The sequence below is a fragment of the Hibiscus syriacus genome, unplaced genomic scaffold (assembly GCF_006381635.1).
Source record: "Hibiscus syriacus cultivar Baekdansim isolate YM2019G1 unplaced genomic scaffold, ASM638163v2 tig00111372_pilon, whole genome shotgun sequence".
NCBI lineage: Eukaryota > Viridiplantae > Streptophyta > Magnoliopsida > Malvales > Malvaceae > Hibiscus > Hibiscus syriacus.
The window spans coordinates 938,884-1,010,972 of record NW_024063072.1 but is presented as its reverse complement, the minus strand read 5'-3'; the positions used below and the strand labels follow the sequence as shown (position 1 = coordinate 1,010,972).

Here is a 72,089-nt window from a genome sequence, read left to right as displayed (position 1 = left end):
TAATATTATTTAGGGATTATTTTCACTTTTAGTATCAATATTATTTGATATTTTCAATCTAAAGAATTTGTTTAACCCCTTAAAAGTTTGTTTTGCTATTTTAATCCCTTTAGAATTTTTTTTATTATTTTTAACTTTTAAGTTTTGGTAATTACTATTTTAGGACTTAAAGTTTTCGTTTATATCATTGTAGTCTTTTTTTATTTTTGCTACTTCGATCCTTAAAGTTTTTTTTCTTTCTATGTTGGTCTTTATAAATTTAAATACTTATTTTTTTCTATTTGTATTTAGGATTGTAATATTCATTTATTATCATTTCAATCCTTTTGAATTTACTCCTTTAAGTTATTAATTCGAAGCAAATTAATTAATGTTTAATAAACGGATCATATTTTAACTTTATATTCAACTCATAAATTTCACCATTTACGACAAAGTGTAAGCGACACAATATCAATTTTGGGCGTTGTGGGGGTGCTAATCCTTCCCCACGCGTATCCGACTCCCGAACCCGTTTTAATCGAATCTTTGGTAAACGCATACCAGCTTTTGTCTTAAAAAATGATTTTTCTTAAAATGATTTTTTAAAGATTTTTTTAAGTATTCGACCTACCTAACCAAAGGTTGATGGAGACTCTTTTCAATTTTTTCCAAATTAATCCAAAATCACCCATTTTCCAAAATTAAAATCGTAACTATTTTTAAAACAATTAAAAGATTGTCCCCGCAGAAAAACGGTTACGACAACTTTATTGGTTGACTTTGTTATAATTTGATTTGAATGTATAATGTTATTAAGAGTTTTTTTGGCAGCTTAACTTTTATATATCTAGACTTAATATTACAGTTTTCCTACGAAAGGATTGATTTCTCGAAGACTTGAACCGATCCAATTGCACTTGTGATGAAAAAGATCGATCTATTTGTTCGAAGTATCGATTCCTTTATTAAAAGGATCGATCTAGTGGATTTAAATACGTGAAAACTCTTCCTAAAATATCCTTTTAAGTCCTTGAAGTTTATTTTTTTCCTTTCTCTTTAGCTAAGTGAAAGATTTTATTAAGAACCAAAAATGTCTATATAACCGGAAAGAAGGTAGTAAGATCACCTATATTTAAATCTTAGAGATAATATTAAGAGAACAATTATGATTTAAAATTTTGAACTATAACATTAAAATCAATATGAATTCGATATAAAATAGTTTCAACACTCTTTAGTGCATACATATGAATATGAAAGCATACTATATGAATATGATATGGATTGTCAAAAACAATCAATTATGAAATCAAAATTTTGTGTATGAATATGAAAATGATGTACATTAGATTTTGCATAAGGTAGCATGGATCTATTAGTTTATTTTTCTTTTTAAGACCCTAGATATGTAGGCATTCCTTAAGATTGAATATACTTGTTTTAAATTTTAGGGTAAATTACACCCATGACCATTTAACTATGATAAGAGTTTATTTTGACCAACGATCTTTTAATTTTGTCAATCATACAACTTAACTATTTAAACGTTGTCAATTAAGTCACCTGATGTTAACATTAGACAGAGAAAATAATGTGATAGTTAATAAAATTAGTATATTTAAACGTTTAATTCTCACCACTTATACGTTGAATAAATTTAATCATCAATTTGATTTAATAAATTACGTTTCCCCAACAAGCAAACTGTTAAAAACTATTGAAAATAGCAACGCGGCTCATAAAGGCACCAAAAAGGACAAGGGACACAATGCAAAGTGTTGAAGATGTTGGAAAAAATAGATTTTATATTTTTATGGGTAAGGGTGGAGATTTAAATAATAAAATTATAATTTTTATTCAATTTTATACGACACTTATAATAGTATATCATATGCTCAAAGTAGTTGAGTGATGAATCAGAAATTAATGTTCAACAAACAACTTGTGAATTATGTTAAAGTAAAAATGAAAAGCTTATATCCCACTTAAGTGAGATACTAAGTGTTGGATATATTTATATACATGAATCACTTGCAATATTATTGAACGTGCAAAATAAGGTTTTACCTCACACGTGGGTGCAAATTTATTCTCAATGGAGTTTGGGGTGTACACGAGTGATGAGAAAATATCCTGATTGGTTAGATAGACCCCGCATGGGCTTATAAATATTATATTTGAGTCTAAATTAAATTAAATTAAATTAAATTTAATAGCTCCTTAATTCAGACATAATTTTAAGTAATTACTATATTAATTCACAAGGCAATAATATTATTTCTAGATTTTCGGATATTAGTTGTTTCATTATTCAAATTTTCTAATAAATTTTCAGTTTTAATCTACAAGGTTAAGACACGTATTTTTTTTTCTATTTTCAAAGAGTTTTCATCGATAGAAAAAAGGCAAAGTTACAATTTTCTGAATAATACAATCATGCTACTGTTGTGCTCCTCTCACTGTTGTATAATGAGAGACAATTAATCAATGTCTTCCAGTATTGTAAGAACAAATAAATCTATCTTAAAAGAACTATGTAAACATATCTCAATGTCTCTGTTTCGATTTATGTCTACATATGAGTAAATAAATTTTTTTCTTTAATTTTAATTTTGTATTTATTGTGTTATGTTCGATACAATAAAATACTAATTCAGCCTTTTATTAATTTTTACTGTTTACTTTATCGGTTAGCGTTTTGACTAACCCAAGAAAACATGTAAAAGCTTCATCAAGCAAAAATGCTGCTATACTTTAACATTAGCATGAAAACTACCCATCACAGTTACTACATCAAAATTCATAGTTGGTCAATAAGAAAAATTACTTATGGTGCAAACAATATTGAACGAAACAATTTGCATTACTAATAATAAATAAATAATAAGTAATCAAGATACTGGATAACTCAGTTTAGAATATGGTGCATTACTAATTAATTGTTGTTTAATCTTATCTTCTATATTGTGATGCATTCCTCTTCGTTATTCGTTGCATCTGTCCAGAGATGATTAGAGATGACAAGACCCAAACAATTCTGTTTCTCCATTTATCTTATGTCATTGTAAGCTAATTGCTTGAGCATTTTCAAGTATCTGAATTTCTTCCGGTGCACGGCATTGTTAATATTTCCAATGATTCTTCTACCAATGCTTCAAAAGAAAAGGCTGGTTTTGAAATTTGATTGAAATTGGATGTGAAAGCATTTATTTCAAAGGATTAATAAGGTTCACCCACAAACCTAGACTACATAAGGAAAAAAAAGTACATCAGAGATGAGAATTAATGCATATTTGTACTCAAAAAGATGATAAATTTATAACAAAAAAGCCAATAACTCTACAGATACGGGTTCTGGGTTTTGTTTAAAGTTCATCACGAGATTCTTTTTTATCCGAGGCATCCCCCTCAACCTTCTCAGCGCTCTTTTGCACGGTTTCTGCTGCAGGTTTAGCCGTCTTCTCCACAGTTTCTGCTGCAGGTTTAGCCGTCTTTTCAACAGTTTCTGCGGCAGGTTTCGCAGTTTCTTCAACGTTTTCTTTGCCAGTTTCAACCCTTTTCTTCATTGCTTCTTCACTGTCAAAGACGATGAACAAACAAAACATGTCAATCATATACCTACGTTCATCATGGTATTAATCATAATGTTTTCCAATGTCACTGAGACACAGCAAACTGCATTTGTAATATAGTACTATGACGTTCATAAACTAAACGGGAAAAAAAAAACAAATGATGTAATCGTACTCTGGCTTAGGTGAAGTGAACTGCAAGCGGAAATCATGGATAATTGTTTTGATTTTTTCGACAGAATTTTTATGGGCGTTCTTCAACAATGAAAGGGTGTTGGATACAATCTTGAAGGTAGACGGTTTGTCTTCATTAGTGGTCTTTTGTTGCAGCTTCTCACTTTGACTGATTACGGGTAGGATTTGATGCGAAAGGAGGAGAAGAAACAACAATGTGCAGCATCTTCTTGAGATGTTCATTGGTTAAATTTGAAAAGAAAGTAAATAAAAGCAAGTGTTCGGCGTTTGATCTTAGCTTTGTAGTTTGTAGTAGGTGGTTTCAAGTTTGTTCACGTCGAACTAATTAAAGCAAAGGAGGCGTTTTCGCCTTGCTTCTCTACCACACTCCCTGAACATTTCAAAATGTAGATGATATATTTACTCTTTTAAATTATAAAAAAATATACTTATCTATATACTTTATAATTTAAAATTAAATTAAATATTATTTATTTAATCTATTAGTTGACTAATTTAGTTCGGTATTACAGAGATCCATTATTGGAACGATCCTCTGAACTCAATTTTCTCCTTTTATAACAATAAAATTTAAACTTCTAATTTTGCACGAATCAAATGACATAAGTGGTAAAATAATTGTTTTTGTTCCTTTAGGTAAGGGGGTGTAAGCGTTAAATGTCAAATAAGTTATCTTTGAATACATACTACCTTGTATTTACTTTATATTAATAATAATAAAATCTTAACTTAAAGGATCTACTACCTCATCCCATCAATTGATTGTTGGTTAATAAAATTTATTTTTAATTATTAATAATAGTTTATTAAATTTTTTAGCGTGTGATAACATTAGTAATATTTTTCTTCAAAAATAAGTTTAATAGTTGATTTGGTCCCTAACGTATACTAATTTTTTTTATTTCGATCCTTAATTGTTTTTATTCAAGTTGAGACTTAGAGTACCATTCGACATTCGTTAAATGGTTCAATCCCTTTTCACTTAAAAATCATGGAATTCTCCAACCAATTAATACTCGCTTTAATCCTTTATTTTTTATTAAAATTTATTAATAATAAAAAATTAAATATAAATTTAATAATTCAAAATAGTTATAATCAATATTTTTAAAAATTAAACAATAGAAAAATCAAGGGTAAACTACACGTTTAACACCCAACTATCACTTTTATTCTGTTTTAGTCACCTAACTATTTTTTTCAAAACCATACCTAATTGTCGACACCGTTTTTCGCCTGGCGGGGAAAAACTTAGTACGACTTGAGGTTTTCTTTAAAAAGGTTTTGAAATGTTTTAGAGTCGCCATCGACCTTTTGGGTTAGGTAGGTCGAATACCTAAAAAATTTATTTTAAAAGAGTTTTTAAGAAAAACGTCATTTTAAAAGATACACTGATCCACGTGTAACTAGAAATTCATTTTTAAGCAATAATAAGGGTTCGGGGGTCAATTACGTGTGGGGAAGGATAAGCACCCCCACAACGCCCATAATTGGTACCCCATCGATTATAAATTGTCTCTAATAGTGAAAATCTAAGAATTTTAATATAAATTTAAGTTATGATCCTATTATTCCAGATTCAACCATACAATTTTTATTTACTGAAAAATTCTAAGGAGAAATAGAAAATATTCTAATATTTCCAATTGAAGAGAAAATAATCCCTAAAATACTGTAGAACGAATATTTCTCTTTCTAACTGAAATAAAAAGAATATAATAATTTCTCCCAAGAACTCAATATTAAAATAATGTGATTCAACCAAATTGAATAAAACTAAAATAGGCATATTCAAAAGTTTTAGGTTTTTCTAAATAGAGATTTTATTTATTTTAAAATATCAGAATAGGACATCTAGTTACTTTAAGACCGTCTCTTCTTAATATTTTAAAATAAATAAATACTACCCTTAATCCAATTATGAAATCGATTAAGTTATGCTTATGAAGCTTTCATACATATTCCAAATATCTAGATCTATATGCACAAACAAATTTTCATGGCAAAAGTTATAAATTAAAAATACTAATTAGGAACAAATAAATGAAAATTAAAGCAAAGATAAAAATTAAATGCTATTCAATGATGGAAATAAAATTGAACTAAATTAACAAGTGCATACTTTAAAGCATAAATATTACGTTAAATAAGCAAACAAAATATAATTACTAAAATGAACATTACAAAAATTAAAGTTCTAAATAATAAAGGTTAAATAATAAATACTAAAATGAACAATACAAATGTAAATAAAGAGAATAAAGTACTTAAGTTTAAAAAATAAAATTGTACATTCACCTAAATTATAAATAATAAAATATAAAACATATGCATCACTTAAAATACATACTACAAATTTTACATGCCAAATATAATGTATAATACATTACACCACAACTCGGGACTAAATTAGAATATTACAAATTATATGCCAAATGAGAAATAAAAAAAAGTGACTAAAATAAATAAATTACAAATATCACATCCAAATCATAATATAATAAAAACAAAATCCAAACAGTGACTAAAATGAATAAACATAAAAAATAGTGACTAAATTCGAAAGTTAATAAAATCAATATGCATATTCAAAATAAATAACAAAATAAATTACCAGAGTGCAATAGAAGCTAAAATATGAGGGCTTAAGGATGCTTTTACCCTGATAGTGACCAAAATGCAAGATATGCTGAAATAGGGAGGACCTGGAATGCGATTTGACCCTGAAATAAATGAACAAAACAGAAAACCCCTAGAAATAGGGGACCTAATACGTGATTTAACCATTTTCCATATGTCGTAACCGGTTTTCGTCCGGGCACGAAAAATTTATTTGACGGGAAAATTGATGTGAATAAATGGTTTTGAAAATAATTTGGGAGTCGCCATCGGCCTTTTGGGTCAGGTAGGTCGAATACCTAAAAAATATCTTTTAAAAGAGTTTTTAAGAAAACATCAATTAAAAGATAAACTGATCTGCGTTTTAACCAAAAATTCGTTCTTTTTAATAATAAAAAGGGATTCGTGGTCGGTTACGTTTAGGGAAGGATTAGCACCCATACAACGCCCAAAATTGATACTTTTTAATTATAAATTGTCACGGTTATTAGAAATTTAAAAATTCAAAATATATTTAATTTATAATCCTATTATTTCAAAATTATATAAAAAAATATTTAAAAATATCGGAAAAGGACTTCTAGGTGCCTTAAGACAGCTCTTTTCTTCGATATAAAAAAATAATTAAAATAGTTAATATATGATTTAAAAAATAAAATATTTATTTATTTAAAAATATCAGAAAACGGACATCCAGTTGTTTTAAGACTGCCCTTTCTTAATATTGAAAAATAAATAAATATTAAAACATGATTAAAATAGGTTAAAAATAATTCAATAAGTTTTTAATAAATAAAATAAATATTAGATAAATATATATATATATATATTTATGACTAAATAATAATAATAATAATAGTAATAATAATTAAGAGTAAACATATAAATAATAAAATTAAAACTATATATAAAACTTGTAAAAAAATTAAATAGAAATTGAAATAGTGACTAAATTAGAACTTAATAGAATTAAATACCTAATTCGTGATTAATTATTTAAAATTATAGGGATTAAACATGCTATTTTCCTTATTTATTAATTTGGTGACTAAAATAAAATTATAAAAAATTCGAATATCAGATTAAAATAAATTAAAAATATATACTCGAGATTAAAATATTATTTATTAAAACTAAAGGACTAAATACGTATTTATCCTAAATATATTATTTAATACTGGTAAGGACTAAAACATAATAAAATAAAATTCAAAAACTGAATTAAAATGTTCAGAAATTAATTTCAGTGACTAAAATGAATAATTACAAAACACGGATGGCTACTGAAAGGGTTTAGCCATACATGTAAATTACGCATATACCCCTTCCCAAAACGACGTCGTTCGGGAAGGGGTATATATACCCCTTCATAGCTGGCCCGAAGGGCCAGCAGCCTCATTATTCTCTTCTTCTTCTTCTCTCAAAAACGAGAGAAGAAGAAGCTCTCTCTTCCTTTTCTCTTAATTCCCTCACCGGAGGGAATTCCGGCGCCGATAGCCACCGCCAACCTCATCGTGGCCGGAAAATAAAACTTTATACCACAATGTAGATCGGATCGTCCTAATGACGATTCCGGTATTTGTTTACCTTAAAAAGCTCCCAATCGGAGCAAATCTATGAAAATACCTTCGGTTTTCGAAGGTTTGTTGTGGAGCGTGGAGGTGCGTGGTTACTCCGGTGGTGGTGTGGCTTTCCTCGGTAAGGTTTCTTTCGATTTTTATCTCGTTATTTTGGTGTTTGATGGTGGCTGGATTGCTTGCTGTTGGTGTTGTTGTCTCCCGTTTGCTGATTGTCCTCCTTCTTTCTCTTTGCAGGTGTGGTGGCTATAAAAGCCACCACCGAGGCTCTCGTCGGACCGGTCCTAGAGATGATTTCTAGTGAGTCACCGAACCTGTGGTGACTCACCGAAGAACGGGATGCGTGGACGGCTGGAATGACTCATCTGGGAGCTTCGATGGGCTTCGTGGCAGTGAGGTAGCAACGTGGGGCGGCTGACCGTCGGCAGTGGCTGATTGGAGCACTTGGCAGCAGGGGGATGAGGCAATGGTAGAGGCGGTGCCGCGTGGCAGCTGGGAGCTTCTGGAAGCAGCATCGGCTGGGGCTAGGGTTAGAAAACCCTAGCTGATATGTTACAAACCCTAAAGGGTTTGGGTCATCTCTGATCTGGCCTGTTTGTAATCGGGCCTTATTTTTGGGTTTGTAATATTTATTAAATAATATATATATATATATATATATATATATAAATAATAATAATAATATTTATAATAATAATAATAATAATAATTTAAGTAAAATAAAAATTAGTGTCTACAGCTGCCCCTCTTTGCTCATTCTTGTGTTAACAAGAATAGAGCAAAGACGAAAAAGACAATAATTTTTTCATTTAGCTTATTTTGAGTAATTTGGAAATGTTGAAAACATTATGCCCAAAGGTCTTATGAATGACCCTGAGGGTTTGAAAACATCAAAAAGCTCCCGAAGGCTTTTTGGAAACATCATGCACTGTAGGACTTACAGATGACCCTAAGGCTTTAAAAACATCAAAAAGCTCCCAAAGGCTTTTTGGAAACATCATGCACTGTAGGACTTACAGATGACCCTGAGGCTTTGAAAACATCAAAAAGCTCCCGAAGGCTTTTTGGAAACATCATGCACTGTAGGACTTACAGACGACCCTGAGGCTTTGAGAACATCAAAAAGCTCCCGAAGGCTTTTTGGAAACATCATGCACTGTAGGACTTACAGACGACCCTGAGGCTTTGAAAACATCAAAAAGCTCCCGAAGGCTTTTTGGAAACATCATGCACTGTAGGACTTACAGACGACCCTTAGGCTTTGAAAACATCAAAAAGCTCCCGAAGGCTTTTTGGAAACATCATGCACTGAAGGGCTTACAGATGACCCGAAGGTTTTGAAAACATCAAAAAGCTCTTGAAGGCTTTTTGGAAACATCATGCACTGAAGGGCTTACAGATGACCCGAAGGCTTTGAAAACATCAAAAAGCTCCCGAAGGCCTTGAAAACATCAAAAAGCTCCCGAAGGCTTTTTTGGAAACATCATGCACTGAAGGACTTACAGATGACCCGAAGGTTTTGAAAACATCAAAAAGCTCCCGAAGGCTTTTTGGAAACATCATGCACTGAAGGACTTACAGATGACCCGAAGGTTTTGAAAACATCAAAAAGCTCCTGAAGGCTTTTTGGAAACATCATGCACTGAAGGACTTACAGATGACCCGAAGGCTTTGAAAACATCAAAAAGCTCCTGAAGGCTTTTTGGAAACATCATGCACTGAAGGACTTACAGATGACCCGAAGGCTTTGAAAACATCAAAAAGCTCCTGAAGGCTTTTTGGAAACATCATGCACTGAAGGACTTACAGATGACCCGAAGGTTTTGAGAACATCAAAAAGCTCCCGAAGGCTTTTTGGAAACATCATACACTGTAGGACTTACAGACGACCCTGAGGCTTTGAAAACATCAAAAAGCTCCTGAAGGCTTTTTGGAAACATCATGCACTGAAGGACTTACAGATGACCCGAAGGCTTTGAAAACATCAAAAAGCTCCTGAAGGCTTTTTGGAAACATCATGCACTGAAGGACTTACAGATGACCCGAAGGTTTTGAAAACATCAAAAAGCTCCCGAAGGCTTTTTGGAAACATCATGCACTAAAGGGCTTACAGATGACCCGAAGGCTTTGAAAACATCAAAAAGCTCCCGAAGGCTTTTTGGAAACATCATGCACTGAAGGACTTACAGATGTAGAAAATAGTTTACTAAGTAAAAAAACTAAGGAAATCGTTTTCTTACTTTTCATCAATTTCATTTTTAGAAAAGATTGAATGAGAAACTATGGAAATCGTTTTCTCATTTTTTTTTTCAAAATAACATGTTGATTGGGTAACATGCCCCAATCTCAAGATAATGCTCATTTTTGTGGATTATGTCCATCTCTTCTTCAGATGTTTGCATGATTCTTGTATTTGTGGTTTTGAATACCTTCTTCGTGTAAGGTATTTTTTACCCTGAATCTTCTTGTTCTTCAGAAGATCTGTAAAACTTCATGTTTGAATGCACTCAGATGTATCAATGTAATGCAATGTCTATTGTGTAAATGATATTCTTATGAATGCATGAATGTTGATGCAATCTTCATTTGACTTCAAAGTGGTGAACTTGATCTTCCTTCAGTTCATCATTTATTGCCAGGGTTACCTCTGGATATCAGTATCGCAACTTATGCTATCAAGCTTGCATTCATGCAGAATCATCTGATCAACTTATATCTTTGTTGTCTTCTTTGCTTCTTGAAAGTCTCAGAAGAATTGTTTCATTTGTGGAACTCTTGTCGTAGTCAGAACTATGGCCTTGATGCCCCATTTTGTCTTGGATAAAACCAACTTTATTTGTTTGGACTTGTATAGAAATCCCATAAAGTTTTCATCTTTGAAAAGAGAATCTGTCATCTTTAAAAAGAGAATCTATCATCTTTGAAGAGTGTAGATGTAGATATGCCTGACTCAGCATGGATTAATTAGGAGAGTAGAGTCTGATCTGATTTGACTCTTGAAACATATCACAAGGAGGATTTATTCCAATTCCTTTCATGTCTTCACATCTAATTGGATCTCAAAGAAAACAACTCAAACCATATCATGTAAAGATGTTTAACAACAACCTATTGTTTGATCTTAGTTGGCTCCACTAGTTTCTTGTTGTCAAAATTTTCAGCTCTCCTTCTGTGGAAAGAAATCTTCATTATATCTCACTTTTAATCTTGAAGTTGAAGAAGACAGACTTCATCTTGGATCAATAAATGGAAACCATATGATCGCAACATTGGTTCAGCATCAGAATAACAGGTTCGTAAAACATTTGACAGTGCATTCATCTTTTCCTGTGGCTTCTGCTCAGATGTTCGTAAAACATTTGACAACACATTCATTTTTTTGTGGCTTCTGCTCAGATGTTCGTAAAACATTTGACAACACATTCATTTTTTTGTGGCTTCTGCTCAGATGTTCTCAATCATTGAAGCTCTTTGCCTAGTGTCCAAAGCTTTTGAATGATGTCACAAGACCATTTGAGAACAAAAACTCAGTGGGGATTCAAGTGTAATGTTGGTATGACCAAAAAGTTGGTCAAATTTACAAGATATGCTAGTGCTGAATTGAATAGGATATACAACAAATCTTTATATCATCTTTGGCAAAGGCAAATGTGATACTGATCATGCTTTCTTTCATAATGAGAATTATAGAAAATAGAAACACATCCGCTATAGGATCCATGTACAGAAAGATATCCGTGAAATTTTTACTGCCGGGGATGAAACACACATGATAAAATCCAATTGATGGAAAATCAGTTCATCTTGGCTGGCAATGATGACCCCAATAACAACAGGAAAGGGTAATATATGTAAGTCGAGCTTCTCTCTTCAATGTCATCAATTAAACAAAAACTGATGTGAAAAACAGCTTCATAACCTCAATAGTATGGTTGAAACTAACTGCCAGGAACCTCAAAGAAATATTTTCAATTATCACTGATACAGAGAATGCAAAATTCAAAGCTGAGATCTTGAGGAACTTAACCCTGGATCGAGTAGTCTCCTGGGGATCATTCTTATTCATGCAACTGTGATGTAGCTTAACAAAGACCGCGCTATCATGTGACACATGGTTAAGAAGATTGGGTATTTGAAACCATACTTGCTGAATAGATATTTGTTCAAATGCCCCACGTGGATCTGTCTGAATGAACCTTTAAAATGCCCCAACAATTGCTAATACAGATGTTAAAAGTGTGTTCAACATTACTTCTTGTTGAGATGGGCCTTCAAAAATACCCAAATATTCATACTGACGTGAGCCTTCAAAATGCCCCAATATTCTATTTCTGTTTGAAATGGGCTTTCAAGATGCCTCAATATTCTGTTTCTGATTCACTCTCAATGTCTGTTTGACTGAAATGTCATGATCCCCATGAGGTCCAATTTTGACAATGAACTATTGTAGGTACTTGTGGCTTTATTCGTGCCCCCAAATCTGTTTATCTTGAATACTCTCATTCTGGTGTTACTAAACAGTAGTATTGTCAAGTAACTGGAGGAAATCTCTTTATGTTGTCATAAACTTAAGAAGTACTCAATCATTCTAACAGAAGCGTCTGAGATATGTGTCTTCTGAATGAGGTGACCATTTTCTGTATCTGGAGGGATTTAGTCGGACAGAGCAATAAAAATAGCTTGGTAATCCGTTCCAGGCTGATACAGTGGCTTATCATCTTTCAGTGAAGGTCATCTCTGAAATGTACTTTTATGTGGGAGAGAAACCAATTTATGCAAATAGTAATCTGATGCAATGGCAAGACTACATATACAATGGTACAAGCTCATCAAAAATCCGCACCCATGCAACATGTTGATTCTGATAACAACTCATCTGATTATGAAGCGATCATTCAGGATGATTTCACAGATATTGATAGTTTTTCTGATATCGAGGAAATCATGAATTCTGATTCTGATGAGGAGAGTAACTGTTATGCTTGACAAAAATGGGATTCTCAGAGGCTGAGTTTTCAATAACCATGGAGAGATGTGGTTCAGATTCATCAATTGCAGAATTGACAGATTTTATATGTGCTGATCAAATGGCTAAGGTTACTGATGCACTTCTTATGGTAGAAGATAGGAAGCCATTATGCAATGATCCCAATTACAAGCAAAGGCGAAACTTGGGCCATGATTTGTGGAAAAGGAAGAAGCAGAAGAAGCTTGAAAAGAAGCTTCTTAATGAAGATGATCATGCAGTTCACCTTTCAATTCCAATGATTGGTTCTGGGGTTCATACCAAACCAGATCAGATAACTTAAAGAACACTTCCAGAAGATGCTATTGGGTCTCCTTATTTCTACTATGAGCAAATTCATCTTTCAAATCCAATGATTGGTTTTGGGGTTCATATCGAACTAGATCAGATAACTCAAAGAACACTTCCAGAAGATGCTATTGAGTCTTCTTATTTCTACTATAAGCACATGACACTTGCTCCAGTTAATGTTTGGACTGGAATATCACAATACTTATTCGATGTAGAGCCAGAATTTGTAGATTCGAAGCATTTTCATGTTGTTGTACTGAAAAGGGGCTATGTTCATAATCTGCCAATTGAGAACAGATTTTCTCTTATTCTGCTTCCTCCATGTGCTGATGTTTTTCCATTGACAAAGAAATGATGGCCTTCCTAGGATCCAAGAACAAAGTTGAACTGTTTATAAACATGTACAGGAAGTGCCAAATTGACAGAAAGGATCTGTAATGCTCTTGAAGCTTATGATAATGAGCCACCTTCGAGTGTCCAGAAGTATGTTCTTGATGAGTACTGAAAATGGAATCTGGTATGGGTTGGAAGGAATAAAGTTACTCCACTTGAACCTGATGAGGTGGAAATGCTTCTAGGTTTCCCTAAAAACCATACATGAGGATCTGCTAGAGACAAGTTCCCCAATGATATCAATGTCCTGTCTCTTTTCTCTGGAATCAGTGATGCAGAGATTGCTTTCTACTGTCTTGGCATACCTTTGAAAACAGATGTGCAAGAACTGAATGATGATCAGTTGGAGCAATTGATGAATAGATTTGGAGGATTCAACCTTGTTGTCGATGGCATCCAATGTAACAACCTTACTGGAAGAAATAAACGCCATCAGGATGAAATAGAAGATTTTTGTTGGTGCATTTTCTTGCAATGACTGCTACGACAATTGTCTCTTCAGCTGCTCCAATATATCCCACTCTTTTCGAATCATGGAAAGGTTTGGGTGATAGTAAAACTGGTTATCTCATCTTTTGTAATCATGTAACCAATGTTACCCAATATGAAAGGCATACAAATGTAGAATCTGTTTCAATGTCTTATTCTGTGCCATAAGTTCTCAATCAAATTCAGCAATCTTCTGAAGGGCATAATGAATATCATCTTGACAAAGAAAAATGATCGGTATAGAAGAAGTAGCAATGATGTATCAAGATTTGAGCCAGCATCACGGTATAACCAGAGTGCAGGTAGTGACTTGTTCATGGCTTTATGATGTAATCTTTTAGAGAACATGAATTGATGGTTGGGGAAAATAATCTGTCTGGTGATACTTGTCGCCCTCAGCATGAGATAAACGATAATCTTTCTTGATGAGCTACTAATAATGTCATAGGAGAGTGTCACAAGTTCAATTCTCCAGACTTTCTGGCTTCTTGGACCACTTTCCTTTAAAAATATGAAGTGCTTCATTATTCTGGCCTCGTTCATTCTTTTTCTACAACAGAGGTAGAATAAGCAACAGTTGCTTCAAGGACCTTTCTCATTTGAAGACTGTCCTGTTTGAAAATGTTTTTTTCCTCCTTTGTTTATTGAAGAATTTTACAAAGTATTGCCCCTTTCAGGTTCACAATATAATCAAATCATAAACAATAAGTTTAATGAATATCTAATAAATCAACTACACTTTTAAATCATTCAAAAATCATAGTCCTATAGCAAGTGTCAAAAATATTGACTGATTTAAGGTATAGGTTGGTTCTGGTAAAGTAGGTTCTCTCAAGTTGGTTCAGTATGTCGCTTCGGGGTTCCACTAACTTGAAGAAATGGTTATTATGCTCATCTTGTAGAGATACTTCTTGATTCCAAAATCTCGGGAACGTCTTTGGGATGTGTGGTGCTTCATTTAAGAGCTTAAGATCATCTCTTATGTCGTTTGTTGCACCATTCAATATTCGAGCCGCCTTTTCAGGTTTTCAACTCGAATCCTCCTTTGGTTCTAAGATGTTATTTAAAAATTTACATCTTGAACCCCCCTTTTTTCATTTTTCATATCATGCATTAAAGATTTTTAAAACCAATTTTTGCAAATAAAAATCAATCTTGAGAGGCGGAATGAATTCTGAAGATATTGTCTTTTACTTAGAAATCCATGTATGATTAAAATGGACTTTTCAGGTACGTAACGTAGGTCATGGCTTATGGTTACGAAAGAAAGGAATAAAAAAGCCCAAATATGTGTTTAAGGGTAATCAAACCAAGGATCAATTCATTCTGATGCCATCAATCTTGCCTTGCTTAACTTGGATCTGCTTTGTTGGAGATTTTTCCATCGTCTGGATCCCTCTAGACTGCCAAATTTTGGATTCATTTCCATTTTCTCATATCTTCAGCATTTCTTGCTTTTCTTGTTTGTACTTGATCAACCTTGTAACTTGAGGCTCAATAATTCACCCATCTTGATTCAATTTTTTTCTTTTTTCTTTTTTTGTTTTGTTTTGTTTTTTTTCCTTCTTTCTTTGCTGGATGAGTATAATACTTCAATTGCTTTGATCACCTCCTTTTCCTTTTACATTTTGGAGGTTTTCCATTATTCTTGATTGGATTGATCTTCAAGCACTCTGTATTTGACATACTTTGTAGTTCAAAACTTTCATGACTTCATGGAAACTTGTCTTCGTAAAAAATGTATTGACAATCTTTATTCTTGTGAGCCAATATCCTTTACCTTGCCCCCCAATGTAGAGGGTGATCCTTGGTTAGGGTTGAATCAAAAGAAAAATCATTCAGGCTCAACTGGGGACAACAAATGATATATATATATATATATTAAAGGATAAATGAAACAACGCCGTTCATCATCTCATACACAGAAACCTTTGTAAAAAGAGGTATCCACAGAGGGATGAATATTCAAGATTAACTTTATTTACATGAAAAACTGTAATTAATGCATGATATATTTATTTCAATCAATCACTTTCCCCTTCTTCTTTGAGTATGCCCTAATCACTCGAAATTATCATCAATGAGTTGGTCCATGATGCCTCATCTCGTCTCTTCTTGTAGTAAAATTCATGAATAATTGAAAGTTTGGTTCTTTTGAGGTCTTTTGGTTTATGATGGTTTTGTGTTTGGAAGGATAAATGTGTGACTTTTAAAGTCATGTATATGGTGGAATGTAGTATCATCAATCAACTATACCCGAAAAGGTAAACATCTGGAGTAGGTGTAAAAACAGGTGGAGACATTTCTTCAGAATCTTTGTAGTGTCAGGATTTGGTTTGAGTAATTGGCATTGGATGGGATATTAAAGATATAATTTTACCACTTGCCAATAGATCCATAACTCTTGAAAAATTAAAAGAACATTTAATCTACTTGATACTCAATAATCTCAAGATTAAAATTTAACTCCTTGCTAATAACCATAAAAGCAACACACATTTATTTATTGCACAAAAGGAGGAGAAAGGAAAAAAAACAAGTTCAAACAAGATGCTGAAAATAGAAAGGTACTACAGTGGTAGATAACACTTCCACTTGTTCATGCATCATCACTCCTTTAATGTCGGTTGTGTAATAAGATCAGAATCATTGTCTTCATTTACCTCCCATTTCTTGATCATTTTTTGTGTCAAGACTCTTTTGTCAACAAGCATCTCTATTTCTTTTAACAGTTGCCTACAATTGCCCGTGGAATGCCCAAATACTCCCAAGTGAAAATCACAAACACTACTTTGATCATAGCTATGAGCAGAAGGGTTTGATGTCACTTTAGTTGGTCTTGGTGTGATGTACTGACCTTTAACCAAATGAGGGTATAAGTCTGAAATAGAAGTTTGGAACACTTCTAAAGTTTTTCTTGATCGCATGACTTTCTTTGGTCGATCCGAACAGTTACTTACTCTTTTTCTTTTGCAGTTGCGGGGATTCTGGATGCGACATACATTCACATCATCAGCTTTCGCTTTTTGATCCGGTGGGCTCTTGGATGTGACTTTTGAGTTTTCTTCATTGATTACATTCTCAATTAAATCTCCACTTGTCACAAGATTCTCAAATTCCTTTGTCGGATTTGCCTGCATTAACTCGAAGAAAGGCGCTGGAAGGGAATCACGAAACATACGTGATATCTCTTCTTCTAACATGGGAGGTTGAACTTGTGTTGCCACTCTTCTCCATCTTAAGGCATATTCTTGAAATCTTTCATTGGTTTTCCTTTTTACTCTTCGAAGATCCATACGTGTTGGAGCTAAGCCTTTAACATACCGATATTGTCCCAAAAATGCATCAACTAAATCTACCCATTTCTTGATCTGTTCTTGGGTCAACTGATTGTACCAGACTACTGCTGGGTTAACAAGACTATCATGGAAAGAGTGAATTAACAGGTCATCAGAATTTAAATATCCTCCCATTTTTCTGCAAAACATTCTCAGGTGGATTAGGGGACAACTTGTGCCATCATATTTCTCAAAATCAGGCATTTTGAATTCATGGGGAATAATCAAATCTGGAACCAAGCTAAGCTCTCTTGCTTCTAATTCTTTGTGGGAAGTATCAACACATTTCATATTTTTGATTGCTTCATCCATCTTCTTGAATCTTTCCTCATATTGCGAATAATGAACAAGGCTATTCTTTGGATTCAATTGGGATGCCCCAGAGGGTTTTACCATTTTCGACTCTTCAATCTGACAGCATGGTTGCTCTTTATCAATTATCTCTTCTTTATCAGATGTCACATACTGAATAATTTGATTTTATCCATCTGGTACTGAATCTGATGTTTCTTTCCTTATATCCGGAGGTAACCCTGTCAATTGTTCTGGCCACTGGTCTTGTAGTCCTTTATAAGATTGCTCCATTGTTTTCATGATGACAGTAAAGTAATATGAATGAATGACCTTGGTTTTACTGTTACAAAACCTTTCATTAATTATTAACATGTGTTTATAATTAAAGTACATGACAGTACTTAAAAAATGTGAAAAATGCATAAATGGAAAAATAAGAATGCAAAATGTGCAATTCAAAGATATAAAAAATAAAAAATAAAAATACAAAATGAAAATGCACAGATACAAAATGTAAATGTATGTATGAAAAGGTGTTACTTAAGAGTGATCATCTTAGAACAGATTTCATTGAACACAAAAGCTTCAGTACATCAAACAAAACTTTTACATGTAGGGGACAACTTTTAGTCCTAACTTCAACAAAACTTTACATATAGGGAATAACTTTCCCATTTTCTTCTCTAAAACCAAGTTAGTTTATCAGCTTATGGACCATATTGCTTGTCTGGACTGCAGTTTCTTCCATGACATTTTGGTGTTCTTTCATCTCCTATGTCAATTCTCGGAGTTGCTCATTTTCCCTTGTGAGAGAACATTTGTGTTCAAAAAGTTTTTGGACAAGATCTTCATGTATGTTGCAACTCTTTTTCAGTTTGGTGACCCCTGCTATCCACTCTTCTGGGGTGTTTCCTATACCAGCATTTTGAAAGGCTTGACTGACCTTCTGGAAGTCTTCATGTATGGTTTCCATTTTGGTGCTCAATTTATCGTTTTCAATCTTCAAATGACGTATTTGAGCTTCAAACCTCAGCAAATCTTCTTCTCTCTGGGCGCCCCTACTGATATTCTTACATTTGAAGACTTTTGGTATTAATCTATCAAGACCCTCGGTTACCAAACTAGGTCGATCATTTACCATAAATTGTAAGGTTCCATGATCCAAAAGACTTTGGACTCGGCGTCTGAAGGCAAGACAATTCTCGATGGTATGTCCTTGAGCTCCGGCATGATATTCACAATGAACGTTGATGTCATACCAATTTGGATACGGAGGTTGGAACGGTTTTATATAATATGGATCCACTTCTCGTGCTTCAAGTAGCTTCTCATACAACTCTTTATATGATATGGGGATAGTATCAAGATGAGAACCACCTTTTGTCTTGAATTGAACCTGAGTTTTAGATATCGGGAGCATACTAAACTTCGATGATTTCAGGTTACATGATTTCTTTTCTTCTCTAGGAGCTTTTACAGTTGTCATCATTTCTTTGGTATCTCCAAATGACTTGTGAATCCGAATGAAGACTGTCTGTAATTTCTCAAGTTGGTTAGGATCGGAAGTCCCTTGCATATCTGAAATTGCATGATTATGTTCATTAAGCTTTCTCTCTTTCTGTGAAGGAATCTCTTCTCTTTTGGCCAAAACAGATATTCTATCCATCATCTTGGACATCTGCTCTCTTATTTCTCGTATCTCCTTTTGCTCTTCAATGGGCATACGATCTTTGGGTGCATAGCTCTTCTCTATCTTCAGAGTTCCCTCAGGATGTCTTTTCTTGGCCGTATCATATTTTGTTTGATCATAAAACTTTTTTGTCCATTTACGATTTCTTTCCAATATGATGAACAGTCTTTCAAGTAAACACCTTTTTGGTTATGCTATGATCATGCAATGCAAACAAAAGAAATGAGAAAAAATAAAATAGTTAGTACCAACTAATAAAAAATCTATCTATCAAGGTATAAATCTTAACCTCATGCTTTCTAGTTCCATGTTTTGTTAGGAAAAATTAACCTAACCGCATGATTTTTAGTTCGCAGGCATTTATTCAGGGAGAAAAAATAATAATAAATTAAATAAATTAAAAGCTAGAGCTTATTTCTCCTTTGTGTACACCTATGAACAGAGGTTCAGTACTGTCTTAGATTAGGTGAATTTCTAGGGTTTATTATATGCAGAGTTTCAGTTCTAGGAGTAAAGGTACTCGAATTGTTCTTGTTGATGCCCCCTTAGGCTGCCAAACCCTCAATCCTAGTCCATTACAGACTTAAACGGATCGAGTTCAATTCGAGGGGATACATTTCTCTATGACTAACACGGAGAATAAATTCTCACGAAGACATAGAGCATATGAACCCCGAAAGTTACTTGCTAGGTTTGACACGGAGAATAAATTCTCACGAAGACGTCGCTTTCACTCCCACTTAAAAGGGACAAACTCAATTATAGAGCTTTATGTTATGCAATGCAAGTGTTGTGTGTGAGGAGAAATGTTCAAACCTCTAACAAACAAATAAAATAATTAATACCTGAATAAAAAAATATAAAAATAATAAGTAATAAAAAAATTGAAAGAAAAGAATTAAAAATTAAATAAATGAATTTTTAATTTCTAATTAATAGAGACAATTTATAATTAATTTTAAAGATTGTCAGAATCCCCAGCAGAGTCGCCAAGCTGTCGTAACCGGTTTTCGTCCGGGCACGAAAAATTTATTTGACGGGAAAATTGATGTGAATAAATGGTTTTGAAAATAATTTGGGAGTCGCCATCGGCCTTTTGGGTCAGGTAGGTCGAATACCTAAAAAATATCTTTTAAAAGAGTTTTTAAGAAAACATCAATTAAAAGATAAACTGATCTGCGTTTCAACCAAAAATTCGTTCTTTTTAATAATAAAAAGGGATTCGTGGTCGGTTACGTTTAGGGAAGGATTAGCACCCCTACAACGCCCAAAATTGGTACTTTTTAATTATAAATTGTCACGGTTATTAGAAATTTAAAAATTCAAAATATATTTAATTTATAATCCTATTATTTCAAAATTATATATAAAAAAATATTTAAAAATATCGGAAAATGACTTCTAGGTGCCTTAAGACAGCTCTTTTCTTCGATATAAAAAAATATAATTAAAATAATTAATATATTATTTAAAAAATAAAATATTTATTTATTTAAAAATATCAGAAAACGGACATCCAGTTGTTTTAAGACTGCCCTTTCTTAATATTGAAAAATAAATAAATATTAAAACATGATTAAAATAGGTTAAAAATAATTCAATAATTTTTTAATAAATAAAATAAATATTAGATAAATATATATATATTTATGACTAAATAATAATAATAATAATAATAATAATAATTAAGAGTAAACATATAAATAATAAAATCAAAACTATATATAAAACTTGTAAAAAAAATTAAATAGAAATTGAAATAGTGACTAAATTAGAACTTAATAGAATTAAATACCTAATTCGTGATTAATTATTTAAAATTATAGGGATTAAACATGCTATTTTCCTTATTTATTAATTTGGTGACTAAAATAAAATTATAAAAAATTCGAATATCAGATTAAAATAAATTAAAAATATATACTCGGGATTAAAATATTATTTATTAAAACTAAAGGACTAAATATGTATTTATCCTAAATATATTATTTAATACTGGTAAGGACTAAAACATAATAAAATAAAATTCAAAAACTGAATTAAAATGTTCAGAAATTAATTTCAGTGACTAAAATGAATAATTACAAAACACGGATGACTACTGAAAGGGTTTAGCCATACATGTAAATTACGCATATACCCCTTCCCAAAACGACGTCGTTCGAGAAGGGGTATATATATACCCCTTCATAGCTGGCCCGAAGGGCCAGCAGCCTCATTATTCTCTTCTTCTTCTTCTCTCAAAAACGAGAGAAGAAGAAGCTCTCTCTTCATTCTCTCTTAATTCCCTCACCGGAGGGAATTCCGGTGCCGATAGCCACCGTCAACCTCACCGCCGGCCACCGTCTCCGGTGGCCAGAAAATAAAACTTTATACCACAATGTAGATCGGATCGTCCTAATGACGATTCCGGTATTTGTTTACCTTAAAAAGCTCCCAATCGGAGCAAATCTATGAAAATACCTTCGGTTTTCGAAGGTTTGTTGTGGAGCGTGGAGGTGCGTGGTTACTCCGGTGGTGGTGTAGCTTTCCTCGGTAAGGTTTCTTTCGATTTTTATCTCGTTATTTCGGTGTTTGATGGTGGCTGGATTGCTTGCTGTTGGTGTTGTTGTCTCCCGTTTGCTGACTGTCCTCCTTCTTTCTCTTTGCAAGTGTGGTGGCTATAAAAGCCACCACCGAGGCTCTCGTCGGACCGATCCTAGAGATGATTTCTAGTGAGTCACCGAACCTGTGGTGACTCACCGAAGAACGGGATGCGTGGGCGGCTGGAATGACTCCTCTGGGAGCTTCGATGGGCTTCGTGGCAGTAAGGTAGCAACGTGGGGCGGCTGACCGTCGGCAGTGGCTGATTGGAGCACTTGGCAGCAGGGGGATGAGGCAATGGTAGAGGCGGCGCCGCGTGGCAGCTGGGAGCTTCTGGAAGTAGCGACGGCTGGGGCTAGGGTTAGAAAACCCTAGCTGATATGTTACAAACCCTAAAGGGTTTGGGCCATCTCTGATCTGGCCTGTTTGTAATCGGGCCTCATTTTTGGGTTTGTAATATTTATTAAATAATAATATATATATATATATAAATAATAATAATAATATTTATAATAATAATAATAATTTAAGTAAAATAAAAATTAGTGTCTACACCATACAAACATAATATTTTCCTCCTCCATTTACGTGAACCAGGCAGAAGCTTTCCAAAGCTTCAACGCTTCCCTTCGGCCGCCGCACGTCGGCCCCCACTCGCCGGCCACCAGGACGATGACCGACCTACAACCACGGCGACCTTTACCACGACCAATGGAAGCCCGAAAGACGGCTTAAACGGCCAAGAACCTCTCCCGTTATCCTCCTCTCAAATTCTTTCTCTACAAAGCCGAGGGACGTAAAACCGACCCCCAACGCCGGCCACCAACAACCAAAGTTTCCTAGCCGTGAGAGGATCTCTCTCGCACGCCGGCCACCGCTCAACGGTGGCCACTCCCTCTGCATGTGAACCCCTGAAACCGAAGCAAAAACCAAGTGAGAAAGCCAAAAATGAAAGGAAAAGGAAAAGCAATATTGGGGAGAAAAAAGAGTCAAAGCAAAACTGTCTTTCATTCCATATTTTCGGGGAAATGCTCTCTGATTTTACAAGGGTGGTTGGGGTATTAATAACCTCAACCACTACATTTTAATATTTTTTTTACACATAATAAAATAATATTGAAAAAATGGTGTTTACAGCTGCCCCTCTTTGCTCATTACTGTGGAACAGGAATAGAGCAAAGATAGTAAGCACCATTTTTTATCTATACTAAATTACTAAAATCTTGAACTTCAATTTCTTCTGATCGGACGAATTCTTCTCATTATGAACTCTTCGTTGATGATGTCACTCCACTTTCTTCTGTGATGGAATCACCAAGGTTGAACAAGTTCTTCTCATTATGAACTTCTTCTCCCTCGCCGGATGAGTTCTTCTCATTATGAACTCTCAACTGGAAATGTTGATCCACCTCCTTCTGTGATGATTGAGCCAAGGTGATGCTAATCCAACTCCTTATGTGAGGGACTGGCGAAATGATTATGCTGATCCAACTCCTTATGTGATGGACGAGCAAAATTCGGTGATGTTCCAATTCCTTATGCGATGGAAACAAGCTAAAGTTGAACAAATTCTTCTCATTATGAACTTCTTCTCCTTCCTCGGATGAGTTCTTCTCATTATGAACTCTCCACTGGAAATGTTGATCCCCCTCCTTCTGTGATGATTGATCTAAGGTAATGTTGATCCATCTCCTTATGTGAGGGACTAGCTAAATGATTATGTTGATCCAACTCCTTATGTGATGGACGAGCAAAAGTCGGTGTTGTTCCAACTCCTTATACGATGAAAGCAAGCTAAAGTTCTTCTCATTATGAACTTCTTTTCCCTTATCGGATGAGTTATTCTCATTATGAAATCTCCACTGGAAAGGTTGATCCCTCGAGTGAGGTGTTGCTGATTCAACTCCATATGTGACGAATCGAGCTAAGGTTGAACAAGATCTTCTCATTATTAACTTGTTCTCCCTCTATCGGATGAGTTCTTCTCATTATGAACTCTCCACTAGAAATGTTGATCCCTCGAGTGAAGCACCACTGATTCGAAATGTCATGAATCGAGTGATAAGTCGAACAAGCTCTTCTCATTATGAACTTCTTCTCCCTCTATCGGATGAGTTCTTCTCATTATGAACTCTCCACTGGAAATGTTGATCCCTCGAGTGAGGTGTTACTGATTCAACTCCATATGTGACGAATTGAGTTAAGGTTGAACAAGTTCTTCTTATTATGAACTTCTTCCCCTTCATCGGATGAGTTCTTCTCATTGTGAACTCTCCATTGGAAATGTTGTTCCCTCGAGTGAGGTGTTGCTGATTCAACTCCATATGTGATGAATCGAGCTAAGGTTGAACAAGTTATTCTCATTATGAACTTCTTCTCCCTCATCGGATGAGTTCTTCTCATTATGAACTCTCCATTGGAAGTGTTGATTGGTTTTCCCTCTCTTTGAAGAGTTTTAAACCTGCAAAAGATTATCATATGTCAGTAATAATGGTGTTTGAAGTACCTGAAGGTATTGACCCAAAGGTCCTCAGATTTTGCTGAGATCCATTTCTTTCAATGGTGAAAACTATGGATTGATTCTTTGCTGAAGTCGTGAAATGAAATCTTTGTTAGCTCTTTGAAATACTTAATGTTGCAAATTGATGTGTTTTTGTCTTTGTTGGGTCCATCCTGGAAACGAAACTGCTCATTCTCATTGAAGTGTCCTAGAAAAGTCAAGTTGGAAGAAAGACATAATTGAAAATGCTTCTAGGGAAAAATCTTAAGAAATACTCATGTGATATCCCAGAAAAACGGTCCTAAGAAGGACTCAAAAAAAAGTAATCCTAAGAAGGACAAAATAATTTTTCAAAATAAACTTTACATGAATCCTCGTGAGAGGGAAATCAAAATTTATCATGTGTATGAAATGATGAAATATATAATGCAAAGATGCTAGTCATGTATGAATGATGGTTTTCTTGATCTGTTGGAAATGGTTGCGAGAACAGTCTTCATTGCTAGATCAATCTTCATTCTTTTCCTGGTTTGATTGCCTTCTTTATCTACCGCACCTGAGTGTATTCTTTCGAATCTTGACTTGTGAATGGGCGCATCTTTCTCCAGTAAAATTTTCTCTTTTGATAAATTTAACTTCTTCAAAAATATTCATTTACAGTTATCAAGAAACCCCTAAAATTAGGCTTAGCTTCTTTCAAAAATTCAAAAAAAAATCAAGAAACCCCTGAAAACCAGGCTTAATTTCTTTGAAAATTCATTTGAAAACATCAAGAAACCCCTAAAAATTAGGCTTAATTTCTTTGAATGTTCATTTAAGAAAAATCAATAAACTTCCGAAAATCAGACTTAGTTCCTAAAAACACATTAGCTGGGTAACATGCCCCACTTCAAAAATGATGATTATTCTGTGTATTGGTTTCCTCAATTCTTGAGTTCTGCCACTATTAATGTAATTCCCTCCATTTGAGGCTTGAATTCTGACTTTTCTTTTATTTCTTTCTTGGAAAATCTGTAAGAATTATTTATGTATATATGAATGCACTTAAATGAATCTAAATGTAATGTATGACTTTCTTGTATGCAAAAATGTTAATTATTCTTCTTCTCGCTCCAAAGTGGAGATCTCAGTATTCCCTTACTTTGATCACCTTGAATGAATTTTGCCTCAATGGCAATTTATCAGCTTAAGCTTGCATCTTCTGATGAGTAATTTGACTACCTTGTGCAATCGTATCATTCTGTCTTCTATATTTGGTTTCTTCGTTACAGTCTTAGAAGAAGTGATCTCCTGCAGTCAGGCATACGATCTTGATACCTTTTTCTGGCTCTAATTCAATGGTTCTATCAGAAACAGTGAGATAAGCTCTTCTTGTCCTCATATTCTGCCCTTGGCACTCCCAAACGGCGAAGCTCATTCACCATGTATGTTTGATTTGAATCATGTATCTTAGCGAGATCTGGTTTTGGTAATACCCTAATGTGGGTACTTATGGCTCTCTTCATGCCAAAGTCTTAATCTCGGATGGTCTTGCTCTTGTATCGCCAAATAGTAATGTTATCGAATAACTTGAGGGATGATGCCACAATTATATGGACATTTAGGAAATGGTCAATTCTTCTAACAGAAATGTCTTGAATCTTTGCTATGAACTGAGATATGTGCCCCTTTTAGACTAAGGCGATCATCCGATTCTTGATGTATTACCGACCATGTCACAAAGAAGTGTTAGACATTCTATCCTTCAGTCTTTCTGATCTCTCAAACTATGTGAAATGTCTTTATTACTCTTACATCGTTTGTTCTTTTCTCTGATTGAGGCAGAATGAAACTCACCAGCTTCAATGACCTTTTTCACTTGAGATTGTCATGTTTGAAAATGTTTTTCTCCTTTATTTTATTTTAGAAATATGAAAAAAAAATTGTTGAATAAATTTAAAAAATGTTGTCATTTTCTTCAGGCTCACAATCAAAACAAATTGTAAAAGAATAGTTCATTGAATATCAAATAAATCAACTTTTCTTTTAATCATTCAAAAATTATATACATTTGAAAAGGGTAAAGATTAATGTTGATATAAAGCTTAGGCTGACTTGGGTAGGTAATGTGTTTCAAGTTGGCTTCTTGCTTCCTTAATTCTGGTGTTCATTGATATGATGAAGCAATCGTCATGCTTCTCTTATGGAAATGTTCACTGGTTCTCAGCCCTCATGCGCGTCTTTGGACTGTGCAATGCATTATCAATAGATGTATAAGATCGTCTTATGTGCAGTAGTTGACAATCTTCATATTCGAGCCGCCTTTTTAGGTTTTCAACTCGAATTCTCCTTTGGTTTCAAGACGTAATCTAAAATTTTACGTCTTGAACCCTCCTTTTATTTCTTTTCCTATCATGCATTAAAGATTTTAGAAAACTATTTTTTTACAAATAAAATTAACCCTGAGGGGCGGAATGAAATCTGAAGATAGTCTCTCCACTTAAAAATCCATGTATGATTAGAAGGGACTTTTCAGGCACGTAACGTAGGCTAAGGCTCACGGTTATGAAAGAAAATGATAAATAGGCCCAAACAAGTGTTTAAGGGTTATCGAACCAAGGATCAATTCGTTCTGCAATCTTCAATATTGCTCGGCCTGATTTGAATCTGCTCATCGATCTTTTATTCTATTTTCTTTTGGCGTTCTCTAATCTTCTGGCGAATTGATTCTAAATCTTTGAACCACCCATCTTGAAGTGTTGGATCTGTCTATTTCTTTTTTTTAATATTTTTTTTCTTTTTCTTCTATTTTTTCTCTTTCTTTTTTCTATTTTTCTATTTTTTATGTGTTTCTATTTTTTTTTCTCTTTCTTTTTTTCTCTTTCTTTGTTTGTGTTTTTTTATATATCTTTTCTTTTTCTCTCTATGTTGTCAATTCGATTTGATCTTCGAGCGCTTCGTATTTGGTCCACCTTGTAATATCTTGTTATTTCTTCCTATGACTCGCCTCTGTAGCGAAATCTAGATTGATGATCTTCACACATGCGAGCAGATGTCCTTCATCTTTACCCCCCCAATGTGGAGGGTGATCCTTGGTTAGGGTTGGATCAGAAGAAACAATATTATAGGCTCAAAAGGGGACAACAAGGGGTATATATATACATATAAAAGGATAAATGAAACAAAGCCATTCATCATCTCATACATGGAAGTCTTTGTAAACGAGGTATCCCCAGGGGGGACGAGTATTCAAGATTAATTTTATTTACATGAAAAATGTAATTAATGCATGATAGAATTATTTCAATGATACCATTTATTTTTTTCTTCTTCCATTTGCCCCTGGTATGCCCCAATTATTCTAATCCTCATTCAAAAAACTTGATCTGCAACACTCCATCTTGTCTTTCTTCTTGCAGAAATGGTTCTCGTATATGCAGACATCTTGTACTTTATACCTCCCGATTTTATTGAAAATGGGAAATGAATGGTGGTTCTGTGTATAGGAAGGGAAATGTGTGACTTTAAAGTCGTAATTCTGAAAAATGTAATGTCATGAAAAGATTATTTATGTCTGGGAAGGTAAAAGTACCAGTTTTTGCGCCTCAGGGGATAAGGACATGACTTTATTGTTTCAAAGGGAAGTGATATCAAAGTTTGGTCTTTTGGGAGTAAATGTGTGTTATTTCGGGTAAGGAACTCATCAATGGTTATTTCGGCTTTGGATGGGGTATGGAAGGTCTAATCTTGCCCATTGTCAAAGATCTAAAATTAATGAAGTAGTAAAAGAACCTTTAATTCATTCGATATTCAAAGAACTACAAGATTAAAACTTTATTATTGCTCATAACCTTAGAAAATGACGTAAGTTCAATTATCAAAAATATATATTAAGGAAAGAACAAAAACACGTTCAAACAGGACAAGGCCAGGGCAACAAGGTTTCATGATGGGTGGAAGAATTTCCTGGTAACTGGCCCCAGAATGTCTCATTACGAGTTAAAGGTTAATACCCTTGGGTCAAACAAAATATGGGCCTTGCTTCTCCATGCCCCACGGATCTCAATGATATGCCTCAAACTTCAGAAAGCTCTAACATCACGTCTTTTAGCTCTCAATTATTTTCTAAATACGAAGGGGTGACTTCAATTTGCCTCAAAAGATACAACGAGTTACTCCCAGGATCCGTGATAATGAACGTTGATATGCAATATATATCATGCAATGTACGATGTATGGATGCTAATGTAAATATGTGAAGATGTACATGCAAATGAAAAGATACAAAAATGGGAATGCAAAAATACAAAATGTAAATGCAACAAAGGAATTGATCCCAAAGTAATTGTCATAAAACAACTTCCAAAGAACACACAATGTCTTAATACAATGAGGCAGATAAAAACTACAAATCACGTCATATTGCTCGACTTCTTCAATTTTGATCGAGAATGCAAGGAAACAATCTTCTTTTATCCTTGGCTTGATGGAAAATTCCAACGCTTCGACTTCTTTTCCAGAAATGCATTTGTTGAGCGACCATATGCGACTGACATCATCCACTGTCTCGTGTTGGCTGTCGTTGTTGCCTGATGACTTCAATCATATTTTTTACTTGTATCAACATCATCGTAGCACCCTTGAAAAGCTTATTTTACTGTATCATTTGAGCTTCATGTATTCCAGCTTGATGTACCTCTTCAGTTGTTTCCTGGAACACCCTTCTGGACCATTGATGCATTTTTGCATTTCTATTATACCTCTTCGAGTGACATTGTCGTATTGAAAACCTTCTATTATGACTATTAACTCGGAATCAATACCCTCTATGTTATGATATATATGAAACATGTGTTAATTCCAAGGTAATTATCCTAGAACAACTTTCAAAGAACACACAACGTCTCAATATGTCAAAGTAGATAAAAATATTTACCCCTTCGTGTGACGTTGTTGTTTTAAAAGCCTTCTAACTTTGATAAATAGCTCGGGTATTAACAACATGTTTATGCACAAATAAAGAAACAATACAAGGAAAAGATGTTAGTAAAAATAATAATCAAAGAGAGAAAATGTATGTTAGTGAAATATGAAAATATTAAATTCAACTAGTAAATAAACCATAAAATACAATGAATAAAACACAGAAGGGGAAATAAAACCCTAACCGCATAATTTCTAGTTCACATGCAATTATAAAAAATAAATAAATAAAAATAAAAAACAAAGGTTAGAGTTCATTTCTCCTTTGCGTACACTAATTTGGGTACCTATGGACGAGTTTCGGTATTGTCTTAAATCGGGTGGGTTTCTACGGTTTATTATATGCAGGGTTTCAGTTCTAAGAGTAAAGGTACTCGAATTGTCCTTGTTGGTGCCCCCTTGGGCGAGCCAGACCCTCAATCCTCACCCATTATAGGCTTAAGCAGATCGAGTTCAATTCGAGGGGGCACATTTTCCTATGCCTGACACGGAGAATAAATTCTCACGAAGACATAGGACATATGAACCCCGAAAGCTAATTGCTAGGTCTGACACGGAGAATAAATTCTCACGAAGACGTCGCTTTCACTCCCACTTAAAAGGAAGAGCTCGGGTATATAGCTTATGTTATGCAATGCAAGTGTCGTGTGTGAGGAGAAATTATCAAACCTTTGACAAACAACCACACAAAAATGAACTAAAGCGAATCTGAGACTTTAACATCTGAAAATCAATCAAATACAAATATTAAATATACAATGATAAAAAAAATAATAAAAGAATTGAAAGAAATCAAAATAATCGTAAATTAAATAAAATCGAATTCTCAATTTACAACTATAGAGACAATATATAATCGATTTAGGGCTTGATCCACAACGTCCCCAGCAGAGTCGCCAAGCTGTCGACACCGTTTTTCACCTGGCGGGGAAAAACTTAGTACGACTTGGGGTTTTCTTTGAAAAGGTTTTGAAATGTTTTAGAGTCGCCATCGATCTTTTGGGTTAGGTAGGTCGAATACCTAAAAAATTTCTTTTAAAAGAATTTTTAAGAAAAACATCATTTTAAAAGATACACTGATCCACGTGTAACCAGAAATTCATTTTTAAGAAATAATAAGGGTTCGGGGGTCAATTACGTGTGGGGAAGGATAAGCACCCCCACAACGCCCATAATTGGTACCCCATCGATTATAAATTGTCTCTAATAGTGAAAATCTAAGAATTTTAATATAAATTTAAGTTATGATCCTATTATTCTAGATTCAACCATACAATTTTTATTTACTGAAAAATTCTAAGGAGAAATAGAAAATATTCTAATATTTCCAATTGAAGAGAAAATAATCCCTAAAATACTGTAGAACGAATATTTCTCTTTCTAACTGAAATAAAAAGAATATAATAATTTCTCCCAAGAACTCAATATTAAAATAATGTGATTCAACCAAATTGAATAAAACTAAAATAAGCATATTCAAAAGTTTTATGTTTTTCTAAATAAAGATTTTATTTATTTTAAAATATCAGAATAGGACATCTAGTTACTTTAAGACCGTCTCTTCTTAATATTTTAAAATAAATAAATACTACCCTTAATCCAATTATGAAATCGATTAAGTTATGCTTATGAAGCTTTCATACATATTTCAAATATCTAGATCTATATGCACAAACAAATTTTCATGGCAAAAGTTATAAATTAAAAATACTAATTAGGAACAAATAAATGAAAATTAAAGTAAAGATAAAAATTAAATGCTATTCAATGATGGAAATAAAATTGAACTAAATTAACAAGTGCATACTTTAAAGCATAAATATTACGTTAAATAAGCAAACAAAATATAATTATTAAAATGAACATTACAAAAATTAAAGTTCTAAATAATAAAGGTTAAATAATAAATACTAAAATGAACAATACAAATGTAAATAAAGAGAATAAAGTACTTAAGTTTAAAAAATAAAATTGTACATTCACCTAAATTATAAATAATAAAATATAAAACATATGCATCACTTAAAATACATACTACTAATTTTACATGCCAAATATAATGTATAATACATTACACCACAACTCGGGACTAAATTAGAATATTACAAATTATATGCCAAATGAGAAATAAAAAAAAGTTACTAAAATAAATAAATTACAAATATCACATCCAAATCATAATATAATAAAAACAAAATCCAAACAGTGACTAAAATGAATAAACATAAAAAACAGTGACTAAATTCGAAAGTTAATAAAATCAATATGCATATTCAAAATAAATAACAAAATAAATTACCAGAGTGCAATAGAAGCTAAAATATGAGGGCTTAAGGATGCTTTTACTCTGATAGTGACCAAAATGCAAGATACGCTGAAATAGGGAGGACCTGGAATGCGATTTGACCCTGAAATAAATGAACAAAACAGAAAACCCCTAGAAATAGGAGACCTGATACGTGATTTAACCATTTTCCATACAAACATAATATTTTCCTCCTCCATTTACGTGAACCAGGCAGAAGCTTTCCAAAGCTTCAACGCTTCCCTTCGGCCGCCGCACGCCGGCCCCCACTCGCCTGCCACCAGGACGATGACTGACCTACAACCACGGCGACCTTTACCACGACCAATGGAAGCCCGAAAGACGGCTTAAACGGCCAAGAACCTCTCCCGTTATCCTCCTCTCCCATTCTTTCTCTACAACGTCGAGGAACGTAAAACCGACCCCCAACGCCGGCCACCAACAACCAAAGTTTCCTAGCCGTGAGAGGATCTCTCTCGCACGCTGGCCACCGCTCAACGGTGGCCACTCCCTCTGCCTGTGAACCCCTGAAACCGAAGCAAAAACCAAGTGAGAAAGCCAAAAAAGAAAGGAAAAGGAAAAGCAATATTGGAGAGAAAAAAGAGTCAAAGCAAACTGTCTTTCATTCCATATTTTCGGGGAAATGCTCTCTGATTTTACAAGGGTGGTTGGGGTATTAATAACCTCAACCACTACATTTTAATATTGTTTTTTTACACATAATAAAATAATATTGAAAAAATGGTGTTTACATTAATGTTTAGTTTTAGTTTTATTTGATTAGTTATTGTTAAAAAATTAACAGTGATGTTAATGTGTCACCATAGGATAATGACACATCATCATTGAAAAAATATCATGTCAATAGTTGGTTAATTTTTTAACGGTGAGTGACTAAAATGAAACCAAAACATAATGTTAGAAATGATTTTGAGAAAATAGTAAGGGAACAAAACGGAACAAAAGTAATAGTTGGGATACTAAGCGTGTAGTTTACCCAAAAATTCAGTAATGAATCCTAATAAGAGGAGGAAATATTACAACTATAAATAGTTGAAAGATTGAGATTCATAAAACCAAATTTAGGTTTCTGACCCCTCGCCGACCTCTCTCGTCGAAATCAAGCAGGTCAGAAGCCAAGAAAATCCATGCAAATATTTGTTTGATCTTCTCTTTTTATGGTTTTATAATATTAATTATTTTTCAGAAAAAAACCCTCCTTTCTCAATCATGTCCGGCGAAGAGGAAGAGAACGCTGCCGAGCTCAAAATCGGAGAAGGTAATCCGCCCTTTTCCCTTTTTCTCAATACATAACCGAATAAAATTATTAAGACCCACAAGCTAATTGTTTCTCTTTTGTTATGGACAGAATTTTTGAAGGCCAAGTGTTTGATGAATTGTGAAGTGGCTTTGATTCTTGAGCATAAGTATGAGCAGCTTCAGCAAATGTCTGATGATCCTAATAATCATGTTTCCCAGTGAGTTCCATAAGCAATTTTTTCCTTTTTCGTTTCTCCTCTCTTTTGATTATATCCGTGTAATTGGCTTATTAGGGTTTCTGTTTAATTTTGATGACATGATTTAGAAAATGTAGGCGCCTTTAAAAATAAATTTTCAACACGGGGAAAATTATGTTCCATGGAAATAGAATTATTGTTTGCCTTGTTGTTGTAACATTGTTTCCGGAATTTTTTATTTTGTTGTATCAACTTTCTAGCCTGAGGGGTTTGTTCGGTGTGTACGATAGGATTGATTAATTCGATTGGATATGCCGTATATATGATTGTGCAAGGTGAAGGATAAACCTTAGGCTTATGCTGAATAAAGAGATGCTCTTATGGGATATGGTGTTTAGAAAATTAGCATGCCTTTATTTCAGTTTTTCTCTCACACTTGATGCGGTGAATGATTGTCTTTTGTCTTTGTTTCACAGAGTATTTGAGAAGTCGCTGCAGTATGTCAAACGCTTTAGCCGTTATAAAAATCCAGATGCTGTTAGACAAGTTCGAGAGTATCCTCTAAATTGCCAGAATTGCTAAATAGACTTTATATAAGCATATGTGCATATTTATTTACTGGTCTGGATAAGCTTTTTGGTTGCTCCTCTTCTCCTATCAGTTGCTTAGTATAAGGACATCTTGACACATTGTCAATACTTTTCTACAATCGGATAAAAGTAGATGGTGCTGTTTTATCTACAACTAATATTTCCTCTCATGACATTGTTGATACTTGATAATGCGTGCACTTGATCTGTTGCTATACTTAGGATATGTAACTTCTCTATTGTGAACTTTAACTGAAATTCAGAATTCTGAGTAGATATCAGTTAGCTGAATTCGAGGTGAGGATCTATATTTGGAAAACAGTAAACTTAAAATTATGATGTTAACGACAATGTAGAAAAGTTCTTCATATTGTACTCTACTTATGCAGCTTTGCGTTCTTGGCAACTTGTGTCCTGAGACTGTGGAGGAAGCGATTGCTATGGTGCCTTCCATCAAGGTATGAAATGCTAAGCACACTCCTTATGCAATTATACAACTTTTATGCCCATTTTTCTTTCTCATTGTTTGAATAGTAATTGATTGTTCATCCTTCACTTGCATTTATGTTGAGAAATTTTTCTCTACCTACCCTTATATACAACAAAACATGAGACTAATAGGATGGTGTTTAGATTTAAATATAATGTTCATCCTTTTCTCATGCATTGTCTAGTATGTACGTAGAGGGGTTTTGATGGCCCCACTCTCTCTCGACCATGAAAACAAGGGCAATGTCTCATCAGATGCTATCCCACCCCTCTAGTGATTTTGAGGCCAATTTGATTTCTAGAATTTATATGGTCTCTTATTACTGTTTTTAGCTAGAACTTATGAATAATTAAGATTGAATTGTTAAATTTTCTCGAACTTGTAGCAACAAATTGTCTTTGAAATGCAGACTAAAGGACGTGCTCATGACGACGATGCCATCGAGAGAATGTTAAATGACCTGTCCCTTATCAAGAAGTTTGAATAGTGGCAACTAAAGTTCTGGTTATCTAAGCAATCAATAGAATGTCAAATGGCGCTGCCTCTTGTAAAAATCTCTGTTGGGACCATTACATTTTTATCTAAGTTTGTCGAATGGTTTATGTTCTGCTATTTTCTCAGTAAGGCATTGCAAATCTGCATGCCTAGATAAGGCTTTATCAATGCATCCTGGCGAAATTCATTGATTTTATACTGATCTGTTAAGGATGTTTTTTAAGGTTATTACCATAATGTAATTATTCATCAAATGCAACAATTGCATTTATTATTATTATCATTATAAAGGCAGTCTAAAGGATTAGACAAATTATTGCTAATCTGAAACTATTTGCCATGGTAATATTGTTCAAGGGTAAATCCTACTCTTTTGGACTATGTTGTTTATTAAATAAAATTATTTGTTTTTTTAAAAGAATTTTTGTTTTTTTATTACGTAAAAATCCACCGCCCCAAAGACAATCTGTCTGCAGCAGAAAACCCAATAACAAATTAATTAGTGTCTGCTGATGGTACGGAAACTACAAAAAATAAATAATAAAAAATTCACTTTGACAAATTCTTTTGGCACCGCCATAGGGTCAGCAAACAGCCCAACCTGCTTATAATAAAATAAAACAACAATGTATGTATATTATAGTCATATAGTGTTAGTATTTTTACAATTATATTTTATATATTAATAATTAATAATTTTATTACATAGACAACCACGCTTTTACATTTTATCAAGTTCTTTTTGGTAAATTAAGAAAATAGAGTGATATTTAACTTTGATGTTAATGAATAATTTAAAAAAAATATTAGACATCTAATCTGGAAAGGATGTTGGATTTTATATTAAGGGACGAACTTATAAAATTTTAGAAATGGATGAATATATAAAATTTCAAGGGACGAAAATAGATTTTTAATAAAAAATACATAGAAAAATCTAAAATATATGGTACTTTTAAATTTTTAGTGGACGATTGGTTCCTAAACTTTATTCTAATTTCATTCCCAAATTCATCCAAATATGTAATCAGTTTCAACCATAGTTTAACCTAATTTTTTTCAAACATATAATAATATAACTTTGCCTAATGATTTTATTAACTAGGATGTGATTAGTATATATGTATAATATAATATGGGATAAACTTGAAATGTTAAAAAAATTTAGGGAGCAATTTAGAATGAGGATTATAGTGTGGGGATGGAAATGAAATTTTCAAAACTTTGAGGACAAATTTAAAATGACAGTCATAGTTTAGGGGTGAAATTGAAATGCTTAAAAGTTTATAGATTAATTTAGAATGACAATGATAATTGAAGGACTTGTGATGCAATTAACTCATTCTTTAAATATAATTAGAGAGACCTTATTTTATACATAAATCCATAAACTTTTCTTTGTTTAGATTTGTTCACGGGTCCAACGATTAGTTAGATCCATGAGTTGATTTTACTTGACCGTGAGATTAGATCTTAGATTTTTCACTTAAATTCTCCCTCTATTCTTTTCATTCATCTAAAAGTTTATATAGTCGAACTTAAAGATCTAAATGGTTAAAAAAAATGTTATTTTCTTTTGAAGTCTTATATCAAAACTACATATGTAAGGTATTTGTGTTTTTAATAAACTTGTAAGATTATGAATAGAAACTATCTTATAATCTCTTGAAACTAATAAAAATATTATATAATTATATTAAATTTATGTTTTACCGTATCATAATGATGATAAATGTTAGGTCTTAGGTTCGAACATATGCATGGTGTGTGTATTATTAATGATTTGAGCTCGAGTACTTAATATTCAGGTCCGAGTTAAGTATGAAAATATTTTGAGTATAAGTTTTATCGAACCAAAGTCGAACTTTAATTTTTTATTTCGAATTTAATTTTAAAATTTTAGACTCGTAAATTTTTAAATCTAGCCAAACTTCCCTTTTCAATTTCAAATTTAACAATCTTCAAACTCAACCCGACTGATTTACACTCCAATCCACAGTCCTCCAATGGTTTAGATTAGCACCAAAAATAAGTTCCTTCCGGATAGCTTCATAACACAACATGCTTGTTGTGGGGCCACATGAATTACTCATTACCAGATTGGCCAACTGTCATTCAGAAACCCCCCCCCCCCTTTTATGACATGCATAGATGCATTCACCTTTACAATTAAAATCAGCCCCTTTTCTTCCTACTTTTTCTATATTTATATAACCCCATGAACCAAGAGAGGTTCCTCAATCAACATCTGCATTCTTGCCAAAATCCCACACTCTCAGTAGTTTTAAACAAGACATGGAAATGGCCACGGAGCTTGAAGATGATCTGTTTTTTGCAGATTTAAGCAAGCAAATCTCTTTACTTATCATGGACGATGATAATGATGAACCTCTTATCAGATATCCTTCAGTTTCTATCCAGGTTTGCCTTTTTTATATGCTTTTCATGCTCAGAAAATCACAACATTTTCTCTTAAAACAACTGTTTTTTTCAGAGTTTCACTGGTGCAAATCACCCAACAGCACAATCTCCATTTCTGCAAGAACAAATGTTTAGAAGAGAAAGCAAAGGTACTGGAGTTTTTATCCCGAAATCATCACAGCAGCCAAAGAGGAAGCATGGGGGAGGAAGATGCAGTTCTTCATTGAGCTCCAAGTCCAACAGGAAGCTTCATCAAACTACAACAATGGCTTCTCAAACATCTTTCAATAACTTTTTTAACACAAGGAGAGGCTGAAGGATTCACGTCTACTATCTATATGAATTGTATAAATCTACTATAAGGATTTTATATATGTACATTAAATAATTGGGCCTCCCAAATCTTGGAAATGAATTGTGATCGTTACGTAATTGTGATCTGAGATTGATATCCTATTGAATCTTTGATCGATGGGTATAATTAGAGCCAGAGTAAGCAAATCCTTTTTCATATTCATTGTACCAAAATCTTTCCAGTTTTCATGTTCCAAAACTGACAACTCCACATGTCACATGATCTCCCATTTTCTTTGATTGGAATATGGGTTTACGAGAAGGAATTATAAAACCATTCTAGATTTTATATTTTTATTTTAATTTATCTTATAATACTATCATATATAAACTGTTTAATCTAAATTATTAAACGATGAAATGTATGGAGAAAATAAATATGACACATCACGTTTACTGATAAATTAAACTAATCTACCTCAATAATTAAAGAGATTATTGTTATTCTTAAAGGTTTCGAGTTTAAATATCAACGCTTGTAGAGGTGTTTGAGTGTTTATTGTTAAATATTTTAGAATCTTTAGAACAAATACTACTTCATAATCACTTCAGTTTTAAAAAAAAACAAATAATGTTATAAATAACTTATTAACCTTAGTGGTTGAAGAGAGTAATATTATCTCTTAAGATTTTTGGTTTGAGTAGTTATATTTGCAAGGTGCGTGTGTGTTGTTAATAATTTTTATATTCTCCCTTTGTGTTTTCTAGTTTCTTATAACTTTGTCTTTATGAAACACTTTCTTGTGTCTTTTGACATATTTTTAATCTTTTTTATCGGTTGTGTGATCGTTCTCTTCGTTTAATTTTCTCATGGTTGAATTTGGAGTTGTCTCGACTGATCAAGATGACGCTTATTTGTTATCCTATTTATCTTCTCTGCTTTGGACTTCATATTACATTTGGATATGCGTTTTGCATTCGAATATAGTTTTCTCATGACGCTCAACTTTGATTTTCAATTATCAGTGGTCTTTCAGTAGTTTGATTCTCTTTTGTGGTTCATTTATCGATGCAGTTAGATCTGTTAGTATCTATATTTTGTACGAGTTTTTTGGATGAGTTTTTAACATTTTCCTTATATGACCTTAAGTGACTAGTTTCTTGCGTCAATGATTATAAGCAATATCCTAACTTCTCTTTGCATAAAAAAAAATTAAACATATAAAAATATTGAAATAGCCTGGGACGATTACATTGTAGTAGTTGCCTAGAATTTTTCTTAATTATTGACAATACACACATCATATAGATATAACTACTCGGACTTAAGATCTTTAAAATGAATAACGCTCCCTATAACTACAGGGACTACTCGTTGAGTTTAAATTAAATATATAATTAAATATTAAAATGATTTTGAATAAGTGATATTAATCTGTTAAAAGTATGTCGCAACTTGTTTAGTGCTGCGTTTAGGCATAACTAATTTTTAACAACCGAAACACAAAAATTAACACACCTAATCCAAAGTCGACAGTTGGTGGCCGTCGTAATCGTTCAATGGACTCTTTAATTGTAATATATGAATATGCAAAACTTTAAGTAATCTGAATATTAATATATCAAATTCTATATAAACATAAAAGATTGATATGTTATTTGATACTTGAATTTAGTTCGTGTTTATTAATTAATTATATTGTTTATGATACTCTAAAAACTACATAGTGATATATTATTATTATTGGGTATCTAAAAAAACAAAATTTTACTAATATGAGTTAAAACTCAATATAAAAATCTTATACTAACCATGATTTTTTTGGGTGGTATAAACTAGAACAAAAAATGGAGTAGATATGAAAAGTCAATCACCAAACGTTGGTTATTTTTAGCACCATTTCCCATTGGATTTCTTTCAGGCCTGTCTCTTTCCCTCAATCACAATTCTCTGTATTTCGTGGAAACCTTATTCCCAGGCCTATCAAGGTACATCGATGTCCCCTTTTCTCTTTTCTTGTTGTTGAACACAGTTCGAAATCAGTGACGGATTTAAATTTTTTTTGAGGAAGTGGTATATTTATTAATAACATAGATTTTTTGGGTGGAGCCTGGTTTATCTGTTTATGATTTTTATTTTCCGAATTGTTACAAATTTTTTTCCTGGTAAAAAATTGATTTCTTTTGGGATTTCAGGGACTGTCAGCAGGAATGAAGGAGCAATCGCCTGCTGCAATGGCGTCAACGAAGAACTCGTTAGCTGTTGCAATTGAGGAATTGAAGAAGAAGGAAAAGGACATCCAATCCTTGAAAATTGAGCTCGGAAAAGCTGAAGAATTGGAGACGAAGTTATCAGAGAAAGAAGCTTCGTTTCATAAGTTTAAAGATGGATTGCATATGGTGAAATCCTTGGAGTACGAAGCAATTGGTTTATTATCCGAAGATAAAGAGAGAATCAATGAACTTTACGAACAAATCAAGGAAAGAAAAGAATCGGAAAAGAAGATACACGATGCATTCATGGCTCAATCGAAAGAGTTCGAGCAAGCAAAGATTTCACTCGAGGAATCCAAGAACCAAATCAAGTCTCTCCTGGAAATTCTGCAGAATGGCGACAGTTCATCATCGGAGGTTTCGTTTCAAGCTTTCATGGCAGATGACAAATTAAGAAGACTCGAATCCGAGCTTCAATCCACGAAAGAGAAATTATCTCGTGCTCAAGAAAATGAACAAGCTTCTTCTTTGAAAGCCAAGAATCTAGCTGAGGAAGCCAGCTATCTAAATCATGAACTGAAATCCATTACCGATGTAGAAGAAAACAACAAGAAAGCCATGGATGATTTAGCCTTGGCATTGAAAGAAGTGATAACAGAAACAAACGAAACCAAGAACAAACTCTCATCAACAAAAATCGAGCTCAAGAAAACGAAATGGTACCTAGAAAATCTGAAGATGAAGCTGAGAAAGTTGGAAGGAAAGTACAAAGAAGCAAAGAAAGAAGCGGATCGATATAAAAACACATCGGAGAGATTAAGAATCGAAGCTGAAGAATCGCTTACGGCATGGAACATAAGAGAGATCGGATTCGTGGATTGCATTCGAAAAGCCGAAGATGAACGGAATGCTGCACGGCAAGCATGCCGATCGCTGCTCGAATCACTTCAAGAGGCCGAAAACTTGAACAAGAAGGCCAAGGAAAAGAACCAGAAGCTTCGGGATATCATGAAACAGGCAATAAACGAAGCTAACGTAGCCAAAGAAGCATCAAACATAGCTCGAGCAGAGAATTCGCAGCTCAAGGACGCCATTGCCGAAAAGGATGAAGCTTTGGATTTCCTTTCCCAAGAGAACGAGACCCTTAAGATTAAAGAAGCGGCTGCTTGTGATATCATTAAGGAGTTGAAGATGTTTTGCGAATTAGGCAACAAAGGAGTTTGAAATGTCCGTTGATCATGAAAATGGTAAAAAAAAAAAAACAATTTTTTTATCTAAACTCGCGTACTCGTACAGACTGCGCTGTTTGAACCTGGATTATCGAAAAAAACAAAAAAAAATTAACCAATAGTACGACTCAAGGTTCTAAAGTTTCCGTAGAAACAGAAAGGTTCAGAAGATGAAAGTGATAATGTTAGCTGAAATTCCATATACTGTAGCAGTAGGAATCCATCTAATTTAAACATATAAGAATTTTTTTTGTTATTTTTAATTAAAATGATAAATATAGTCTCAATATGAATATTTTTAAAAATTAATTCCTATTTTTTATTTTGAATTAGATTTAATCTTGGTTTTTAAAAAAACTCAAATAAGTTTTTAATGAAAATGTTATAAAAATATTAAATTAACGGTTTTATCTTATAGTGCGTGGTTCTTATATCAACTATTAATTATTTTACTATGAATCTGGATGCATTGGTCTAAAAGTTTACCATGAGTTCTTAATATTTTTTTTCTTATTTGATTCATTGATATTATATATTTAACTAGTTTTTTTGTCTCGTGCAATTCATGTGTTTATTCTATTTAATATTAAAAAATATATTATAATTTCATATTGGTTGATACATATTATATATTTAATATAGTACTCTATTCATTATTGTAAATACAAAATTGTTTTTTCATTATTAAATATATCATAATTCTCAAAATTAAAAGTTAAAAATAAATTAAAACGTAGGTAATGAAAAGAGACATAGAAAGTTATGAAAATTAATTATTTTAAATCCATGCATAATGTAATATATTATGCAAATAATTATTTATCATGGCAGGAAATAGTAATGTTTTTTATCCAATGATATATAGACAGAAAAGAAGAAGAATAGATATAAGTATATTTGCCTCTTCTTTCATCACACTTAATCAATTCTTTCATCGTGGAAGTACCAGATTTATAAACTCAGAGCAAGAGTGGCATTTGAAATAAATAAATGCATATTTTGAAATTTTCTGTAAAAAAAATCTTTATTGTTTTGTTCTTTCTCTCTCTTCTCTGCAATGGCCGCTATATCAATGGAGAAAGTGAGTTTTTATCTCCCTTTGGATTATGTGGCTCTTAAGTTCTTTTCTCTTTATGTTATGAAAATGAGACTGTTGTTGGATTAAAATTTATAATTGTGGGCACCTATGTATAATGTACAATATTATATAAAGTATGACATGAAATTAAATGACCAATTATGACGCATATGTTATACGTATTAAAGTATTTCGGGATTAAAGTATAGATACGTAAGTTGTAATCATAATTTGATGAGGGTACGTAAAATTATAAATACTTAATAGATTAACCAAATATTCATTCATGAAGAGATAGTGATCTTAAGAAATAGATTAACTTCAATACCCTTCACATAGTTTTTATGACAAGAACAAACTTATCTTGGAAAATCACAATAAAAAAAATTCAAAGATTTCAACGGGTAGGTAGCAATAAAGAAATAGGTGAGTTGGTACTATCAACTGTTTCTGGAAAATTTGCTTCTAATTTTGGGCTATGTATAAAGGAAGTTCATTGGCAAAAGTTCCCATATAATGCTACAGGGAATTTTTAATTCCCAAACTAAAGTGTTCATCCGATTAATTTTTTTAAATGGGGTGTTTTCTACAGTAAATTTGGGATCTCTCGGTGTCTTCAAGGTTAATCAGATTTTTGGATTATTTATTGGGATTTCTAGGCGTCTTTAGTGGAATTCATTAAAAAATTTGGTTTTTTTACACAAATATCACCTTAACATAAATTAATTACTTGTTAAGCACTGTTTAAGAATATTTTACGGATTTAACAAATTTTTAAATACTTTCTATAAATTTAATCATATTTTGTATTAATTATTTTATTATTTAATTTTTATTATTTTATTTAATTATTTTATTTTTTTACAGTTATAAATTGGAAAGTGGTCCTTGAATAATTATATTCGTATTTCTCGGCTTTTAAACTTTTCTCTTGGCTGTAAATACGCTCTCAACCTGTAAACATTCACATCAATCCACTAAACTAGAAGAATGTCGTCGCTTCAGTATAGATATTCACGTGTTGAGAGCGTATTTATAGCCGAGAGAGAAGTTTAAAAGCCGAGAAATCCGAATATAATTACTCAAGGACCACTTTCCATTTTATAACTGCAAAAAAATAAAATAATTAAATAAAATAATAATAAAAAATTAAATAATACAATAATTAAATAAAATACTAACAAAATATGATTAATTTTATAGAAAGTATTTAAAAATTTGCTTGATCTATAAAATATTCTTAAACAGTGCCTAACAAGTAATTAATTTATGTTAAGGTGATATTTGTGTAAAAAGGCCAAATTTTTTCATGGATTTCAACTAAAGACGCCTAGAGATCCAAGCAAAGAGTAAAAAAAATCTAGTTCACCCTGAAGACGCCGAGAAATCCTAAATCTACCATAGAAAACACAAATAATCCAACACCCTGAAGACGCCGGGAGATCCCACAAAAAAATTGGTTAACCCTAAAGACGCCGAGAGATCCCAAATTTACTGTAGAAAACACCCCATTTGAGGAATTAATCGGATGAGCACTTTAATTTGGGAATTAAAAATCCCCTGTAGCATTATATGAGAACTTTTGCCGAAGTTCATTTGCTTCTTTTTTAGCATAAAGAATCTTCGCTAGATGCGTAGCTTCAATAAATGTGAGGAAGAATCTTGTTTGGTAGCAATGTAGTTTGCCCTCAATTCTTGCATTCTCTTTTCTTTTGATTGGGATGGGAATGATATAAGCATTTTCTTTAGTTTCTTGTTTCTTTTTTACTTCTTTTACTAGGGCAGTGGCTCTTATGATCTAGTTTATCTTTCATTGCTCTCTCCATTAACATTTAGTGTTTTGAGTTGATTAAGACAAGCTTTGATGAGACCAACCAGCATTGTTCTCTTGGTAAGGATATTCATGATTCATATGGTATTAATTGTCTGCTGGTAAGTTTGGCATTTCTATCTTTATGGCTCGAGTTTTAAAGCAAACTTCTCCTTTTTAGAGGGCATATTCAGTGAAGAACACATCATACATGTTGTATGGAATATACAAAATTTAATTATTAGTCATCAAAGCATTGATTGTTTTCCTTGGGTCTTGGTACTTCTTTTTCTATTTCACTCTTGATACTAATGGTATATCTCAATGAAACAGCGTTTGCAGAAGGTGCTGCAGAGACAATCAAGCTTCAATATAGGTTAGAGTGTTGATTTGCAGGTCTTTAAGCATATTCTAATACCTATTTGGAACACCAGTGTCCCTACTCCCTATCGTCCTCTTAATCGATGGAATCATTTCCCATTTCCTTGATGTGGTCTGTGATTGCTTTATTTTGCGTAAGAGTTGCTAGTTTCTTTTACACAAGAAACAACAGAACATCCAAAAGCATGGAATATCATGTTAACCAAGCTGTTATAAAACAGTTAATGTTTCTAATGTTTCATGCACATCATTAAATGTTGTGGTTTGACATTTAAACTTTCTCTTTTCAACGAGAATTACAATAACTAGCAGATAACAGAGGTGCTCATGGTAATCTGTTCACATCGATTGCTATTAGAGTTGAAAAACATGTTAGGAAGATCTAACTCAAGCTCAACTACTCAATTATAAGAAATCGAGTTAGAAGTCGAGCATGAGAATCAAGCTCATTTTTACTAGTTAAAAAAGCGTAATCAAGCCTGATTGATACAGTTTGAGCAACGACATTGATTCTTTCTTTGGTTCAGGTCAAGTTTGGGACATTGATATTGATTTATCTCACACTGAGAGTTAAGACAAACTATTGATAGGTTCAGTCTACGTTACCAGGTTTGGATGTGGGTAAGTTCAGATTTTTCTTAGATTTCCATGTTGAGTACTTTCTTCAGAGTTTGTACGTTTTGAGAACAGCTGCTTAATGTTTAGCTTCTAAATGTCAATAGTCCACGGTAAATATTACCAGTGATTCAGTAATTCTTTCACAATTATGGAGATTGATTTTTTTTTTGTTTAAACTGGATATGGTAATTTTGAAGGGCATGACGTGTTAAACAAATACGAAAAGGAAAATTAAGATTCGGTCAAAATAAGAAGAAAATAATACAAAGCTAGGCCAGGGGTGTAAATGAATTCAGCTTAAATGGTTATTTATTTTAAAAGATATTCATATTCGTTTATTTAATGGTTCGTAGACATGTATGTTTAATAACAACCAACACTTTCTTTTTTACCTTTTTATTTGAGAGCCAAAAGAAATGTTGAAATTATGTCACTCGTCCTCAATTTCTTTAGGTTTCACAATTTAAACTCTAAAGTTCACTTTATATTCAATTTAATCAACATCTTCTCTAATATTTAAAATATAAAAAAAGAAAAAGAAGAATCAAGTAAATAAACTTATAAACAAGTCAAAAAATGATCTTATAAATGAGTCGATAAATGGGCTTATACAAGCCAATAGAAGAACTAATTCGTGAACATAAATGAATCAAACAAACATTTATCTATGTTCATTTGTTTATTAAATGAACATAAAAAATTTGTTCATAATCGTTTATTTAACTTAATAAATGAATACTATACAAATAATTTATAAAAAATACAAATAATTCGTCAAACGTTCTGATAATTTACATCCATATACAAAGCTTTGCAAAATATGATCAAAATCATAAGCAATGAAGATTTGGTCAAAAAAGAAGAAAATTAATTCAAACGCATATGAAAAAGGGGTGTAGAGTGGGCTTAACCTCAGTTCAAGGCTCAAAGTGTCAATCCCACATATATTCTAGAAAGTCCCAAACAAGAGGAAATGTCGGTCATGGACATTTCTGGTGCATAAAACTTTACTTTTCCCTCTGTTTCTTCCTCAGAATCTCCAACCATTCAACACTCTCCTCTCCTCCACCACACCCAATTAACCCACCGGAACCATGTCAATTGTCCCAAACAATGGCCAGCAAGGCAGGTTCAGTGATCCATTCTCCCTAGACTTATGGGAACTATTCAACGACTTCGATGTATTAAACCCATTCTCCCATGGTTTCCCTTTCCCTTCATTTCTTTCCACCGGTTTCTCCGAGATTTTCCCATACGTTGGGATTCAACTCAACTGTGTGGAAACCCCAAGGGCCCATGTTTACAAAGTCTACCTTCCAGGGGTAAGCAGAGATGAAATCATAGTTTTCATCGATGATGATAGGATGCTTCAGATAAGCACCGAGGATGGGAACTTCATGAGCAGGTTCAAGCTGCCTGATAATGCGAGGACGGATGAGATTCAGGGTTTTATGGAGAACGGGATGCTCGTTGTCACTATAGGGAAAGATGTTGAAGCTGCACAGAGGCCAAATGTTAGGGTCGTCGAAATCACTGAATAATGTTTTAGTCTCTTGTTTTTATGGTTGTTTGTTGTTCTTTGTGTGTCGAAAGCTGCAGAAGTTTACTTGGTTTCTTGTACTGAAACAGTGTTTGAGTAGTAATAAAAGTGGGCGCTTTATGTTTCAGAATTTAGGAACAGAATTAAAGCAGAGATACATTCAAGGGATTTGGATGTAAGAACACAAGATTGCGGCTTTAAGGATGTAATCGGCTATGAATGCCAAAACCCACCGCTTTTCATTACGTAGACATGAATGCCTAAATCCAACTGTCGCCCACATTTGGTAGTTAATTATCAGTTAGCCACCATTCGATTCTAGATCTACCTTGTTGTGTTTGTCTTAATAGTCTGAGCCAAGAGTTGGAACCGATGTATCTTCGGAAATTAATTTTTTTCACACTCCCTCAAAAGTCTATTCTCTAACCCAAACCTTAATCTTGAGTTTGTTGTCATCGTTGCCGTTAGTCATTGCCTTTCTTCTATATTTTGCAAATAAAAAAAATGAAAGAAAGAAAACCTATCCCCTTTGTGGTTTTCGCGCTGGCGCTCTCGCCTTTTGTTTTTCAACCTCATATTGTTACGTTCATTTCCTGAATTCGATCGATTACCCTCATTGTCCGTTAAAAATATCTCAAACCATAGCCTTCGTTGGTCAAACCTCACTTTCCTGCAACTATAATACTCATCAACTCCATCAGGTATCTTAGACTCTTCGACATTTGTTCTCGTCCAAACTACTGGTTACCACTTCGCTAAAACCACCAGTATAGGATGCCCTAGTTGTAACCCCCACTTAGGGGTATAAATGAACCGAGAATGAACGAATAAGATTATGTTCGTGTTCGTTTGTTTTTTTTAAGTATTCACGTTTGATTCGTGTTTGTGTTCTTTTATTTATTTTTGAAGATGTTCGTGTTCGTGTATTTATTTATCGTTCACAAACATATTCGTCTAATATTCGTGAACGTGTTCGTTTATATGTTTACAAATTTATTCATTTATATGTTCACGAACGTGTTCATTTAGCATTTGAGTAGTGTTCATATCGTTTGTTTGTATGATCTTAAGTTTTACCCTTTCAAGCTAAAAAATGGTTAAATTACACCACTAGTTCTTAATCTCTCTTTGAAATTCACAATTTAAATTTAAATTTTAATTATGTGTTCAATTTAGTCACTACCTTCACCCATATTTAAAATGTAAAAAAAAAGGAAAAGAAAATAGGGTAAACGAACTTGTTCATGAACATAAATAAATGAGCTCATAAACGAGCTTGTTCGTGAACATAAACGAGCTTGTTCGTGAACATAAACAAACTGAACACACCTTAGTTCGTGTTCGTTCGTTTATTAAATGAACATAATTTTTTTGTTCATACTCGTTTATTTATCTTAACAAACGAACATAAATTAATTTTATACGAACAATTTCGGAACAATTCACCAAATGTTATGTTCATTTACACCCCTACCCTCGTCCCTTCGAACAACACTCGCTATTGGAACCCTAGGAATAATACTAAATTGCAGTTGTGATTACCGTTACAGTTACAGTTGCAACTGCAATGTCATTGTTGGAGCTGTTATAGATGTTATGATGTGATTTAAAAAAAATAATTATATTTTATTGATACATATACAATTTACAATGTCATGATAATCTTAAAAAACATTACGATGTAATACTGTGATCTTAGGCCCTCGCCTAAGCCTTGACAGCCCTATGCACTCTAGCGTTACTCAATCGAACATCCAACCCCCTTAATCGACTACATGTCCGCTCACAAGCTCTACCTTGTAAACTCATACACGCTCTAATTGAATTAGAAATGAAATTTTGTTGCTTTGTCAGTAACCATTTACGAATGGTGAGGAATTGAGGATGCAAAGGCATTGGGGTTTGGACAAAGGACTTGTGGTGGCGGTAGCAAAGATGATGTCTAGCTGTTAAATAAGATATTTTTTGTAATAATGAGGGTTTTTAAATAAAAAAAGAGAGAGACTGATTTTTTTTTTATAAAAAAAAATTAGAGGTTAAATTTGAAGGTTTTTTTATTAGTATTAATTTATCACGGCATCAAACAAACTGGGTTAACGATTTATGATCAAAATAAGATATATAGATAGCACAAGTGATTAAATCGTTATTTGTTAAAATTAATGACTAAAATAAGACTGATGGGAAACAAAAGAAACTATATGGTTCAACTTAAAATATGTTCAAGAAATAATAGTAATCTAAGAATGATGAGATACATTCGAATATTAAAAAAATATGATTTCTTAAGATTATAATAATATTTTAAATTTTAAATTTTTTAATGATTAGACAATTCATCAAACTTTTTAAATTAATCAATTAAGACCTTAAACATTCTAAAAGAATCAAATTAAACCATTATGAAACATCATTATTCACATGTGGATTATTACGTTCGCATTATAGCAATCAATGACGACTTTTATTGGTCAAAAGATTACAATAATTAATTTTTTGAGTTTAAAGGCTTAATTGGATATAGAAATTTAAGGACTGAATTGTCTTTTTAAAAACTATTTAAGCGCCCAGTTAGTCATTAAGCCAAAAATTTATAATTTTTTCAAAGCCTTCAAGAAATTGGCTTAATCTCTTAACAACAATATAATAACAAACAAATACAATTCAAAAAGAAAAACAATACTAATATCCCCAGTGCTTTGGCCACTATTTTAAAGTAGTCCTTCCATGGCAGCTGCAAGTGCAAATATTTCATATTCAGCAGCACAGTTGCACCCTCCATCACTGCCTTCGCACCCACACCCTTCCCAATGCTTCTTCAACCTTTGTTTTCTCTTGTTCTGCTTCTCCATCTCCACCATCGTTGGACCTTGAACCAGTTTCATTGATAAACGTATTGAAGGAGGCTTGAGACCAGTTTCAAGAACCTCATCATTCATCGAAACCATGGCAAGCCAATATTCATCAATCTCCATGTTCGGTGATTCAAAAACAGCTTTCCATGGAATTTCAGCTCTACCCAAAACCCCAGACTTCCCCAGTTTCTTCTTCCTTCGGAGCTCAAAAACTACAGTCTGTTGCTTCAGGTACTTAACTGATGCTTCAGATGCTGAGCATTCCAAAGAGAATGACTCGTTCCAGATGATCATTTGGGATGACTTAGTGGAGATTTGCTTGGTGTTTAGTTGAATTCTCTTGTTGTTCCCTGCAGGAAGATAGTATCTGACAAAAAGGTTACCATGGGACTTCAGCTCTATGTTTTTGGCTTCCAAGATTCTCACTTCGCAACAGAGAGAGGAAACGAAATGATCAGACACTCCCATTGAAGACAAAGAAAAATTCCTAATTTTTGATTGCAGAAAGGGAGAACTTCTGTTTTATTTTGAGGTTTTGGTTGTGTTAATGTGGGACTGCAAGGTTGTATATTTATAGGAGTAACAGATAAGTAGAGTAGTGGAATGGTGATTGATATTATCCACACAAGATCAGCTCAAATATACCGACTGGTAAATGCAGAATAGTGGAAGACAGTGAATCAGCCACCAAAATTTATTAGTATTAGTTTATAGTTTGAAGTGTTGCTTTATGTTGGAGTCTGGGATTCGAAAATGAAGTGAGATCGCAAGAGATAGTGTAGATATTACATTGAGAATAGAATAAAAGCCTCGTACCAATCAGGAATGGCTGGATAATCTTAATATGGCACTTGCAAAAGTTTAATGTACCGTTCCACTAGTAAGATCACAATCTAAAAGCTGGATTTGAGTCGTAGAAAAGTGACTTTTTGACCTAAAAATCACCCTATGAACCTAATATACCCTAAAAATCACCCTATGAACTAATATACCCTAAATAACACCATTTGACCAATATTTCACTAACACCCTTTCGTCTAATGTGGCACAAAGGCGCGTCCCTGGTAACGCGTTTTAGTGAGGTTTCTGCTAACGGGGATGCCATGCGGGTAAGATGCGTTTTCGGGAGACGCTTTCACGGGGTTCGACGACACTGGGTAAGACGCGTTTACAAGGCACGCTTTTCATTAAAATATATTAAATTCCCACCCGTTTTTCGCACCTAACATGCTCCTCCTCCCTCCCTCCTCCCTCTCTCATCCCCTATATAAACCCCTTCAACCCCCTCATTCTTCACACCAAAACATCTCTTTTTCTCTAATATAACTTAAATTTTCCCTTCAATTGAGTTTTAAATTTCTTATTAGAGACAATAAATTTATTTTTAAATTAGTTTTTTTAAATAGTTGTTATATTTTTTTATAAATAATTTTTAAAAATAATATTTTTATTTTTTTATTAAAATAATATTTATATAATTATTATTTATTTAAATTTATTAATTAATTATTATTTGTGCTAATTATATTTTTTTTGTCTACAGTTATAATGGAAAGCGAAATGCTGCTGCAATTAGATGCATATCATATCTCCAGACATTTTAGTGATATGGTAATATTTTTTAAAATTTATGTTAATGTTTATTATTATTTTTAATTTAAATTTATCATGAATTTATATTAATTTTAAATTTTTAGAATGCTTATTAATTAGGAAAATGATCGTATTTTGGAGGCATTTATTAAAAACCCACGGATACCGACACCAACACGTATTTTGCCATATCTGTCTTCTGTCGAGTTCAGGTATATTGCAAAAGTTATTGGCGGTTGCAAACTCGAACCTATCCTAATTTCCGCATTAGTTGAGAGGTGGAGGCCTGAGACACACACATTTCATCTTCCATGTGGAGAGTGTACAATTACATTAGAGGATGTCTCAATGCATTTGAGGCTTCCCGTTGACGGAAATATTATGTGTGGTGTGGCCGATGGTGATTGGAAGTCAATATGCATGGAGTATCTTGGAGCTGCTACGCCAGATTTCAATGGAAGTAGAATAGTTTTATCATGGCTAAAAGCCAATTTTGAAGTTTTGAATGAAAATGCTTCTGAGGATGAAGCAAAGACATGTGCTCGGACTTATATACTAAGAATCATTGGAAGAATATTGACAGGTGCATTGCATGTGGTTGTGTCATCTTATTGATTTTTATGAAGCTGAAAGATATAGTTGGGACGCTGCAGTTTTGGCATTTCTCTTTATAGAAATGTGTCGTGCAACGAATTATAAAAAAACTGCTATCGGTGGATGTCTCCTGCTTTTCTAATCATGGGTGTGGTTGCGCATGCCTTTCTTATGCCCGATTGTTAATGAGTCATACGTATTCCCCTTATTATTGAGGTAATTTAAGAACTAAATTTTGATTTAAATATTTTTATTTAAATAGGGTGATATTTAGTTTATATTATACTTCATAGGCGGTCGATGAAAAGAGAGAATCATAGAGATATCCCTACTGAACTAGAGGAAATCCGTTTACTTATTGATAAAAAAACTGGGTCTGAGGTATGTTTTTAAATCTGTTTAAATATAAATAATTTAATTTAAAATACTTGATATAATTAAAATATTATATTTATTAGAATTATATATTTATATTTCAGTTTCAGTGGATATCTTATGACAGCGATGAAGTAAAGGCTTGCATCCCACCCCACCTGAGTGGGTCATTAGATATTTGGTTGTCAGTTGTACCTCTTATATGTTATGCTATTGTTGAGTGGCATCTGGTTGATTGTGTGCTCTGTCTGTTTTGTTGTACGCAATATATTCCTGAAGCACCTATGAATTTAGACGACATGCATAACATAGACATACGAGGAAAGAAAGATGTTAACTGGGTGGTAAAACACAAAGATTGGATTGCGATTTGGGAGAACCGATATGAACACTTTCCCCCTCAACAAGTTTAAACTGAAACTGGTCATATGGTTACGGATAACTATATGGAGTGGTTTAATGAAAACAGAAAGTTGTTTCTACTTTTGGCGGAAGCACGAGGGGTTAACATTCATAGGCGCCGAGATAGACACCCACCATCACAATATCATCGTCCCCCTACTCGTGGACGGAGAGAATTCGCTACCAGTTCGGCATTAGTCGCACCACCAGAACTATCACAACATCCATATCTACCGATGATAATGCCACAGGGGTATATGCCCAGCCCACCAGTTCAGATGTCATCTCTGCAAGGGTATATGCCAAGCCCACTAGTTCATATGTCAACTCTGCAGGGTTACATTCCTAGCCCACAGGGGTACATACCCAGCCCGCAAGGTTACGTGCCCAGCTCGCAGGATTTTATGACACCCTATGGAGGTGCATATACGACTACGTTTAATGATCCAATATATGATTCATATGCATCTTATTTGGCTGATGGTGCTTCTCCACAAACACCTCAAACTCCATCTAAATCACAAACATCGATGCCAATATTTTTATAGTTTTCTCAATTCTCTATGAGCGGTGGGATTGTTAGTAACACTCCTCCGGGGTCGTTATTAATACATGCCCCTCATCATCTATGCCAAATGAACAAAATGTCGATGATGATGATGATAGTGAAGATGAGGAGACTGAATAGCAAGTTACACGAAGAAAGCCTCGGCGAAATAGACAACCACCGCCATATGGAACTCATTCGAGAAGACGACATCAGTGATCCAATTGTATTTAAATGTTATTTAAATAGTTGTATTTCACAAATTTATGTAATTTTGCAATGTTATTTAAATGTTTAATGGTTGTTACAACAATATTTTTAAAATTTAAATTCAAATTCAACATTAAATTTTTGTTAAATGTTTTTAAAATGGAAATCCAAATTCAACTTAATATTCCAATTAAAATTTAAAATTGTATTTGAAATTCAAAGTTATATTCCAATTATAGTTCACCAAGAAAATGACATTACAATTGAAACTTAATTACATTGTCTTGTAAAATTTTTTAAAAAAATATTGACTTTATCACTTCAATCTAACCATTCTAACTCTTTTTTATCTAATTTATCCAAACTTCATATAACACTTTAATTTAAGTTATAATCTTAAATTTATCCATATGTATGATTTTATACTTAACTTGCTCAACTTCCAAAAAGAACCAAAATTCACATTCTAACATCAAATTCAACACTCTAACATAAATTTCAAGCATAATAGGGAAATTATAACCTATTATCTGACAAAAAAAGGGAAGATGCCCCCCCTTAAACGCGCTTTCACCACATTCATGCGTCCCCTCAAACATGATAGGTGCTGACATGAATAGTGCCACCCGGAGGACATCACACATAATAGGGCAATTATAACATATTCTCTGTAACAAATTGGAAGGCACCCCCCTGAAACGCACTTTCACCACTTTGTTGTATCCCCTCAAACATGATAGGTACTGACATGAATAGTTCCTCCCGGGGGGACATCACACATAATAGGGAAATTATAACATATTCTCTGATAAAAATAAAGGAAGGCGTGCCCCCTGAAACACGCTTTCACCACTTTTCTACATCCCCTCAAACATGATAGGTACTGACATAAATAGTGCCCCCCGGGGGACATCACACATAATAGGACAATTATAACATATTCTCTGACAAAAAAGGGAAAGCGCACCCTCTGAAACGCGTTTTCACCACTTTGTTGCGTCCCCTCAAACATGATAGGTACTTACATGAATAGTGTCCACCGGGGGACATCACACATAATAGGGCAATTATAACATATTCTCTGACAAAAAAAGAGAAGGTGCGCCCCCTGAAACGCGCTTTCACCATTTTGTTACGTCTCTTCAAACATGATAGGTACTGACATAAATAGTGCCCCGGGGGACATCACACATAATAGGGAAATTATAACATATTCTCTGACAAAAAAAGGGAAGACGCAACCCCTGAAATATGCTTTCACGTAAATAGTACCCCGATTAAAGACATTATTATATGCAGCGTATTATAAAATTTCAAAACACACATCAGCTCCCAAGCTTTCAAAACTTCATACTCTAAATTTCTCAAAACTCTCAAACTTGTATTCTCTGAAAATGAGTCATCTTTCTGCTGTTGTTTTCTATGATGGAGAAATTCAGGAATCTAAAGAGGGGGTTGTTTTTGAATCAGATCATTATATCCCCTTAACCTTGAAGAGAAACATCACTCTTGAAGAGTTAATCACAAAAATTTCGTTAAAGATTCGTGTAGCAGGACGGAGAAGACTATATTCTATTCAGTATAGATTTCCTACTGAACTTTTTCCACTCACATATACATCATTTCAGCTTTCCAACGATGATGATGTTACTATGATGGTTGATGCTCATATGGGAAGTTCACAATCTCTTATTGAAATGTATGCCACTTTTATTGAGGTTTGTGCTTCTCGTGGTCTCTCATATTCCTCTCACTTTGGCATTGCATATCAAGCTGATCAAGTTGATAGCTCGATGCAATCATTAATGGCAAATCCAACGCCAGATGCTATGCAGCAGCATCTTATTATCTCAACCCACGTGGCTTCACCAAAAATCCATATGGCAACATCTCTTCTACTTCAAGGAGTAGACATTCATCTGCCATTGTTTTTGACTTACACATGGAAATGTCATCGAGACAACAGTCTGTTCACTATCCACATGATACAATTACTTCAAGCTCAAAGGGAGGACACGTAAGTGGTAACTTCTTTGACCTCAATATTGGATTATATGAGGAACCCTCATCTCCACCAGAAGAACCTCTTCGTAAGCCAGGTACAGATGGTGGTGAGACGAGATTATTCGTTGAACCTAGCCCACCACAGTTTAACATGCACTCTGATGATGATGAGGATGATGTTCCCATAAATACAACATCAAACGAACTTCCTACACATATGTATGGGGCTGATTATGATGCAATGTACAAGCCTGAATTTACGGATCTCCCTAGTGTTTTCAACTATGTACTTCAGTCATTAGTCAATGACGGTGATTTACATATTGGAATGGAGTTCACATCGAAAGAGGAAACAATGATGGCAATAAAGAGTTACAATATTCGTAACTCAGTTCACTCCTGAGTTGATCGATCTACCACGGAGAAATATGTATGCTACTATGTCCTACATGACAACGGATGTAAGTGGATGGTCTGTGTATCAAAGAGAAAGAGGAATAACAAATTATAGGAAATAACCAGATACAATGGTCCTCATACTTGTTGTGCAAGAGGTATAAAGCAGGACCATCCCAACTTGGACTCCAATATTGTTTTCCAAGCAATCATGCCCATTGTGAAGTAAATCTCTCATATAACTGTTGCAGTGTTGATTTCTACTATACAATCACAATATGGGTACACCGTCTCCTATAAAAAAGCTTGGAAGGCAAAACAGAATGCCATTGTCAAATTTCATGGCGAATGGGATTCCTCTTACAACGAGCTGCCCAGTTGGTTTCATGTTATGCAAAGACTTAATCCCAGGACAATTGTTGAGTTTGAAACTCAATATCATTACATGAATGATCGAGTGGTTCGCGATCGCTGCCAATTCTACCGTATCTTTTGGACTTGCCCTCAGTGTATTAATGCAGTGAAGTACTAAAAATCAGTTGTCCAAATTGATGGTACTTTCTTGTATGGGAAATACAAGCAAGTTTTATTATTGGATGTGGTCTAAGATGGTAACCGCAATATTCTTCATGTTGTGTTTGCCCTCATTCAAGGAGAAGACACTGAGTCTTGGGCTTTTTTTCTTAAATATTTACGTTTACATATTGTCACAAGGGAATGCGTATGCATTATTTCAAAATAAGGAGCCGGAATAAAAGTAGCAATGGACTCTTTGGGTCCAATGTGGCTCCACATATTCAGCATCGTTATTGTGTTCGTCATATTGCTGCAAACTATTATGGAAAATACTAGAAGAATGGTGAACGTCAGTTAGTCGTACGCATGGGTATGTTACTTTTTTCCATTTTTTTAATCATTTTCGTATTACTTATTTATACTTTATATTAACTATTACATATTCCTAATGGCTTAGGTTACGAACTCTTACCTCAAAGGTTTGAGTCTATGCTACAAGAATTGTTTGGCAAAAATAAAAAGGGGTGCGAGTATATTATGGACATCAACAAAGAAATGTGGACAAATGCTTATGACAAGGGTATTGCTATGGTCATATGACAACCAACTTGGCTGAAGCAATCAATTTAACCTTAAAGGGGGTACGTCATTTAATTGTCACGACGTTGGTCAAAATGACTTATTTTCATTTTGGTCAACTATTTGCAAAGCTCGATGGACAAGCTCTTACTTGGATGCAGAATGGCTATATTTATCACCCAATACTAGTAGCTGATTTACAGAAAAAAGTGATTGTTTGAAATGGGATATTGGTTACAAATTTTTCTCGCACCCGTGAATTATTTCGTGTAATCGAAATGTCACGTCCTCTTCAAGGGATTGAAGCTAACTATTTCAGAGTTAATCTGCAAGAGAGGTGGTGTGATTGTGGTTTTTTTCAAGCCCTCAAATATCCATGCTCTCATGTCATAGTAGCTTGCTTACATTCGTATTTGAACTACAAAAATTATGTTAATCCCGTATACCAACTTTCACAAGTATTCAAGGTATATGAATTTGACTTTCCACCCATAAGTAACGAAAGAGACTCATATGAGATTCAAACTTGGCTTACAATTGTACCAGATCCGTTGCTATTGAAAGACTCAGGTCATCCAAAATCCACTAGAATACATTGTGATATGGATATTCGAGAGAGGTCAACAGAACAAAAAGGATGTGGGCATTGCAGAAACATCGGACACAATTGAAAAAAAGTCCAGCTCTGTTATCATCATTTAACCGTTAACCCTTATGTAATTGCATTTTCTATTTCAATGAATGTTTTTATTTTTAATATTTAAATGTAATTGCATTTTCTATAATTTCCCAATGTATGTGTATTTTCTACCTAAATTTTCCAGTTATCTCTTACTTCAAGTAATTAACATTTTCAATTTAATCGAACCTTACCCTAAACCACTTTAACCTACACAACCTTAATGAATCTTTGACCTACAAAATCCTTCGCCACTTTCACTTTAACAAAACATATAACACTTTAACCTAAAATCACTCCATATTTAATACACATTTAAAAAATACCTTCGAAAATTCTAAAATCATAACCGGGACACTTTACATAATAAATTACTATTTTATAATAACCCTAAAACATAAAAATTAAATCTTTATTTAAAAAAACAAATGCTCTTTCTGGTAAATCGTGTTACCGGGGGATGCCCTTTGTGCCACCTCAGACGAAAGAGTGTTAGTTACGAAAATATTGGTCAAAGGGTGTTATTTAGGGTATATTAAGTTCATAGGGTGATTTTTAGGTCAAATCGCCTAGAAAAATGGCTTCTTTTTCGTTTTATTATTGGATTATATTGCTACGCTTGACGAGCAAAAATAACATCGTTAATTATGAGTACCATTAAATTAATTTATAAAAACTTAATTATAAAGTAATAAACATATAATTATAAATTATTTAAAAATATAAATGTAATTTAATTAAAATCCAACCATTTACTACCTAACTATTTACCTCTTTTACTTTCACCACAAATTTTTCAATTTTGTCAATTGGATCACCTAACTATTTAAATCTTGTCAACCAACCCACCTGTTGTTAAATATTAACGGATGAGGAGATGATGTGGTAGTTAATAAATTTGTATAATTACACATCTAGTCCTCATTACTTACCCATTCTATTAATTTGGTCACAACTTTTATTTAATTCAATAAATTTAATCCTCACTTCTATGATGACATTGTAACTGTGTGATTGAATATTTTTTAATTTTTTTATTTAATAAATTTTTCACACAATCAAATGATGTCATGTGTCACCAATTGAATTAATGAAAAATAAATTAAATTAATAACCGTTGTTGGTGGGGTTTTAACCTGGGACGCAAGTCAAAAAATTAAGCACCATAACCACTAAGCAGGACTACTAAATTTGTCTAGTATACAAAATATAATCTATATAATTTATAATACAGTTAATGGTAATAAATGACCTTATAAGGACTCAAACATAAAATAATTGAATTGTGTGAAAATATAAAATATATAAACAAATATTATAATTAATTAATAAATGAATTTGCTTTATTTATATTTTAAATCACATTTAATGCAAAAATTAAAATAAAAGTTAATGTAATATGGTATAATTGAAATGTAACATTTTACATATTTTAAATTAATAAATTGTCTTCATTATTCTAATTTTATTGAATTGAAATGTATCATATCTTATATTTTAAAATATTATAACATCAATCGGTTTCTAATCTTATTTAATAACTCTATATTAAAATATATCAATTCAATAAAATCAAGTTTCTCCTAAAAATTTCTTTAAATATATAATGAATAAATAATAAAATATAAAATTCTTACACTAACCAAAAAATTCTAAGTTAACGAAGCTCTTCGTTATATTTCAATTATAATATATTAAAATTATTATTTTTTCATTAAAATGATTTAAAATATAAATAAAATACATTCAAATATTAATTAGTTATAATATTTGTGTGTGTGTATATATATATATCATATTATTGTATTATTCAATTATTCCATGTTGGAGTTCTTATTGTAACATCCTCAATACCGGGTTAGTGATTAAATTGTAAAAAATTTAGAATTTCGTGATTAAAGTGGAAAAGTTGAATAGTTCAATGACTTATTTAAAAATAATATCTGAAGGGTTATTAGTAATTATTAAAAGAGTCAAAGGGCAAATAGGTCATGGAACAAGTAAAATAATTAAATAATAATTAGTAGGTATTATAATACCCATGTGATGCATGTTTGAAGAGATAAGTTTCCAAACTTATCTTCTTCATCTTCTTTTTTTCTTCAACGTGAGGCTCCAAGGCAAAGGTGAGTTCCTTTGTTAGTTAATTATTTATTGATTTTATGGTTGGGTTTTGATCATTAGATGATAACTAAGCTTAAGGAAAGCTTAAGTTGTCTTAAAATCAAAAGATGAAGAAGTTATGAAAGATTAAAGGAAATGGGTTTTTAAGTGAATTCTTGGAAAAGAGTTGATAAGTTGAATTTGAAACTAAATTTGACTTATCATCAACTTAATTAAGAGATATGAAGTGATAGAATTGGATTTAGAGTATCTAGAAAAGTTGGTATGATTATTGATTTCCATATGAAAGATGGAATTTTGAGATTAAAGATGAGATAAATGGATATAAATGAGTTTAAGTATGTGTATGTGAGTTAAGGATATGAAAGGGGTTAAAATATGGCACAATTAAATTAGAAGGAAGTAATTTACGTGCATAAATGGGAATTATGGACTAGTGTGCATCAGTACACATTCAACATGTATCGATGCATCAAGGGTAAATTTCCAGAAATTATTCATTGTGTATCGATGCACACAGGTAGGCATCGATGCATGGGAATTTTGAAGCTATTTTGTGTATCGATGCACCTATAGTGCATCGATACACCCCTAAAGGAAAAAATAGAATTTGGTTCATTAAATTAGCCTAAATTATTAATACCAAGTTATAAGGTTTAGGCTTTTGATAATTGTCATGGAAATTATGTTTATGTTGATATTGAGCCTAAACAAGTTCCGGAACAATCAAAGAGTTAAGATCGAATCAAAGTAAGGCTAAGGTGAGTGCACATTATTTAGTATATGATGTTCAATGGAAAATAAGGTGAGTGCACATTATTTAGTAAAATGTATGAATTCATAGAAATATGTGTTTGTTATTATTTATATATGTGCATTAGTATATGTGTTATTGATATGAATATGGTAAGTAAAAGAGATTAATAGTGATAATAAGAATAATAATAAGGATAATGAAATGATATGTATATGAGAATATATGTATATGAGAAGACATAAGAGTAAGATATAAGCAATGTAACAAGAAGTGTGAAATGACATGAAAAGTTGATATAAGTTATGCAAAAGTGATTTACGTGACTAGATGTATTGATGTGTTTTTGTATGAATGTAAGACATCATATGAACAAGAGATAAGAGAGATAAAGGATAATACTATAGGAGTATGATAAAAACATAAATGATGACATATATGTATGTGTGTGTGTGTGTGTGTGTGTTATTGATATGAATATGGTAAGTAAAAGAGATTAATAGTGATGATAAGAATAATAATAAGGATAATGAAATGATATGTATATGAGAATATATATATATGAGAAGATATAAGAGTAAGATATAAGCAATGTAACAAGAAGTGTGAAATGACATGAAAAGTTGATATAAGTTATGCAAAAGTGATTTACGTGACTAGATGTATTTATGTGTTTTTGTATGAATGTAAGAGATCATATGAACAAAAGATAAGAGAGATAAAGGATAATATTATAAGAGTATGATAAAAACATAAATGATGACATGTTTGTGTGTGTGTGTGTGTGTGTGTGTGTGTGTGTATGTGTGTGTGTGTGTGTTTGTATGTGTGTGTGTGTGTATGTATGTATGTAATGGTTATATGAAAAGTATATGAGTTACATGATTTATGTGAAAAATCATGATAGGTGATAAAAATTGTGAGCTTATATGAATATGTGTTATGAATGTGATATATGTGATGTATGAGAATTATATGAGAATAAGAGATGACAATGATTTACATGTCATATGAACACAAGAGAAGTGTTATAAGTAAAGTGACATATGATTGTGAAATCATATGAAAAGTGAAATATGTATGTGAATGTGTGAAATGATATAAATGATAATGCCCATGTTATGTAATATGAGAGCTAGTGGTATAGTTGGCATGCCAAGATTCGAGGGTTTACCTATGTTCTACGGAACATGTGGACAGAATTACCTATGTCTTTCGGAACATATGGACAGAATTACCTATGTCTTTCGAGACATATGGACAAAATTACCTATGTTTTTTAGATATATAGACAGTATACCTATGTTCTAAGGAACATATGGACAGATTACCTAGGTTCTTCGGGATATATGGACAGTTGCCGAGGTTCTTTATGACCTCTGGATAGGTTCTTCGGGACATTTATACGAGCTGTGGTGACAGTATAATGGTGCACAACCTCAATGTACTCACATACCTTAAGTTCTAAAAAGTATACACGGGCTAATACATGATCTTTAAAGATAATAAATAACTTGATATGATACTATGTGTGCTCTGTTGTAAAATGATATGGATGCCCGATGGTGAGTATAGAAAGGTTTAGTATATGCTTACATGATATAAAGGACTTAGTGATAAAGATATGAGTACTGATAAGTATTGTAAATGGTATATGCTTTAATATGATATGATAGTATTAATTGTTTATGCATTAATATGAGTAGAGTAATATCATATGTTTTCATGCCTCATTAAGTCAACGACTTAGCGTGTGATTATTTTACGCTTAGGTTCAGAGAAGAGGAAGATTGGTAAAAGTTATGCAAGACAGGTCAGTTTCTCCTTTCCAAAGATCAAATCAGAAAAGAAATATATAGTATGTATTTTGTAATAATGATAGTAGTTGGCATGTAAATAAAGGTTTAAATCCAATAAGTTCTAATCGGTTTTGTAAAATCATATGATTAAGTTTTGTAATGTTTTAAATGTGTATATGTAAATGGTAATTTTATACGAATTAAAACTTAGATTTTTATGAAATTATACGTATTTTGCCGAAGTACTGTAGCAATGCATCGATACACAATTCATATTCGAAATTTTTCACTGTTCATGGTATTGTTCACGGTACTGTTCATACAATATAGTATTGTTCATAAATACATATTTTTTCTTAAATTTTTATAATGAAGCATAATTTAATAGTATTTATTGGATTTTCATAAATATTGTTCAAAAGTTCAGTTATTTTATAAGGAAATTATTTTAAAAAAAATCAATGTGACATCTCGGACTCGTATCCGAGTGGGTTACGGGTTGGGATGTTACACTTATTAGGTTATTTCCCCCTTTTTATATTGCTATTAACTATATATATTATGTCGTGATTGGTTTGTCATTTGAATGGTGCAACCTAGTGGTTGGGGCTTTTGCTTCCTCTCCTCATATCCTGGGCTCAAACCCCATTAATAGCGGTTAATAATTCAATTTATTTTTTATACATTCAATTAGTGACACGTGACACTATTTGATTGTATGAAAATTTTATTAAATTAAATAAAAATATTAAGAAAAAATCCAATCACATAGTGACACATGTCATCATCTGATTGATGATTAAATTTATTGAATTAATTAAAAGTTAGGACCAAATTAATAGAATATGTAACTAATGAGGACTAAATGTGTAATTATAAAAAAATTTATTAACTGTCACATCATCTCCTCCGTTAATATTTGACGGCTGGTAGCTTGATTGACAAGATTTAAATAGTTAGGTGATCTGATTGATAAAATTGAAAAATCAGTGGTTAAAGTAAAAGAGGTAAATAGCTAGGTGGTCAGTAATATAGTTTACCCTAAAAACTAATGTTTTATAAATATTGTATTTTAATTAAATTAAATTTATATTTTTAACTAATTTATAATTATATGTTTAGTGCTTTATAATTTAATGTTTTATATATTAATTTAATGTATTCATCGTTAACTCTGTTCATCCACGCTCGAAGTAATATTGAATTTTTTTTCTATATTATTACATATATGTTTTTTTAAGTATATATATATATGAATAAATATTAACTTTAATTTTATCTTTCTCATTTTATATTCATTTTCTGTGATTAATTATATTTTATTCCTTGAGTTGATATCCCGACTCTGTTGTAAGTCACTCTTGACGATCAAAAAGATAAGCTCCTTGGTGTGAAGAATCTTAATATAGATCTTGCCTATATGTTATATGTGTAGCATGTTATCAAACTTTTTTAATGTTGCAATTAGGTACCTAATTCTTTTACGTAATTAGATACGTAATTTTTATATTTTTATACAATTAGGTACCCACTCTTTATTTTGGAGTAATTAGTTATTTAATAATTTTTAAATTATATTTGTCCAATTAATACTGATTCATACTTATAATTTTAACGTTATTTAATTAAACTAATATATGTATTACAAATTAGCGGTCATCCAACTATTCATTATTTTCCAAACTGGTTTTTTTTGTTAAAAAAATTAACGGCAGTTTGAGCTGAACGTTAACTTACTAACTGAGGTATGATAAATCTAATAGTCGTTAGACCTTTAATGGATTGTTGACATGGCACGTTAATGAAAGGGTTTAATTTTTATTTTAATCTTTGAATTTTAGATAAAATTTAACAATAGTTCTTTGTCGGTTGTTGCATCACAGTTATTGTCTATTGCTCCAACCGCTGTCTTCGGTGATCGTTAAACTCGAAAACACACCAGGGTGTTCATTTTGGCTTCCTGAACTCTGATCAAACCTTAGTTTCGTTGGAAAATGATCTATTGCTGAGAAATCTGCATCGAAACTCTTCGTCTTCTCATCTATGGATCTTCATCGTTCACCATTGGATCTTTACGATTTTGAAATATGTTGGTGTCCTCCTCAAATAGGACCTTTTCACCGTTGGGATTGAGAGCCCGATGCTCCAATCATCGGAAATTCACCATGACTAACTAATCTTCTCTATTTTCTTTCTCCCTTTTTTGTTTGGCTTATATTGGTTGATGTTTTTTTTTTAAGTTTAGGTGTTGGTTTTGGTTTGCTGGGGTATATGATAGCCAAGTGATTTTGAGGTTTTTGGTTGTGTTTGGGTGGTAGTAGACGGCTAGAGTAATGTTGATTAGAGGCTAAGGCTTAGTGATAGTTTGGAGAAGCTAAGATTTGGATAAGAAAAACATATTAAAAGAAGAATAGATGGAATTTGTCCCTAAACCATTTTAAATTTGTAAAAAATTCCATAATTATAATTTTATGTAAAGTTCAAGGGTTAAAATAAAATTAAACTCTTTTATTAACGTGTCATGTCAACAATCCGTTAAAGGTGTAACGGCAATTAACCTTCAATGATCATATCTTAATTAAATAAAAACTAAAGTGACCAAATATTATATTTTTTAAAATTAATGAAGAAAAATATACAAAACATAAATAAAAGTGATCAATTATGTAGTTAACCCAAATTTTAATATGGGTGCTTGTAATTTAAAAACAAGTGGGTGTGAAGTCTGGGGCAAAACTAGTACTTTATTGGTTTATGATACTACGTTGTACTAAAATCTACAATGCTTTACAGCTGGGGAACATAATATAAAAAATGATCACGGAAATGATAGTTATCCTTTCGAGAGAGTGAACAGCTGAGACAAAGATTTACAATACTTCAGTAGCTTGTGTAGAGTTCATATGCACTTTTAATTTTTTTGTATTATGCTCAATTTATGATATTAAATATTTATACAATTATTTTCATTAAATTTATAATATATTAATAGTAGATAATATTTTAATTCGAATTAATTTAAGTTTTAAAATCAATTCCAAACATTTTTGAACTATTAAGTGTGTAGCATAGAAATTAAATGTAATATGATTATAACATTTTTTTTAAATTGGATGAGTATCCATGTAATTTACGATAACCTAAATTATAAGTTTGATTATGTGAGTTGTTTCTTGTCTTACTAAGATCAACAATTTTATAAAATAAAATATTTTCATTCGAACTTAAAATGGGTCAAATATTCCATTCGTAGAGAAACTTATGGAATCAGAGACGACCTGCGATGTAAAAGTCGCCTCCTAATGGCTTTGACTCCTCCATCACCAATTGATTTAATTACAACTTGAACCATTATTAGCGACATTAATGTATATGATTTATTTTTCTAATTAAATAAAATCAAACGAAATCAAATATTATAAAACAATTCGTCGCAGTCGTTTTTCGGGTGAGCCTGAAATTGTGTTTCGACTTGAAATAAAAATGTTAGAGTCGCCACCGATCATTTATTTTAAGGACAAAATGGGTTGATCGGATACCTCGATTTCTTACATGATCTGCATCTTATCAAAGATATGTCGGATTCGGGAGTCAGTTACAGTCAAGTAAAGGTTAACACCCTTGAACTTCTCTTTCGGTACTAATTAATTTTCAGTTGTCTTAATTAAGAAAATTGAAAATTAAATTCAAAGGTAAAAATTGATCCAAACTACTTACCTTTAATGGATTTAAAACGTTCCCTTAAAAAAGTCAAGAAAAATGTTAGACAAAACAAAATGCAAAATCAAAAGGAAACAAAAATGAAGGTTAAATTATGATGAAAAAAACATGTCAAGAAATTAACAAAAATAAAAACGAAGTGCTCGTATTAAAACACATATCAAATAAAAATGTAATGATAAAAGTCTATTAAAAATATAAAAAAAACATAAACCCTAAAAAATAAAAAAAATAATCTCCAAAAAGTAAAACAATAAAATAAACAAATTAAAATAAAGTAAAATAAAAATAAAGTAAAATAAAATAAATAAACAAAACAAAACAAAACAAAACAAAATAGAAAAGAAATAAGAAAAGAAGAAGATTAAATCAAATAAAAACATAAATAAATAAAAAATAAAACTACAATATATATATATATATATATAATAAAAAAGACAAAAAAATTATATAAATAAAAAGTTATGTCAAGAAAAATATAAAAAATAGAAATAAAAAATAAATAAATATATAAATAAAAATGATAGAAAAAAATAAACAAAAGGAAGAAAAAGTAAATATATATATATAGATAAATATTAATGTTAAATTAAATAAATAAAAAAGAAAAATATATATAATAATATTAGTAATAAAAGAGTAAATTGAAAGGAAAACAAATTGGGGATAAATTTCAAAGTAAAATCGGGGTAAGAGTTCAATTTAGGAGGTCAAATAAGCTTTTTAAAAAATGCGGGACCAAAACTGGAATTCCCCCCTTTTAATTGAAAACACGCGGATCTGAGGGGCGGATTGGGTCATCGGGTCAAACGGGTTTGATATAAATACCAAAAACCTAATACACTTTTCATTTTTTTGTTCTCTCTTTACTCGATCAAAACCATTTCCCCCATTTTCTCTCAACATTCAAAGTGTTCTTCAGCAAATGAAGAACACGACAGCCCCAAACCCAGATTCTGACGGCCACCGCCTCGTCAGCCACCGTAGATCAACGTCGGCCGCCGTTCATCGGCGATGATCCACAAAAATTTTGATTTTTCGATAGCTTTTTCCCTCCCCTTTTCGAAAACAAAGATATTTTTTGCAAAATAGCCACGAGGAGGTCTAGATCTGAGAAAAAAAATCTCGAACCCTCCCCCACTTTCATCGACTTTTCGAAACAAAAAGAGAAAAAAATGAAACCCCCAAGCCACATGCAAATACAACAACCGAACAAGGTAAAAAACCTTTTTTATTGCCTTCTTTTCGAGTTTTACAAGTAGATCTTGCGTATGTTTGCTCTGATTTTCCTTGTATTTCTTTCATATATTTCTTGTGTATCTCGTGAGTCCTTTCTTGTGACTAGTTACATGTATTTATAATATCTAGGATTACTATTTTTAGTTCAGATTTTCCTAGAGTTTTACTCGAACTAAAAGACTGCTTGTTTGTTGTTTGTTGGTGTCCATGAAAACCACGTCGTCGGGTTTATTGTTGTGTCGAGAAAAAAGATCGGCGTGAGGACTCTTCGAAGGAGGGAGATGCGGTGATGAGGAAATGGTGAGAAGCTAGGGTTTCAAACCCTAACTGATTCGAGTTACACCTTGGGGTCGATCCGGGTCTGAACCGTCTCGGGTTACTGCTTGTTGGATCACTGTTGGGTTTCTAAGTCTGTAAAAAAAACAAAAGAAATGAGTAAATATGAAATGATAATAATAGTATATTATAGTATATAGTATAATATATTTATGTATACGATATAAACATAACATATTTATACGATACAAATTAATACTATATAATATAATAAACTAATATTATTAAATGAATAACCCGAGTTGGATGAAAATATATGTCTACAGCTGCTCCTCTTTGTCCATTATCGTGTAGCGAGAATATGGCAAAGATTAAAAGACACAAATTTCGTCCATCATGAATGTATCATTGAGTATAATATATTATGGGAATTGATTCTCATCTTATTGAATATCTTCTGTCGTAGAGTTGAAATCCGATGACATGACTGGTTTGTTAATTTGGACTAAATCATGAAATGATTCTCTCGCCGTGAGGTTGAGTTTGAACGGGAAAATTCTGAGCACGATATCTTTTCTCATGAAGTTGAAACCAAGCTCAAAACGTTGGAAAGTTTCCACTGGATCATCTTCTAGCCTAATATACTTCGTCAAAAAGCTGAAATTTGGCATGAAGACTTTAGCATGAAACTGTTTTTTCTTGTTGTGTTACAGATAACTCATTCGTCGTGAAATTGAGTCAATCTTTTGGACCAAAAATTTATAATTTTTTTAAAACCTTCAAGAAATTGGCTTAAACTCTTAACAACAATATAATAACAAACAAATACAAATCAAAAATAAAAACAATACTAATATCCCCAGTGCTTTGGCCACTATTTTAAAGTAGTCCTTCCATGGCAGCTGCAAGTGCAAATATTTCATATTCAGCAGCACAGTTGCACCCTCCATCACTGCCTTCGCACCCACACCCTTCCCAATGCTTCTTCAACCTTTGTTTTCTCTTGTTCTGCTTCTCCATCTCCACCATCGTTGGACCTTGTATAGGATGCCCTAGTTGTAACCCCCACTTAGGGGTATAAATGAACCGAGAATGAACGAATAAGGCTATGTTCGTGTTGTTTGTTTATTTTTTTAAGGTGTTCACGTTTGATTCGTGTTTGTGTTATTTTATTTATTTTTGAAGATGTTCGTGTTCGTGTTCGTTTATTTATTTATCGTTCACAAACATATTCGTCTAATGTTCGTGAACGTGTTCGTTTATATGTTTACAAATTTATTCATTTATATGTTCACGAACGTGTTCATTTAGCATTTTTGTAGTGTTCGTATATCGTTCGTTTGTATGATCTTAAGTTTTACCCTTTCAAGCTAAAAAATGGTTAAATTACACCACTAGTGCTTAATCTCTCTTTGAAATTCACAATTTAAATTTAAATTTTAATTATGTGTTCAATTTAGTCACTACCTTCACTCATATTTAAAATGTAAAAAAAAGGAAAAGAAAATAGGGTAAACGAACTTGTTCATGAACATAAATAAATGAGCTCATAAACGAGCTTGTTCGTGAACATAAACGAGCTTGTTCGTGAACATAAACGAGCTTGTTCGTGAACATAAACAAACTGAACACACCTTTGTTCGTGTTCGTTCGTTTATTAAATGAACATAATTTTTTTGTTCATACTCGTTTATTTATCTTAACAAACGAACATAAATTAATTTTATACGAACAATTTCGAAACAATTCACCAAATGTTATGTTCATTTACACCCCTACCCTCGTCCCTTCGAACAACACTCGCTATTGGAACCCTAGGAATAATACTAAATTGCAGTTGTGATTACCGTTACAGTTGCAACTGCAATGTCATTGTTGGAGCTGTTATAGATGTTATGATGTGATTTTAAAAAAATAATTATATTTTATTGATACATATACAATTTACAATGTCATGATAATCTTAAAAAATATTACGATGTAATACTGTGATCTTAGGCCCTCGCCTAAGCCTTGACAGCCCTATGCACTCTAGCGTTACTCAATCGAACATCCAACCCCCTTAATCGACTACATGTCCGCTCACAAGCTCTACCTTGTAAACTCATACACGCTCTAATTGAATTAGAAATGAAATTTTGTTGCTTTGTCAGTAACCATTTACGAATGGTGAGGAATTGAGGATGCAAAGGCATTGGGGTTTGGACAAAGGACTTGTGGTGGCGGTAGCAAAGATGATGTCTAGCTGTTAAATAAGATATTTTTTGTAATAATGAGGGTTTTTAAATAAAAAAGAGAGAGACTGATTTTTTTTTATAAAAAAAAATTAGAGGTTAAATTTGAAGGTTTTTTTATTAGTATTAATTTATCACGGCATCAAACAAACTGGGTTAACGATTTATGATCAAAATAAGATATATAGATAGCTCAAGTGATTAAATCGTTATTTGTTAAAATTAATTACTAAAATAAGACTGATGGGAAACAAAAGAAACTATATGGTTCAACTTAAAATATGTTCAAGAAATAATAGTAATCTAAGAATGATGAGATACATTCGAATATTAAAAAAATATGATTTCCTAAGATTATAATAATATTTTAAATTTTAAATTTTTTAATGATTAGACAATTCATCAAACTTTTTAAATTAATCAATTAAGACCTTAAACATTCTAAAAGAATCAAATTAAACCATTATGAAACATCATTATTCACATGTGGATTATTACGTTCGCATTATAGCAATCAATGACGACTTTTATTGGTCAAAAGATTACAATAATTAATTTTTTGAGTTTAAAGGCTTAATTGGATATAGAAATTTAAGGACTGAATTGTCTTTTTAAAAACTATTTAAGCGCCCAGTTAGTCATTAAGCCAAAAATTTATAATTTTTTCAAAGCCTTCAAGAAATTGGCTTAATCTATTAACAACAATATAATAACAAACAAATACAATTCAAAAAGAAAAACAATACTAATATCCCCAGTGCTTTGGCCACTATTTTAAAGTAGTCCTTCCATGGCAGCTGCAAGTGCAAATATTTCATATTCAGCAGCACAGTTGCACCCTCCATCACTGCCTTCGCACCCACACCCTTCCCAATGCTTCTTCAACCTTTGTTTTCTCTTGTTCTGCTTCTCCATCTCCACCATCGTTGGACCTTGAACCAGTTTCATTGATAAACGTATTGAAGGAGGCTTGAGACCAGTTTCAAGAACCTCATCATTCATCGAAACCATGGCAAGCCAATATTCATCAATCTCCATGTTCGGTGATTCAAAAACAGCTTTCCATGGAATTTCAGCTCTACCCAAAACCACAGACTTCCCCAGTTTCTTCTTCCTTCGGAGCTCAAAAACTACAGTCTGTTGCTTCAGGTACTTAACTGATGCTTCAGATGCTGAGCATTCCAAAGAGAATGACTCGTTCCAGATGATCATTTGGGATGACTTAGTGGAGATTTGCTTGGTGTTTAGTTGAATTCTCTTGTTGTTCCCTGCAGGAAGATAGTATCTGACAAAAAGGTTACCATGGGACTTCAGCTCTATGTTTTTGGCTTCCAAGATTCTCACTTCGCAACAAAGAGAGGAAACGTAATGATCAGACACTCCCATTGAAGACAGAAAAATTCCTAATTTTTTATTGCAGAAAGGGAGAACTGTTTTATTTTGAGGTTTTGGTTGTGTTAATGTGGGACTGCAAGGTTGTGTATTTATAGGAGTAACAGATAAGTAGTAAAGTGGAATGGTGATTGATATTATCCACACAAGATCAGCTCAAATATACCGACTGGTAAATGCAGAATAGTGGAAGACAGTGAATCAGCCACCAAAATTTATTAGTATTAGTTTATAGTTTGAAGTGTTGCTTTATGTTGGAGTCTGGGATTCGAAAATGAAGTGAGATCGCAAGAGATAGTGTAGATATTACATTGAGAATAGAATAAAAGCCTCGAACCAATCAGGAATGGCTGGATAATCTTAATATGGCACTTGCAAAAGTTTAATGTACCGTTCCACCAGTACGATCACAATCCAAAAGCTGGATTTGAGTTCTAGAAAAGTGGCTTTTTGACCTAAAAATCACCTTATGAACCTAATATACCCTAAATAACATCCTTTTATTAATATTTTTCTAACTAACACCATTTCGTCTGATGTGACACAAAGGCGTACCCCTAGTAACACGTTTTAGCGGGCTTTAAGCTGACTGTATTGACACATCGCTAAGGCGCATTTCAAGAAACGTGTTTTAGCGGGGTTTCTGTTGATGGGGATGTCACGCGGTTTCGGGGGTGATTTCACGGGGTTCAGTGTCACGTGGGTAAGGCGCGTTTCCGGGGGGCGCTTTTCATTAAAATACATTAAATTCTCACCCGTTTTCCCCACCTAACACGCTCCTCCTTCCCTCCTCCTCCCTTATATAAATCCCTTCAACCCCCCTCATTCTTCACACCAAAACATCTCTTCTTCTCTAATATAACTCAAATTCTCTCTTCATTTGAGTTTTAAATTTCTTATTAGTAGCAAAAAAAATTTAAAATTAGTATTTTTTAAAATAGTTGTTATATTTTTTATAAATAATTTTTAAAAATAATATTTTATTTTTTTATTAAAATAATATTTATATAATTATTATTTATTTAAATTTATTAATTAATTATTATTTGTGCTAATTATATTTTTTTGTCTACAGTTATAATGGAAAGCGAAATGCTGCTGCAATTAGATGCAAATCATATCTCCAAACATTTTAGTGATATGGTAATATTTTTTTAAAATTTATGTTAATGTTTATTATTATTATTTTTAATTTAAATTTATCATGAATTTATATTAATTTTAAATTTTTGGAATGCTTATTAATTAGGAAAATGATGGTATTTTGGAGGTATTTATTAAAAACCCACAGATACCGAAACCAACACGTATTTTCCGTATCTATCTTCTGCCGAATTCGAGTATATTGCAAAAGTTATTGGCGGTTAC

The 72,089-nt window shown here is 32.7% G+C and overlaps 7 protein-coding genes across 8 annotated transcripts; 4 read left to right on the top strand and 3 right to left on the bottom strand.

Annotated features, from left to right (window-relative positions):
- Positions 1-3,232: 3,232 nt before the first annotated feature.
- LOC120159675 lies at positions 3,233-4,080 on the bottom strand. Its single transcript, XM_039170242.1, has 2 exons — positions 3,730-4,080; positions 3,233-3,558 (listed from the first exon to the last, which is right to left on the bottom strand). The coding sequence occupies exons 1-2, from the start codon at positions 3,969-3,971 to the stop codon at positions 3,348-3,350; spliced, it is 453 nt and encodes a 150-aa protein (XP_039026173.1). The 5' UTR covers positions 3,972-4,080; the 3' UTR covers positions 3,233-3,347.
- A 28,801-nt stretch (positions 4,081-32,881) lies between these two features.
- LOC120159744 (DNA-directed RNA polymerase II subunit 4) lies at positions 32,882-35,005 on the top strand. Of its 2 annotated transcripts, none has more exons than XM_039170308.1 (7): positions 32,882-32,947; positions 33,027-33,095; positions 33,186-33,294; positions 33,750-33,827; positions 34,127-34,160; positions 34,253-34,321; positions 34,763-34,960. In XM_039170308.1, the coding sequence occupies exons 2-7, from the start codon at positions 33,047-33,049 to the stop codon at positions 34,838-34,840; spliced, it is 417 nt and encodes a 138-aa protein (XP_039026239.1). In that variant the 5' UTR covers positions 32,882-32,947; positions 33,027-33,046; the 3' UTR covers positions 34,841-34,960. The 2 variants fall into 2 exon arrangements, with proteins under 2 accessions (XP_039026239.1, XP_039026240.1); XM_039170309.1 differs by having other exon boundaries at positions 32,884-32,945; positions 33,046-33,095; positions 34,763-35,005.
- Positions 35,006-37,097: 2,092 nt separating this feature from the next.
- Positions 37,098-37,658, top strand: LOC120159745. The gene is made up of 2 exons (XM_039170310.1): positions 37,098-37,269; positions 37,343-37,658. Exons 1-2 carry the CDS (start codon positions 37,144-37,146, stop codon positions 37,583-37,585), a joined length of 369 nt encoding a protein of 122 aa, XP_039026241.1. The 5' UTR covers positions 37,098-37,143; the 3' UTR covers positions 37,586-37,658.
- Positions 37,659-39,458: 1,800 nt separating this feature from the next.
- Positions 39,459-41,038, top strand: LOC120159741 (WEB family protein At4g27595, chloroplastic-like). The gene is made up of 2 exons (XM_039170306.1): positions 39,459-39,552; positions 39,760-41,038. The coding sequence occupies exon 2, from the start codon at positions 39,775-39,777 to the stop codon at positions 40,999-41,001; it is 1,227 nt and encodes a 408-aa protein (XP_039026237.1). The 5' UTR covers positions 39,459-39,552; positions 39,760-39,774; the 3' UTR covers positions 41,002-41,038.
- A 4,879-nt stretch (positions 41,039-45,917) lies between these two features.
- Positions 45,918-46,559, top strand: LOC120159742 (18.5 kDa class IV heat shock protein-like). The gene has a single exon (XM_039170307.1). It carries the CDS (start codon positions 45,988-45,990, stop codon positions 46,432-46,434), a length of 447 nt encoding a protein of 148 aa, XP_039026238.1. The 5' UTR covers positions 45,918-45,987; the 3' UTR covers positions 46,435-46,559.
- Positions 46,560-49,144: 2,585 nt separating this feature from the next.
- On the bottom strand, positions 49,145-49,756 carry LOC120159765. Its single transcript, XM_039170323.1, has one exon. The coding sequence runs from the start codon at positions 49,754-49,756 to the stop codon at positions 49,145-49,147; it is 612 nt and encodes a 203-aa protein (XP_039026254.1).
- Positions 49,757-67,890: 18,134 nt separating this feature from the next.
- LOC120159669 lies at positions 67,891-70,769 on the bottom strand. Its single transcript, XM_039170236.1, has 2 exons — positions 70,262-70,769; positions 67,891-68,132 (listed from the first exon to the last, which is right to left on the bottom strand). The coding sequence occupies exons 1-2, from the start codon at positions 70,713-70,715 to the stop codon at positions 67,975-67,977; spliced, it is 612 nt and encodes a 203-aa protein (XP_039026167.1). The 5' UTR covers positions 70,716-70,769; the 3' UTR covers positions 67,891-67,974.
- Positions 70,770-72,089: the final 1,320 nt, after the last annotated feature.

Excerpts from the sequence above, each read along its gene's own strand:
- LOC120159744 (XM_039170309.1), top strand. The coding sequence starts at position 33,047 with ATGTCCGGCGAAGAGGAAGAGAACGCTGCCGAGCTCAAAATCGGAGAA. Across the intron at positions 33,295-33,749 it reads CCTAATAATCATGTTTCCCA|AGTATTTGAGAAGTCGCTGC; the intron begins GTGAGTTCCATA and ends TTTGTTTCACAG. Across the intron at positions 34,322-34,762 it reads CTATGGTGCCTTCCATCAAG|ACTAAAGGACGTGCTCATGA; the intron begins GTATGAAATGCT and ends TTTGAAATGCAG.
- LOC120159765 (XM_039170323.1), bottom strand. The coding sequence starts at position 49,756 with ATGGGAGTGTCTGATCATTTCGTTTCCTCTCTCTGTTGCGAAGTGAGA.
- LOC120159675 (XM_039170242.1), bottom strand. The coding sequence starts at position 3,971 with ATGAACATCTCAAGAAGATGCTGCACATTGTTGTTTCTTCTCCTCCTT. Across the intron at positions 3,559-3,729 it reads TTCACTTCACCTAAGCCAGA|TGAAGAAGCAATGAAGAAAA; the intron begins GTACGATTACAT and ends CGTCTTTGACAG.
- LOC120159745 (XM_039170310.1), top strand. The coding sequence starts at position 37,144 with ATGGAAATGGCCACGGAGCTTGAAGATGATCTGTTTTTTGCAGATTTA. Across the intron at positions 37,270-37,342 it reads ATCCTTCAGTTTCTATCCAG|AGTTTCACTGGTGCAAATCA; the intron begins GTTTGCCTTTTT and ends TGTTTTTTTCAG.
- LOC120159741 (XM_039170306.1), top strand. The coding sequence starts at position 39,775 with ATGAAGGAGCAATCGCCTGCTGCAATGGCGTCAACGAAGAACTCGTTA.
- LOC120159669 (XM_039170236.1), bottom strand. The coding sequence starts at position 70,715 with ATGGGAGTGTCTGATCATTACGTTTCCTCTCTTTGTTGCGAAGTGAGA. Across the intron at positions 68,133-70,261 it reads ATCAATGAAACTGGTTCAAG|GTCCAACGATGGTGGAGATG; the intron begins GTCCAACGATGG and ends ATCCTATACAAG.
- LOC120159742 (XM_039170307.1), top strand. The coding sequence starts at position 45,988 with ATGTCAATTGTCCCAAACAATGGCCAGCAAGGCAGGTTCAGTGATCCA.